Raw genomic sequence first — 72089 nt, forward strand, 5'->3', positions numbered from 1 at the left:
ATGTATATGATTATTTAATTAAATAAAAGTTATTTAATTAAATTAAAACTAGAGTAGTAATAGAAAAGACTAGGAGAAGGGGGGACACCTTTCCTCTCTATAAATAAGTTTTCATGGCTCATGTTTGTGAAATAGTTGAATTGAGAATTTTGAATCCTAATCTTCTACTAATTCTCTCAACTCTTCTTTTTTCTACTACTTCTTCTTCTTCCAAGTCTTGGAGATCACACATCCAATTCTTGGGATCCTAGAGAATAACAAGGTTTCACTTATGGTAGTGTCCCTTGATCATTGAAGAGACGTTCCGGAGAAGATGCGGAGAGAATCGTAAGAATTTGGGAATCTACGAAGGTAAGGTTTAGCTCTTCCCTCTTTTCTTCTCTTAAATGCATGCGAATCTTGACTGTTTATCCATTATGTTATTATTTTTATACTGTATTTTGTTTATGTAAAATCGAAAGTTTCAAGGCAATCACACACTTCCACTTGGGATTCAATCCATTCATCATGGATTGAGAGTAATGAGAGAGTTAATGCTTGAAATGGGAGGTTTCTCCTTCTTTATATAGGCCAAGATGGTTGAGGAATTACCTAAAATCATGCTCTGGATGTTTACCCATCATTTTAGGTGTTGAATAACAACTTTGATCAAGGAAATAGAAACCATAATTGACTGGACGCGAGTCTAGAAAATTAAGGCTTTTTGATGCAGCCACAGCAAATCTACTAATGCGGTCGCATCAGACAAAAATCTGCAATATGGCCAAAATCACTTGTCAAAACCCACCAAATCACCAATCAGTAAATAACATCTTTTAAGATCAATCAAGCCCTCATAAGCTCATTTTAACTAAATTCAGACCAAATTTAGCGGAATACATGCAAATGTCCATTTTTCTAAGTAAAAGTGTGTAAATAAAGGCCTCAAAACATGCATTTCATGGCATGTATCAGAAGTTAGTCCTTTGATTTACATGGGTGAGAGTGGCCCGAGTATCCGACTCAATAAGTTTACCATTTTGGGGATTTGACTAAATGGGGAGTTGGGTACATAACTTCACAAGATAAAATTCACTCTTTTTCTACATAAGATAACTAGATGAGTAGTTCTCTTAAATGCTGATTTTGGGTCTTGAACAAGGGACCCCACCCTTCATTGGCCTGAGAGGAACTTAGTTTATAGTTGGACCATAAAAAAAAATTCACTGGAGAAATTAGTGGTACGTAAGGAAAATAGGTAATTACAAAGGTAAAACGGGCATTTGATCCGACTGTAATTACGAACAACTTGTGAATGAACGACTTGCTTATATTGATTATATCCATGGACACAGTTTGTCTTACCGTGCATAAGAGTTCAACTATAGGTCTATAATGGTTTTCCCTGTAATTAATAAATGAATGTTAATTTAATTAAAGAGTTTAATTAATTAATCTTGGAACATTGGAGCTTATAATCTATAGGTCCATAAGGTCACTTTACTAGCTCACCACAGACCAACAAGGATTAAATATGTTAAAAGAAAATTTGAAATGTTCAAATTTTATGAGGGGAAATATTAGTTGTATTGGATACAACTAATTATATGATTTATTATAAAGTTTACTTGAACGAGATTCAAATTATAACTTTATAATATGGATAATTAATTTATTTGAATATGGCTCAAATAATTAATTAATTATTTGGATGAGATCCATATAAATAAATAAATTACTTAATTTAAATAAGATTCGAATTAAATAGATGATGGTAGAATTAATTTAATTGAATTGGGTTCAAATAATTAATTATTTATTTTGGATGAGATTCAAATTAAAGATCCTGTAGAGAATAAATATTTAAATATGATTTGAATATTTAAACAATTTAATATGAGATATTATTTAGGTAGATATTTATTAATATTGAAAACAAGCATTACTGTGGTAAAAAATGAGGAGGGTACCTTAATTTCTGTTAGAGTTCAAAATGGGTGGAGAATGTGTATAGATTTTAGAAAACTGAATATTGTGACTAGGAAAGATCACTTCCCCATTCCTTTTATTGACAAATGCTCAAAAAATTGGCTAGAAAGTCTTTCTTCTATTTTCTTGATGGTTTTCAGGATTCTATCAGATGCATATTCACTAGGAAGATCAATAGAAGACAACCTTTACTTGCCCCTTCGGTACTTTTGCTTTCAAACGGATGCCATTTGGATTGATCAATGCCCCAGGTACATTCCAACATTGTATGATGAGTATTTTTTGTAAGTTTATTGAGAACTATATAGAGGTTTTTATAAATGACTTTATAGTATATGGAAACTCTTTCCCTGATTGTGTTTCAAATTTGTCTAGAGTTTTGGAAAGATGCATCGAGTCAAACTTAGTGTTAAATTCTGAGAAATATCCTTTCATGGTCATGCATGGAATTGTACTTGGGCAGGTTATTTCTGAAAAGGGTATTGAAGTTGATCTTGTGAAAATTCATATTATTACTAAGCTCCTTTACCCCACAAACGTGAGGGAGGTTCGTTCTTTTCTTAGCCATGCAGGATTCTATCACAAGTTCATGAAGGACTTTAGAAAAATTGCTCAACCAATGATTTCTTTACTTCAAAAGGATGTGGAATTCATGTTTGATGACAAGTTCAAAACCATTTTTGATGTGCTGAAGAATGCTCTGTCTTGTGCTCAAATCATGCAAGCTCTTCATTGGGATCTCCCCTTCAAGTTTATGTGTAATGCGAGTGACTTTGTAGTGGGAGCGGTTTTGGGCCAGAAGGTGGACACAAAGCACCATGTGATCTATTACGCTTCTAAAACTCTGAACTTGACCCAATGCAGCTACAATACGATAGAGAATGAGTTTCTAGATATTGTTTTGCTTTAGAAAAATTTTGCCCTTATGTTATTGGCTCTAAAATTACTGTATTCTTTGACCATGCAGTTCTCTGCTACTTAATGTCAAAAAAAGGTCCAAGCCACATTTTTTGAGGTGAGTTTTACTCCTCTAAGAGTTCAACCTAAAACCCGGGGACAGAAAGGAGTCTGAAAATGTCATTACCGATCATCTAAGTAGACTGATACAGCTGAATGGTGTCTTCGTTCTGGTGGAGACTTTTCGGACCACACATTGATGTCAGCAGATGGTATCTCTATGACCCAATGGTAAGCAAATCTAGTGAATTATTTGGTATCAAGCGATCTTCCCTTTGATCTCAAAAAGCATAAACTTGATAAGATTAAAAGCGAGTCAAAATACTATGTGTAGAAAGATCCTTATCTGTGGAAATTTTGCTCAAATCAAATGATTAGAAAGTGTGTCCCAAACGATGAATTCTTTTCTCTCTTAGCTTTCTGTCACGAGCATGCTTATGGAGGACATTTTAGTCCCAAGTGATCTACTAAGAAAGTCTTAAATTCTGGATTATATTGGGATACCCTCTTTAGAGACACATATTTCTTTTGTAAAACTTGTGAACATTGTCAAAAATCTTGAGGATTGTTTCATAGAAATGAAATGCCTCAGGTCCCTATATTTTTCTATGAAATAATTGATGTAATGGGGATAGATTTCTTGGGACCCTTTCCTTCTAGCTGCAGAGTTGTGGGTGCAAGTATATTTTGTTAGTTGTGGACTATGTTTCCAAATGGGTGGAAGCAAAGCCCATTGTTACTAACGATGCTAAGACTATTGCAGATTTTCTAAAGTTTAACATCTTAAGCAGATTTGGCTTTCCCAAAGCTATCATCAGTGACCAGGGGACCCACTTCTGTAACAAAATCATCACCTCCCTATTAAAAAAAAATACGACGTGCAACACTGTACCGCTACCCCATATCATCCCTAGACAAATGAGCAGGCGAAAGTCTCGAACAGAGAAGTGAATATCATTTTAGAGAAAGTGGTCAACCTTGGGAGGAAGAACTGGAGTCTTTAACTCGGTGACGCATTATGGGCTTACAGAACGGCCTTTAAGACTCTATCCGGATGTCCCCGTATAGGATGATCTATGGAAAGGCCTACCACCTTCCTGTGGATATCTAGCACCACGCATACTAGGCAATAAAGAAATGCAATTTGGATCACGAGGCGGTGGGTGAGGCCAAACTACTACAGCTTCAGGAGCTTGAAGAGTTAAGGTTAAAGTGCTTTGAAAATTTTTTAATTTACAAAGAGAGGACAAAGGAATCCCACGACAAAATAATTTCACTCAAAGAATTCCAGGTAGGGTAGAAAGTTCTTCGATACAATTCTCGTTTAAAATTCATGCATGGAAAACTTTGGTCCAAGTGGATTGGCTCCTTTGGTGTTTCTCACGTTTATCCCTATGGTGTAGTGGACATTTTGAATTTTGATACAAGAAAAATTTTGAAGGTGAATGGCCATCTTTGAAGATCTTCCATGAGGGGGATTCGCTAGATTTCTTTGATTTCGCCTACCGATTAGACTCACCGATTTATGTCTGAAAATGAGTCACCATGGTTGAGCAATCGACCTTAAAAATTTGCGCTTCCTGAAGGCAGCCAAGCTTTAAATTTGCATGCTTTCCTAGTGTAGATTTCATTTTTGTAATTTTTCCTTTATCATTGAGCTTAATATTTTCCATCATTCTTGTTTTTGCTAGGTTAGTTGGTGGAGAAAAGCTTGATTCGAGTGAGCCAAATCTTCCTTTCATCCCGCTAATTCAGGGAAGTCAAAAGATCCTTCATGCTCTATTTTCAGTCACATTGGGGACAATGTGAGCTTTAATAGTTAAGGGTGGGGTGTTTGAATTTGGCGTGAAAATTTTGTTTGGGGTCCATGAGCACTGAGCTCAAACAATGTGATTTGCTTGCTTGTCATTTGCTTATTTGTCGTGTTCCCTGCTATGATCAGTCTATGATGCTCTCTTTTGATTTGTGTGTGTATGAGATAGGGTGAAAGAAAAGGATTTACGATTTTTAAGGCATTTTTTATAATTTTTCTTCATCTCTATCATGCATCTTTAAGTTCTTTGTCTATCTATCTCAACTGTTGCTCACCTTGAATCAAATTATTAGGCCATAAGATTGTTGTCACACCGAAAGGCCTTAGGGAAAGACATTAAATTTCAAAGAGTCAATTTAGTGATGCATACTTTAAGAAGTAATCAATTGAGTTGGGATCTTTCCTGAAAAAATATGATTAGAGAGTTTGAATAAGGTGAGGTTTACTCCTATTTCTCAATGGTGTAAATAATATGGGATGGCTATGACACCCATAGTTTCCCTTTGAGCTAAAGCACTCTAGAGAAATGAGTAAGTTTAGGCATTTTTTAAAGTAAGTTGGCCTGTAGTTGGATGTCATGCATGTAACCCATGTGGGCAAGCCAAAATAAAAGCAGTCTTTCTTGATAAAATTTCTTCTCCATTTGAAAAAACAAAAAAAAAAAAAGAGAGAGAGAAAAAGAAAAAGAATGTGTGAGATGATGAAAAAAGAAAAGAGAGAGAGAGCTCAAGAAAAAGAATAAGGATAAAGTGTTAAACGATTTGATTACTCTAATTGCAAGGAATCACCACTTTGAGTTTTGGAAATCTAATTCTTGAACTTTTGAGCCAGAGTAGAGGGAAAATGAAGTGAGGCTTCATAAGGCTTTTTGGGGTCTGCTTATGCTTAAAATTGATGGGCTTGTACTCATCCATGCATGATAAAGTTTGAATAGAGTCTTCAAATTTGCCTTAAATTGGTTGAATGTTTTTTTTGTTGTCCATTCGACTATGTGCATAGTTTTGTTTGACTATTAAGGCTTGAGTACGGAACTAGGCAACTTAACAAGCTAATATGTGAGTGATTTCATGTTCTACCTCGCTCGAGGACGATCAAGAATTAAGTTGGGGGTGTTTGATAGCACTAAAAATGTGTTCTCTCTCTGTGCTTAATTCAAGGTCGTTACTGTGTTTAATGTATTTATTCAGTGATTTTACAGGTTTCAAGTGCCTTGGAAGTAGAATTGACTATTATAGACTATTGGGGTTAATTTAGAGCAATTAGAAGCTATAAATAGCATCTGAGCTTCAACGGAGACAAAATGATAAAAATGCCTCTGGAGGCACAACGCTTAACACCGCGGTGCCAGTACACAGCGCTTTTTCCAGTAGCACCAATTTTGGTGTAGCGTTGCGGCACTATGAACTTTGACGGACATGCGTGCGCCTTAGCAACGCGGCGCTATCCCAAGCGCCACGGTGCCACTGGCCTGCTATAAATGAAATTTAGGTCGTTTTTACGGGGGAGAACGTCGTTTCTCAATTTTCTTCACTTGTAATCTCCAGCTCTTCACTGTAAACGTTAGTTTATTCCGTTTTTGGTCAATATTAAACTTGAAGAAATTTTTTTTTAAGATGATTAAGGGCTAGAGGTAAGAACTTAGCTTGAGTTTTTTGGTTTATTTCCATTCCTTTAGAATTCTTGAGACTTGGGATTGTATTTTGCTGAGATTTTCTGGTTTAATAGATATTTCATCTTGTAATCATTCTTTACTCTTTCTTTCATGGGATTACTTGACAAATTAGTCATGTTAGTTTGATTGTTTGCTTTCGATTAGCTCTTATATGTAATTCTTAGTAAGTTAATCACCTAGAAGAAAATGTTAAGTAAGGTTGTGATGTCAATTTGGGTTTCCAATTAATAAGCACTCTCTTTCTAATCTAGATGAATCTCACCTTGAGTATTCAATTAGATGATGAAAATTGATTATTCAACTTAGCATGCCCTTAAGCTTAATGCTTGTTAGTTTATCGTTTAGGGGTGGAGGATTCTTCCTTAAGCCTTGAATTAACTCGATCTTACGGATTTCCACTTAAGATTCTGAGTGAGTTGGTTAAGTTTTAATTGGAAGGTCTCATGCTTTTGTAATTAAGCCTATGATAGAATTATAAGGAATGGAAAAACACCTAATTCACACCCAATTCGCTAAATTCACTCAATTCACACTCCATGCATTAAATTCACTCCGCACTATTTTATTTCACACAATTTACGTTTATTTTGCATCACCAATCACAAACCCCACTCTCGGTTACTTCCTATAAGCTTTGTGGTCTAGAAATCTTAACGGCTCCCTGTGGATCATCTTCATACTTCCCTTTGCTATATTTAGTAGAGTAAGGCATGAAATTTATTTGGCTCAGATCATGAGGTTTTTACGACACCCTAACGGCTGCGACCATGTATAATTTTAAATAATGTGATCGAACTGAGTTTTGATGAAACAGAAAATGGAAAGAAGTTATGAAGTGTACTTATGAATGTTGTGTAATCAATATGTTGAATGAAAATTGTAAATGTTGAATGAACATGGAGAAGGTGTCCAGGTTTAAATACGGGTTGAGTTAGGGAAAGGATGTTAAATGTCGCCAAGAAAGGTGATGTTTAGCATCTTCACATCTCTTTCTAGGTTAAGAGGGTAATCTGGAAAGGGGTGTCACTCTTGGCTCATGTGCTTAAAGGGAGATATTTTAATAATGATGACTTTCTCAATGCTCCGCTAGGTAATAACCCTTTTGTTAACTTGGAAGAGAATTGTATGGGCTAGGCATTTGTTAAAAGAGGGGTATAGATGGAAGATTGGGAACGACGCCAACATTTATGCTCATTAAGATCCCTGTCTATTCGGTGATGGTCAGAGGTCGCCTATCTGCATTAATAGATGTCTTCAGAATTGAAGGATTCGTGACCTGTTGGACCTTGAGGGAAGGTGGAAAATATATTTTATCATGGAAAACTTTCTCCCCAACGATGCAACAAGATCTGGGAAAGTTGATGACATTATCTGGATGATGGAACCTAAAGGCATGTTTTTCATCATAAGTGCTTGTAAGCTGGTGGTCAACTCTGAAAGAACAGGGTTGGAGTCAGTATCTAACTTCTTGAAGCTTAAGCTCAATTATGTATGGAGGCCCTGTCCCCTCCCCACCCGCGCCGTGTGAAGACCCCATTTGGGAAATTGTGTCTGATATTCTCCCCACTTTGGATAATATTACCAAAAAAAGGAGTTGTGCTAATCTTTTGTGCTTATTTTGTAGGAAAGTTGTGGAAACCTTATGTCATGTGTTTTGAGGGTGTAAGTCTACTAAAAGCATTTGGATTGAGTTCTTTCTTCGTTTATTTGGTTTCTTGTATGATTGTGAGCCCGCAAGATTGCTGGAGCGGGTTGCTATCGATGATTGATGTTGCTGACTGAAAGGTCACGGACATCCTTCTGTGGGATGTGTAGAACTATCAAAATCACATTAAAAATAGCGACTCAGTCCCAGATAGGTTTGTTCTTATGCGTTGGATTGCTAAGCATGTAGAGAAGATTCTTTTAAAGGAGGGGTATGTTGGGTTTTATGTCCTAACACTCGTGGTTTTTAAACAATAAACTCACTCTGTAAATCAATAAAGTTGTTATCGAAGTTTGATTCAATAAAGATGTATTGAATATATGAATTGCATATTTCGTTTTAGAAATAAATCCAATAAATTAAAAGATCCATGACTATTACATGAGTACTTGAACTTTATGTGGAGACATATGAGTGAATCAAGTTCGAGTAAATAGTCTAAATGATCTATAGTATATGAATAAGGTTGGGTGCCTTATTCTAGTAACACTATAGGATGCGACACACTCTGTAGTTGTTATAAGGTATTGTAAAGTGCTACAGACGAAGTGATCCGGATTCATACATGTAGTGACATGAGGAGTGGGAGCATCCTATGCAATGAGTTTGCACAAGATCGGACCAAGAAATAAGTCATTCTTATTTTATAACGTTGTTTACTGTTTGAGACTAACTATTTCAAAAAGATGACCTAGGTAACTTGACCTTAATCCTCAGCTAACTTTGAACTCCTGTTTATTCAGGATTATCCTTAGATTTGCATAGGTGAGGGTTGGTTTAACAGCCTCGGCTCAATAAGCCTCCTATTTCAGGGGTAAGACCGAGAAGATAGCTGGGGATATAGGGTGCAAGATGGAATTCACTCCTACCCGCTTTCAGGGATAGTAGAGAGGTTGTTTCCTTAAGTGCTAACTTCGGGTCTTGAATAAGGGGTCCCACCTTCTCATTAGCTCGAGAGGGACTCGGTTTAATGATCAGATCACAAACCAATTGTTAATTAGAGGATTAGTGGGACTTAATGAACAAGAGGTAATCTTAGGGGTAAAACAGCCTTTTGACCCAACCGTTATTACGAACAACCTGTGAAGGGTTAACTTACTAAACATGGTTATATTGAGTGGATGCAATATATCTATAGTGAGGGGAGTGCAACTACGGGCTTTAGTGGAGTGACCCGGTAGTTAACGAATGGAGGTTAATTCGGTGTAAAGAGTTTAGCCAATTAATCTCGGATCGTTGGAGCCATGATCTATAGGTTCATTAGGTCCCCTACTAGCTCACAAACGGATAAACCTTCGAATAGTGTGATAAGTTAATTTGAATCGTTTAAATACAAATTAAGGGAATTAGTAATTATATGTGATACAATTATATGTTTAATTTTGGAATTAAACGAAATTGGAGAATTGGTTAATATTTAAATATTATTTAAATATTAAATCCACAGGGATTCACAGTGATGGAATTAGTGTTGAATTAATTTAATATTAAATATTAAATTAATTAGAATTAATTAAATTGTTGAATTAATTTAATATTAAATATTAAATTAATTAGAATTAATTAAATTGTTTAATTAATTATTATTAATTTTATTAGAAAAAATAATTTTGTATTAATTTTTGTAAAATTAAATTCAATTTTAATTTTATGATTAAAAACTGAAATTGAAATTTAATTTTGTAAATAGTTTCAAAATTAAATGGAAAATGAAGAAAATGAGAAAATCTCAAAGTGAGATTTTCCCACTTCTTCAACCTAGTAGCTCATTCATGGTTCCACTAATTTTATAGCGGTTTGTTGCTTGAAAGTCATGCAATATAAACTTCAGTTCTGAGTGGAAATCAGGCATGCAAATAGTTGAATTTTGTTGAAAAAAAAAAAGTGTTTGAATAAGTGTTCTTCACACTGTTGAAAAACCAGTTCTTCACCTCTATTTTCCCTAATTCAAGCTTGTTTTAAGTCCCACAACTCAATCTAAGGCTTCAAAAGAATAGTAGGAATAACCTTATGGTGGTTCATAACCAAAGGAAAAGGAGATTGCAGTTGAAGATTGTGATTCAAGAGGTACTTTAAAGGTTAGTGTTGAAACTCTCTTTTTAGTTTATGAACTTGCTGAATTTGAAGCCAAAATTAATGAATATTTGCTCATATTCCGGGCGAAGGTCATAATTTGCAGGAACATTCTATGGTGTTAATAAAAGGAGGTAGAATTAGAATGCTTAATGACTCTGTTTTCTTCCGCTACTTGTTTCTGTATTTCAACAATTGGTATCAGAGTATCATTTAAGCATTCAATTCAATTTAATTTTGGCTTGGTGAGTGTTTATCATAAATTGTATGAAAATGATGAACTGATATGGTTTTTCTAAGCTTTTGCATTATTTTCTCTTCAATTATGTTGTAATTATTGAAATTGGCTCTTGATTGATAGGCTTTAATGTGTGTTTAAGTGCCTGTAATTCGATTGGAGTCATTAGAGTTGCAACTAGGATGTAATTGAAGAAAGAAGTGAAGAAGGTCAAGCAGCAGAAATTGGATTTTCAGCCACTGCCCAATACTCGATGCCCAATGCCCCATACTCGATGGTATTTTGTGAAATACTCGACGCATGATGCTATACTCGATGGTACTTGATACTCATACTTGATGGTATTTTGTGAAATACTCGATGCACGATGCCATACTCGATGGTACTCAATGGCATATTTGATGGTATTTAGTGAAATACTCGATGCACGATGGCATACTCGATGCTTGAGGACATACTCGATGATCGATGACATACCCAATGCTTGATGGTACTCGGTGGTTTTTTCCCAGTTCAACCCAATTTTAAGCATTGGAGGTCTAGTTCGAGAGGTTCGGGTCCAGTTCAAGGTGGTTCGAGCGAACCATAAGTGTTTTGGAGCCAATTTTTGTTGAATTTTGTAATAATTAGGCCTTTGTTTGCTTGAAAATGTCAAAACTAAAACTATATCAGTTTGTGTTTAATTATTTATGCATCTGATGTATGTTATAATTAAATAAATCTTGTAAGTGCATAAAGTATGCCATGTAGTTTTAAAATCCCACCATAGGAGGCATGTTACATGCATTGAAAGTATGTTACAAAGTGTTATAATATGTAGTATACATGTATAGAGTTTCAAATGATTTAATATAAATGTCATATTAAATGTTGAATGCCTTTGATGTATGTTATGGATGCTTAGCATGTCTAAAGTTTTGTAAGTTGTTATAAAATTGGGTTAGACATTTAAAATTCATAACAAAGATAAGTTGCATGGTCACATAAGTCCACTTGTTTTAATAGTTAAAATAGGTCGTTATCTTGTAAAACTAGGGTTACAAACTCAACTGGTATATAATCCTGACTAAGGCTAGGGGTATTTAAGTTGACGGTCTACGTAACACCTCTACCTAGGAATTATGGCCGAATAATTGAGCATTGTTAACCGATTTTATGAGCAATACGTGAGCGGTGTGAGGTCTTAAAACTGGTTTATTACCTAACCATGATTTGAAGAAGTGTTCTTCACATTGCTCAAAAACCAGTTCTTCACCTCCATTTTCCCTAATTCAAGTTTGTTTTCCCACAACTCAATCTAAGACTCCAAGAGAATGAGTAGGGAAAGACCTTGTGGTGGTTCACAACCAAAGAAAAAGAAGATTGCAGCTGAAGATAGTGATTCAAAAGATACTTCAAAGGTTAGTGTTGAAACTCTCTTTTTAGTTTATGAACATGCTGAATTTGAAGCCAAAATTAATGAATTAGAATGTTTAATGATTCTGTTTTCTTCCGCTGCTTGTTTCTATATTCCAACAGGATAGCCATCCTCCCTTTCCAGGAAGGAGATTTAGGCGAGTCAGGTGGCATGGGTCCCTCCTGATATCGGTCAATGGAAGCTGAATTCGGATGCCTCTTGGGTTAAGCGAGAGGATGCTGGTGGTGTCAACTAGGTTGTGTGTGACTCTTTTAGATCCCAATCCTTGCGGGTTGTGAGGCTATGAAGATTAATTGAGGAGTCAAAAACCTTAAAACTCTGGCAATTATTAAAGGTTTGAAAGCTATTCTCAGTTTCGTCTTGCTCTTGGTTGTGGGGGAGCCTTATTATTGTGGAGTCTGACTGTGCTGAACTTATTAGAGCAATTGCTTAGAGGTAGCAGGACCCATCAAAGTTTTTTGGGTTGGTTTAGGAGATTGAGGATTTAGGGGAAGCTGCACAGGTGTTGTCTTTCTGATTGCCTCCCGCGTTTTGGGAGGAGAATTGTTTTATCTTGCCTGGTTTAGCTTGAATGTAATAGATTAACCTAATCCATGCTAAATTTACAAAATAGAATGTTATATTATATGAAACAATAACTTTTCCAAAAGTAAAGTTGTCCATAAATTTTCAACCCATTAATTTATAATTTAAGTAATGCATTTCTAGTTGATAATTATTTGTTTCTGGTGCAATTAAATAAGGGCAACAAATGATAATACAAAAATGAAGTAAATGACATAATATATTAGAATTAAGAAATTAACATATCACTCCAAAAAAAATAATTATTTTAAATGGTAAAACTACTGAAAATATTTTCAAATATAGCAAATGTCAGTCTATCAATAACAGTGATAGACTATCAATATCTATCACTAACACTGATAGATATCTATCAATATCTATCAATCTATCATCATCTATCATTGATAGACGGTGACATTTTGCTATATTTATAAATAAATTGACTTATTTTTCTATATTTGAAAATAACCCATGATAAATATGATAAGAAATGAAGTCTGATGATAAAACGATAATCATATCATTTCTTTTAGGAATAGATTTGTATACTACAAAAGAAAAAATTAAAAAGTATAATGTATATAATTTTTCATAAGAATAACAACAATTATTATTATATGAGAAGAACAACAATTTTATCATATGAGAAGCTAAATACATCTATAAGAGATAATGCCTATAAACTCAACTTTAAACATACTTAACTTCAATCCACAAAATATCATCTTCAAACTTCGTTTTTTTTTTTTTCCATATCAATACACAATGAATAATAAAGAAAAGAAGGAAACTTCAACCTAAGAGAATTTCAAATGTTCGTAAAGAAAATGTTGAAAAGAGCTCTATATATACTTGCAAGAGATGGAAGATACAAAGCCTTTAAAATTTCCCTAATTAAACATAATTAAGGATATATAAACACGTAAAATATTTTTTCTCTTTTGACAATATGTGAGGTGGAGAGATCAAACCTCTGACTTCGAGGTTGATAAGACACACTAGATGCACACTTGATTGCAGATGGCAATTGAGCTATGTTTTTTTTTTCTTCTATAAACTCATAAATCTTGAAGATTAAATTGAAGGAATAAAGAGATACACTACTTATCATATTCATATTCTAGTCTCCATTAAAGAGATATACGACTTGTCATAGTCTAGCCTCCATAGTTTGTTACATACGAGTCGAGTGTGTGTACATCACGTAAATCTTGATTACCATTTTTTCCCTTCAATGTAACCAAGGAAAATGAGGCTGGCTGCTGTACTAGAATATAGCAATGGAAAGACAAGTAATATCATTCGGTAGAACTTAAAAGCCATTGGGTTGAGAAAAAGATCGTCTTACAGAGATTCTCAAACATAGGAAAAAGGCACATCCACTCGATGTAAGATATGCATTGAAGAACCAGTTATAAAGAAAATGAATTAGATGTTATATAATTATCATTGCGGTTACTTGGTTCTACGGCCAATTTTAGCATATGATTGCCATAGAATTACCTCTATCCACAGTCAAAATGAATCCACGGAAAGCTTGTAGTAGAGTTGAGTTGAAAAAGTCTACACGAAACCATGAAACCGTTGGATTCCGGTAATGCTATGGATGGCAGCAAGCAGAAGTTGAAAGATATATATGTGCTGCATCATGGAGAGGAACGGTTTGGTTTCCTCAAATCTACTACTATTACACTAATGTTGTCCTTACTTCCACGAGCCACCGCAAGCTCCGCCAACACTGCTGCAGCTTCAGCAACATGGCTGTCGTTTGCTACCTTTAATGAAACCCTCTTTAATTTGCCTCCAAAACATCTCCTCACTATGTTGCAGGCAATTTCATTCGAAACAACATCCCACAGGCCATCACTTCCTAGTATGAGGAACTCATCGTTGTCAGTTCGCTTGGTAACAGTCACTTCTGGTTTGGAGATAACAAATGGTTTGAGATATTCATCACCTGAAGAAGATAAATTGAGGATTCAGAAAGATTTTTAAAAGGACTATGACGTTCAATAGCCTACAACAAAAAATAATTGATTGGAAGGAATCGTGTTCCTGACACAGATTGAACTGGATAAGAACAATTCTCACATTTGATATAACTGCTGGGAACACGGTTGATCCTCATTAATAGAATTGAATCAAGATGAAATCATAGCTTCTAGCATCAAATTTTGCAAACAATTTACCGAAAAACAAATAGATTTTGATTGGATTAAAATGCCAGAAACCAAATCCTCACTAATAATTATGATTGCTTTAAGACTCTTCTGACTGAAAGTTGGATTTTGTTCCACTATATGAAAGAATCTAAATCTGAAGATCAACTTCCCCACAACCTAATCTCCATTAAACCAAGGTAATTATATAAGTTAGTCCAGAAAACAATCATACATATATTCAGAATCTATATTGGGTTTTGTTTTGCTCTGTTGGTTTGGTTTGTTTTGTACATACCGATGGATCTTGAAGTCGCAAGAACTCCTAGCACCCGGTAGCCATTCCAGTTTATGACCCTCCCACCGGCAGATTCAATTCTCTTCAACTCATCAGCTCTGCCAGGCTACTCGTAATTTGGATTCATATAAGCTAAAAGTTGTACAACATTATTCAAATATTCAAAGAGTTTTAAAGCTAATAAAACAACTAAAAAGTTTTAGTTCCGTGAATATCAGCATATTATATAACTAGATACATGTTCCAATGGGCAGAATAAGAATCAAGAGACAGAGAAAGGGCATCATCAGATCATAGCCAAATATGCTTATAATTATCACAAACAGATGCTGAATCAATTGATATTTTAAGACCATAAACCAATTTTTAAATTGGAGTTCACATTATTATCTTCATTTACTCATTTTTCGAAATTGATTCATTATCTACACGAATTTCAATTATAGAATCTAGTTAATCAAAGAGTCAAAATTAGTCTGCTCAAAATTGGGTGTGATCCATGATGAAATCGTCATTTGAATCTAAGTACTTCCTTGACTTGTATGGTTTTCAATTCTCTGAATGACTTGTTAGAATGAATGTAATTGAGTAATTTGAAGTTTGAACAGAGTCGGTGTTGAGATTGTGCACCTTATGATCGTTAGACAAGGCCAACGCAATTCCATCCCTAGCCAAAACGGCTCGACAATCGCCGCAATTGGCCACCACCACGTCCTCATTTCCGATGACCGCCGCAACAACCGCCGAGCCGACCGTCTTCATCGCGGCGGCGCCGCTATTCACTTCGTCGTCCATTCTCTCAAAGCACCTCTCCATCAACCTCCCCCACTCCGCCTCATCCATCTCTCCCCGAGCCACAATCTCCTCCGCCACAATCCGATGCAACCGCTCACGGCACACCTGCGCCACCTGAGCGCCGCCGTGTCCGTCGTACACGGCGAAGAAATTGTACTTCTCATCATTAATCGCCGTCAATCCCAATTCCACTCTCACTTCATCTTCCATCTCCTTCCTCCGCCCTATAATCGACATCTCGCTGTACACTCCACAATCCAACGCCGAATCCGATTCCTTCTCAGAGAGTAGTACTCCATCACAATTTGATTCGGAAACTCCATTATCGCCTAATTCATTTCCCTCACCTACCTCTGACGCGTGCACCTTCCTCTGCCATTTGTACCTCAGTTTACGAACTCTCAGCCGTCTCCGGCGAGCATTCTTGGTTTTAATCATAGTAGTTGGATCGCACATTCCGGCGTCCGGCCGTCGGAGGAAGTTCCGGCTGCTATTACTAAGCTGCTGCTTGTTCAGTGAATGCATGAAATAAGAGAGAGAAAAAGAAAGGGAATGATGGAGAAGATTGATGTGGCAGTTCAATGATAGTTTAAAAGAAAAATGAATGTGAGCCGTTGGATTAGGGAGTGTGTTTAGATGGAGGCCACCTGGGGGTTGCGGGGACCACATCGCGTTGGATTTGAGAACAAAGACGTGGGCGGCTGAGATTAATCGAGGGCCACACGTGGACGTTTGATATCGCGATAAGTGATTCGGTTCGGGGTGGGCCCGGGGGGAAAAAGAATTGCGTGGCGTCTTGTTATGGTAGAAGGGTCGTTTTCCATTGGCTGTGACGGAAATATTGACTAAAGTGACAGGCGGAAAGGACACGCGTCGTAATGTGATGGGAGAATCCTGTCGGAGTTGGACCTCGTATTGTGTGTCACCGTTAGTTCAATGCGTTACGTGTCCCGCTTTTAAATTGTTGTTTTTTAAACAATTTTCACGCGACGCTCAAATTACCAATTTTGTGTGTATAGCGCACACACCTAAAATGCCAAGATATTTTTTAGTTCCTTAAATTACAAGTTTAGCCTTATTTCAAGTGGCTGTTTGAGCGCCCAAGATCCTTAATTATGATTTGTTATCATCAATGTAGATAAATTATAATAGTTTGTTTTGAATACGGATTATTTTTAATTTGAATTAGAAATGAAGAAATGATGGTTATAAAATAACAAACATAGAGAGTTTTTAAATAATTTTACTATAGTTAAGCTAGTCGTGAATTTAACAATAGAATAATTGTAAATATAGCAATCAAACCAAAAATATTAAGAGATAAAATAATTTACAGATATAGCAAAATTTAGATAGAGCCTATCACTAATAAGAATTTATCACTGATAGGAGTTTACTTATGATAGAGTCTATCATTAATAAGAGTTTGTTTATAATAGAGTTTATCACTAATAAGAGTCTATCACCGATATATTTTGTTATATTCACAATTTTTTTTTAAATGTTATATACTTAATTATTATTTATAAAAATACTATCAATTGCAGTTATCCTTTAATATTTTGAAACTTCAACTATCATATGTGATGCTTAATGGCTATAATAGTCAACTCCACTTAATGATCCACGAGTAAAAAAAATATTATTTTGTCTTATTAATTCGAGTTTCAAAAATACTACTCTCCAAACATTACAACTTCATTTCTTACCTTAAATGCCCTCTTAATTTGTGTTTAATTCATCTCTAATCTCTAACGGGGCATTTGGGGGCATTGAGTGAGTTATAATAATCTGTGGGTTATGACAGTCTGTATTATAATATAATATTCTGTGCTTAGGGTGCAGATTATTTTAGTCTGTGTTTGAAATGTAGGTTATTATAGTCTGTGGTATAGTAGTATGTGTTTGGTGTGCAACATATTATAGTCTTTGGTATAATAGCCTGTGTTTGTTGTGCAAGATTATTATAATCTGTGGTATCATAATTTGTGTTTAGGGTACAGATTATTATAATAGCCGGTTATAAATTATATGCATGTTATCTTAGTATATATCACAATTGATTCTACTTTTCTATATGTAAAAGGAAAAAATTTTAAATGAAATATCATATTTTCACGAACCTAAATAAAATTGTTTATTCCACTAATTTATATAAAATGTATTGAACGTTGCATTGTCCTCATTCCACCAATTTTAACCTTGTTTGACGTATCAAATTTCATGAGCATGCTGCAATTACAATTCCATTCTCTTCAAAGGATATTAATCATTGCCCAACACATTAACGTATGAAGAGATAAAGAAACATAAAAAATAGTTTTAAGTGAAACATAAAAAATATTATAAAGTATAAGCCATAATTTAGATATGTCGAAATTAAATATAGAAAAGCAAGTGATGAAAATAGTTGGTCAGGCGTTGTCTAGAAGAAGAAATTCGCAATACTCCAATTTCATATCCGTTGGAACAGACAAAAAACTCTTTGTATTATGCACATTGTGGAATATGATATTCATAAGCTTCACCTTCTATTGAGTTTGTAGTTCTGGAATATCGTTAAATTCATTCACAATCTTGGCACGTAGCTCATCTGTTGCACGCTACTCTTTGGGTCATTCAGCAATGGACTTCAGTTGGTCATTTGCAAAGTCTATTGCATTCTTAAAAAATTCAACCAACTCAGACTGATATCCATAACATTTTCCATTACTTTCTCTACAAGAGGTCATTTTTTATTTGGGTCTCCCAAATGAGGTCATCCGTACAAAAGACCCATGAAAGGAAACAGAGCAAAATAATCGAGCGCTAATCAAAATAAAGAAAACGAGGAAGAGTAAGGAAAGTGACCAAAATAATCAAACGCTTAAGTGAGTAGTTGGAGCCCCAAACGTTGGATGAACTATTATAGCCCACCCGCTCAACTATAAATAGGGGCCCAAACGCACTCTAAACTTTTTAAAGTATCTAATTGGTTTACAATCTTTCAAATTATATATAATAAATCTTAAGTTTTTAATTTTTGTTTAATGTATGTTCAATAAATTTATAAACCTTTAATCTTGTGTCTAATACTTGATACATTAAATATCTTTAAAAATTTAATAAATTACTTAGGTATAGCATTGAAAATTTAAATTTTATTAAATCTAAAATTCAATTTCATGTCGCTCAATTAATTTTTAAAACTTTTTTTATATATTAAAGACTTATTAAAAACAAAAATGAAAGTGTTACTGGTGTTGTTGGCTGACATTATTTTCTTTTATATACCTTGTTATGTTTCTGACGTGTTGTGAGGCTTGGGCCCTTAAATTATCTTTCCTTTTTTTATTATAGATTTTTATATTATTCTTTCTATTTCTAGTGACGGTTTTTATTCTTGACATTTCTGTCTCTTGCCTTATGTGATATATATATGTATACAGTATACATATATATATCACATAAGGCAAGAGACATAAATGTCAAGAATATATATATACACACTCATTCATGAGAGTTAACTTGATGAACCCTATTGTGTTTATTGATGTGAAAAATAAGTATGTGGCACCATAGAGTACTTAATCTTTTTCTTGTTGCAAGATTGCTGGTGTGATTGCGTGGTAATGATAATTTGTTGAAGGTATTCAATTCTGAAAGACTCCCATGTCAATCCTTATAGTATAAGGGTTCTGGTTGAAGGTTTGTTCCATTGTTGAATGAAAAAGGTTATCCAATCTTCATGCACATAGACATCAAATTTAGGTGAGCCTAAATCTAATAATTTTGTGTTGAAGGAGAAACGTCAAGTTTAAGGGGAGCCTAAATAGTTCATTAGAAGAAAGCTATTATTGTATTGAGATAGTTTGTCTATCAAAAATAAGTTTTTCTTTGTAATCACTTATCTATACTAATGAAACCTTTTCATTTAGGCACAAGTGTCTCTCTAGACCTAGGTATGGGGTTACACCGAATTAGGTTACCAATTCCTTTTTATTATCTCTAATCTCTCTCTTTCTTAAATCTTATTTTATCACATATTTATAACTTTATGGTTGACTTGTGAATAGAAACAATAAAATTTTTCGTTTTTTAAAAAATGTAGAAATTAATTAAATAGAAACTTGAAAGTTGATGGATTTATAAGATACTTTTAAAATTTAGAGAGCATAATTTAATTTTAAACATCCACTCTTTACTCTTAACTTGTAAAGTAATACTATAATCCTCGAATTATAATTTGTAATAGTTTCATTGATGTATTATCTAGAGACTAAAATTGCTACTTATAAATTGGAGATATGGTGAGATATTCGTACTTTTTTATTCTTATTTTGAACAACAGTTATCATACGTTATGTTTATTTATTTATTTATTCTCTTTTTTTTTGGGAGACTCGTTGTCATGTTCCCTCAAACCAATTGAGAGGAATTTGGTTTTGATTAGTTCTGTTTATTGAATGGTCCAAATTCTTTTTCGTTTTCTTTTCTGTCAGAAAATTCTGGATATTTTCTTGTGGCATAATTGAATTGAAAAATGAATCCATCTATCTATTTATTTTTACATTATTATATTGTAGTATCACATGCGATAATTTATTTTACATCAGAGTTACAACATGTTTATTGTCTTATTATGTGTCGAGGATTGTCTTAGGCAAAACTCAATGCTTATGGATGGACCTAAATTTAAGGAAAATTAGGATTTGACATGGGTAAATGTACATCTCACAAGAAAAAAATTAAAGTCTCGGATTTTGGATAGACTAATCAAGTCGATGAATATATACCAATCGAAAAACGATCGAGTCATGTCCGATTTGGTGCCCTGTATATATCCTTGAGCGTTGCTAACTACACTGATCTCACTAGCATTATACGTGACTACAACGACTATCAGATGAATGATATTATAAATAGCCTCATTCGACGACCCCAAAAAGAGAGTAATTAATCTCCAAACGAAATTCCTAACCTATTTTTATGTACTTAGCTGAATTATACATTTTGCATATTAACTTAGGCATTAGAATGTAGTATGTTTGACACCACACCAGTGTAAGAAACTTTCATGCAAGTCGACTCAGAAAGCGAAGCCAGATCAAGAAAAGTAGGTTGGTGGTCACGAGCACAATGACAAGAAATCTATACGTTAACACTATAAATTCTATTTTTTTCTTGATATTTTTTGGAAAATTTATCATTGATCTTTTGAGATTATGATAGCAGTTTATCGGTATTTATCAATGTCTATCACTGATAGACAATGATACTTTGCTATATTTGAAAATATTTTGAATAATTTTCTATATTTAAAAACCACCTCTTTTTTAAATGGTATGACATTAAATTAATATAACCAACCAAACAAAAATTACATCATTAACTAACTTAACCTACTCATATTTTCATTACATCAATAGTTCTAAATTGCTCATTTTTTTCCCAACAAAAAAGAAAAAGAAAGTTAAGAGCAATTTTGATCAATATTTTTTTAGTATAACAATTGGGGTGAGGATTCGAACCATAAACATCATAGTTATTAGCATACTTCAATGTCAATTGAGTTATGCTCTCTTTGACAAGTTGAATCAATATTAATATGTTTCAATTTTACTCATTTTATTATAATAAATGCGGACTAATATTTTAAACTTACAACATCAAATAGATGAGTGGATTTCTTTAATCTTTTAACTGACCATACATTTTTGTTTATTGACTTATCTAATGGAGCATTTTAGTGTGTATGTGTTTTTTTTTTCTTATTTGAAAATTATTTGATTTTTCTATTTTTAACTTTTCAAAATTTAGACTTATTTTTTCACTAAATTAAGTGTATTTTAACGAATGTAAATTATGTCTCATTGAGTGTAACTCCTACCTAAATTAAAATTTAGAAAAAAAAAAAAAAAAAAAACGGCTCTCCTACAGTCCGGACAAAATTTAATTTTTTTTTGTATTTTCATAAGATAGTGAACATATTTATTTCTTTTTAAAATATCCAATAATATTAATATTTTAATGGCAAAGGAGATAGAGAGAGAGTTCACGTGTTGCCGAAGAACAAGCTAAATTAAATGTATTCAGAAAGCTAGTTACAACAAAACTAATTGTCTATTCTCACTTCTCAGAATTATTTCACCAGAACAACCATTCTACTTGAATGATTTCTTCATTCTTATCCTTTAATTTCCGAAAGTTTCTAATATGGACGTATCTATATAATATAAAATAAAGACAATGAATTGAAAGTAGAAAATCAAGGAAATAAAGCCCAATGCTGGCTACATGTCATATCTTTGTACATATCAATACTAGATATTAAAAAATAATAATAATAAAGACAATGAATTGAAAGAAGAAAATCAAGTCGAGAGCTGACTGCCTGTTGCTGGCAAACATAACCTTTTTAGCTCAAACTAATTACAGATATAGCATTAATAAATATATATATATATATATATATATAATAAATATGGTCAAATTTGATTCCATCCCATACAAAAAGACTAAAAAATCCATCATAATCTAATGAGTTTAAATTTTATTCCACGATCAAATTGCATTATCGACTATTCGGATGCACCTTTCCAAAATCGATCAATGATTCGGATTCGTCTTTCCATTCATCGACAATTCACATCCATCCAAATTCATCGTCGATTTGCTTTTTAGTGATAGAAATCTCTAGCGAATTGATCGATGATAATTTAATTTCTTCCTTTTTTTCGAAAAAACTCTTCCAACATTTGTCAAAATCCTAATTTTGAAAGTGTAGCATAAGTTGATTGAACTTATGTGTAGGTTGATTATTCTATTCTTTTTTATTGGGGTCTATCGATGATAGAAATACTTCAATAGGCTTGGTTAAATGCATAGTTTAGGCCTCATACCAATGGAGATATTTTTTGTTTCACCCCGAAAGGCCTCATACCAATGAAAATAGTCATCCTCACTTATATACCCATGATCTTCCACTTATCTAACCAATGTGGGACTTTGGTCGCATTTCCAACAAGAGTCTATCCGTGGTAAGTTTCTATCACTGATAAATTTGAAGAGATGAATTATATCAATGATAGGGTTATCACTGATAGATTTCACCACTTCAAGTATATTAGTGATAGAAACATATCTGCGATAAGTTTATGATAGACTTCACTACTTAAAATATATCAGTTATCAGCTCTACTATTGATAAACTTGAAGAGTTTAGTTTGTTGGCTGAAGTGTTTATTACTATTTTAATAGATTGATACGTGAAAGACAATTATGGAAAGTGAATAAAGAAAAAGGGGGCAAAAAGAACCTTAAAACTTGAAGAATCATTAAAAAAAAAAAAAAAAAAAAAAAAAAGAAGAGTGAAAAAAGAGAAGGTGAATACTATATAATTAGTATATATCATTTTTAAGTTGTACTTTAGCATAATATATATATATATATATATATGGAAAAATCTTAAAGAAAGTTGGAATTCCACTTTGAAAGTCACAGTTTATGTCAAACTGGAAGTGATAGACAATATTATTTAAAGCTTAGATTCTAGCTGTTTATCTTTGGTTAAGGAAGGACTGTTTGGGCTTTTGCTAGGTTTAAAAATGTCCAAAGTACCTTTACAACTTCTAGCACATTAAATTAGAAGACAATGTGTCTCTATTGATAACAATGTTCTTCTTTTCAATATTGAAGATAATAATGTAGAGCTCGGGTTGAGGGATTTTTCTTTGATTGCATGATTAAATTGTTACTAATACCCTGTTGAGGATGCTTTAGATGAAACTGAAGAAAGTAATTTAGAGATTAAACAATCATTTTTTAAAAATGATATTAGCGTCACTAGAGAAAATCCTAAGAGTGCATTTAACTGTTAATCTTAAGAGATCATTTACCTATTTTTCTAGTCATTGTAGTGATGAAAGAAAAATAGCAAGACTTGTCAATCTTTATTTGTTGAAAAACTTGTTGATTAAAAAAAAACCTCATAATTGTGGATTGGAAGCATGTTAAGATGTTGAATGATGAGGAGAAGTTTAGGAATTATCCATGGGGAAGAATGTCTTATAGTCTTACCGTAGAGTTTTTTAAGAAATCTATTAAGACTAAATCAAGACCAATCGCCTATCTGCAAGGCTTCCCCATAGTTTTAGCTTATTGGACATATAAAATACTTCCTAAACTTCGTTCATAAAAAGAATAGGAAATGGTTTCCTAATAATCTTGAAATGGGAATCAACTAAATCTTATTGGACATATAAAATACTTCCTAAACTTCGTTCATAAAAAGAATAGGAAATGGTTTCCTAATAATCTTGAAATGGGAATCAACTAAATAATCAGATTGGCAACGTAAGCCCTTGGTCTTGAATTGTAGGGGTGTTCATGTGTTGGGTTGGATTGGGTTGAAAATCTAATTGTTCAAGTTGTAAATTTTTTCAACTCAAATAATCCTTATTAAAAAATGAACCCAACCTAACCCAACCCAACCATGAAATATTTGGGTTGGGTTGGGTTGGTTCGGGTTAATCGGATCATTTATTTAAAAGAATTATTTTCATATATTAAATTAAGATTAACAACTCAATTTCAATTTATATAGTAAAAATTTTCTTTCTAAAGTGCAAAGAAACTAATTTTGATAGTTGTTAAAGAATAAATTATTCAAAAAATATTGAAATTAAATAAAATTAAAATCAATATATGTATAAATAATTGTGTTGTGAGTAATAAAAAATATATATTTTAAAGTTAATAATAAAGTCGGGTTGGTTTGGATTATATTAGGTGAACCCATGAATCAACCCAATCCATAAAATTTTCATTTATTGAATCCAACCCAACCCAGATGAGTTAATAACTCAACTCAAACTGGTTGGATTGATTGGTTTTATCGGGTCATTAGATTTTTTGAACATCCCTAACAATTAAAATAATTAAAGTTAAAAGTTAGTTTGGAAAAAAAAAATTAATCTAAAAGAAAAGGAAGAAATAGAAGAAAATGGAATTTTGGAATAGAAAAAGGAATTCGAAGAGGAATTGCATTTAAAAAAAAAATTAAATAAATAAATAAAATAAAGAGAAAGGGATAAGACGAAAAAGAAAGGTGGTGACGAGCCTGAAAATCAGAGCGATTTACACCGATTCCCTTGAGCAAACCCTAATTTTCTTTGATGAAATTGTAGAGGGACGTGAGGAAGAGAAGTTCGAGGGTTTCCGGAGTGATTGGAGCTGTGGAGGTTGAGGAATTTGAATGAAAAATCGGGTTAAGTCTGAATTTTGGACAGTCTGAATAGGCTTAAGTGTTTTGAAGTTTTCAAACTGTAGAAACGAAATTTGAAGCTGAAATTTTGAGGCTAGTAAGTTGAGGTTTCTTAACATTTTTCATGCGTGAAGTTAGAGCTAATTTTGACTGTAAATTGGTGAATTAATAGGAAAATCAAAACTACACAGAGTTTCGAGCGAACAGAGAAACGTGGCTTTTGGAGCTGATTCCGTGTTATTCAAGCGTTTTCAAAGCTTCAAATTCTCAAGTTAGTGGGCTAAGATGCTTATTTTAAAGTTTGTGCAAGAAATTTTAGGTTATATGGTTAGAGGTTGATGAATTTCAAGCTGGGAAAAGTTCTGAAACTTCTCGCCAAAAACAGGGGGTATCAAGGAATATTTGACCGATTTCAGAAGATTTAGGGCGATTCGAGACTCCAAAATGTGAGGTAAGATAGTTTATAGGATGGTTAAGGGGTTTATATAAATTAATTCGAGTGGATATGGCTGAAATGAGCGAATTTGATCGCCAGAAGTCTCACCGGAAAACTGGCCGAATTTAAAAGAAAATGTGGAGTGGAGGTTGAAGATGACCTCTGTCCGTCATCTTTTGTCCGCCATTAAAAAACTGGAAATCCAATTTTATGATGATTAAGGTGTTCTTAAGCATAATTAGTGGCCCTATTGGTATTAATATGATACCTTAAACATGAAATTATAAGAAATTAGAATCCTAACTTGAATTTGAAGTTGATTAAATGGTTGGTTTATAAAGTTAACCCTAATTAGGGTTAATGGGAAAATTAGATAAAATTGGACAAGATTAAGATTAATCAAGATGTTCCTAAGCTTAATTTAAGCCTTCATGGGTATCAATTAGATGCTTTGATCTTAGGATTGAATTGATTTGGAATTATAAGTTAATTTTAAGGTAACTTGAGGATTAAAGTATAAGGTGAAATCCTAAATTGGACTAATTAAGGTTTTAGAGAAGTTTAAGTAATGTTATAATATTTTAGAGATTATTTAGGGATTAAGAGAATTATGGTAAAATGAAGAATTTTTTATGCAGTGTTTGGACTGGATAATCATCTAGAGGATAACCATAAGTTAATAATGTGATTTTATGGCCAAGTTCAATTAGGAGAGGCTTATAAATCCGAAGGATCGAGCCCGTAATTGTGAATGACAAATCTAAAACGTTTTCTAAATGTTTCAGTAACTCATACTTGCTTAATTATAAGAATGTCTTCCAAGCAAACTAAGTTTGAAGAGCTATTGTCACATGCTAGTTTAAAAGAATGTTTATAAAGCATGTGTTAAATATTTGTATTTATGTACACAAAGCATGCGTTAGAAGTTTATAAAGATGTGAAAGCTCTTGTTCATGTTACTATGCTTTCAAGTATACATGTTTCTAAAAGAATAAGTTTTATGATGAGCATGATAAACCTAATATTGATGGACTCTGAGAAGGTATTTGGGCCATAGTACCTAAGGTATGACGGTACTTAATTATTACCACGTGCACGTAGGTAGAGTTGATGTTGGTAGTGTTGAGATTACTCCACACCAACTAAGGATTGACGTTGAGGGATTAAGCAAAAGAGTTCTCTCTCAACTAAGGATACAAGTTATGTATTTTTAGAGATACTATGTTTTAAAATATTTTAAGTATGAGTTTGCTTCGCAGTTTTCAGTTTCAAGCATGATGAATATGTTTTATTAGTCACTCACTGGACGAGTAGCTCATTCTTTCAAATGTTTTTCTTTTCCCAGGTAGTGGTCATCTCCCCAGAGGTTAGCTGCCATATTGCTCTGCCACTCAAGGACTCCAGTTAAAAGTCCAAAGTCTAAAGAGAAGTTTTAGGTGTTTATTCTGTAAATGTCTGTACATATATGTTGCTCATATCAGGGACTAGTAAAGTATGTTGGGGCCCACTGAATTCTATACCTGTTAATATGATGTAGTTATGTTGTTGTTGATTCCTATATTTAATATGTAGGTCTATATCAATGATATGATCTCATTAAACTATATCACTGATATGATCTCATTAAACTATGTCATTGATAACTTCTGTCTATAATTATATGAGTATTTCAAATCTTATAAAAAGAAGGTGTTCTGTATAAAATACTAATTAAATATTGTGTTTTTAGCTCTCTACAGTTCCTATTATTGCATCAAAAGAAGAAATGTCATCAGAGTACTTCAAAAAAATTTTAGAGATGGAGAAGAAAAGATTGGAGGAAGGAGAATATGTCGGGGAAAAAGATAAAAAGATTGGAGAAAGAATATCTTCTGTACAAGTAGATATTGAAGGTTTAAAAAGATAACACAAAGAAGATGTTGAAGATTTTAAAAAGGGACAAAAAGATATTCTCGGTATTTTATTTTCTCTAATAGAAATTGTAAACCAGAGAGTCTCGCACAAATGTGAAAGTAAGAGACAATCTCAAGAGTACTTGAAAAAGAATCATCATCCATCATTGAGTCTAGAAATGATAGATGTTGATGTTGATGCTCATATTGAGAAAGTAGTTGAATATGAAACTACTTATGCCAAGGAGAAAGAGGTAAAAGTATTAAAGCCTTCTAATTCTTTTACTTTTATTTTTTTTTCCAATGGACTATATAAAGTACATATAGTTTACTAACAACATTTTCATTTTTTTTCCCATTTGGTATACTAATATCCACAGAAGCTTGAAAAAAACCATGAAAAAGAAAAGGAAATAGAAGAAGAAACCACTACTGTCGAGGAAAAAGAGGTACCCATCTAGTTCGATAGTAGGTTATTGCTATTGTGCTCTTTTTAGACTTCAAGTGTGTTGGTCATTGAAGTCTATCAGTGATAGGTTTCTACCACTGATAGAATATTGTCACTGTTGATTGGAGTTCAATACTAATACTATCTAGTTCTTTTAATTTTTTTAATGATAGACTATATAATGGAAAAAGTATATTGACAGCTTCTATAATTTTTTTTCATTGGTACACCAATACTAATATTTACAAAAGATTGAAGGCAATGAAGAAGAAGACAATAAACCTAAAAAAAGATAAAAATCAAAATCAAAATCAAAATCAAAATGGTGCATGACAGAGCAAAAAAAGTGAAGGTATAACAATTGTCACATTTCCTATATTTCTTTATGACTTATAGACTCAATATATATTTATAAACTTATAATTAAGTATTGACATTTCAGGTTATTCAAGAAAAGGCAAATACAAGAATGAATGTTGAAAATGTTAAATCGAAGAGACAACCTAAATCGCCAAAGAAGATGTTGAAAAATGCAAACGACCATAAGAATGCAAGAAAACAAAAGAATGCAAAAGACCAAAAGAATGCAAAAGACTAGAAGAAAGCTTCTCCAAAACAAATAAGACATTCTTCTAGAATCAAGGACCGCGCCCCTAATTTTGACTTAAAAATCCCCCAGAGGTAATAATGTAGTTGTGACTTAGTTTTGTGGATATTGTAGTACTTTAATATTGTGGCTGTTATAGTACCTTAGATTTTGTGGACATAATAGTATTAGTGATAGAAAAGATCCATGATAGACTTCATAATGACATTAGCATCATATGTAGTTGATTTTGTCATTTAAATATAGAAAAATGTTGGATCGTTACTTGAATCTATTTTGCTTTGTTCTTTCTATTTTAAAGTTTTAAGGACTAAATCCTTGTTATTATGTAATGGATGTTGAAGTCTATCAGTGATAAATCAATGTCAATGATAGACCAATTGAAGGAACTATGAAATTCCGTAACAGAAGTGGAGATCAACCCAATTTTTAATTTTTTACAGAATTCAAAAAAAATTATGGATTAATTAAAAAAAATTCACAGCATGCTTAAGAAGGAAAAAGGGAGAATAAGTTACTATCTTTGAAGATCACAAATCTTCTTCACGAAATCCCTTCTCCACGTATGATCATGAATGCGTCAGTGAAGGCACCACCATAAAGTCATCCTTTGTATTCTCCCTAGGGTAGGGTGAAAATATGCCAGAAGTGTGGACTTTGCAGAATTTTGGAAGAGAGAGAGGGTTTGAGAGAAAGGGGAATTTTTCTGAGAAAAATTACAAAAACTTTTTTCTTTCTCATTTCTTCTCTGTGTAGAAGAAGATAGAAAAACAAAACAAACAAAAAATATCTTCTACGTGAAAAATCATCCATACTCGACGTGGGATTAAGAGAGAAAAATAGGGGAAGTTATTTCCCTCCCTTTAAATTTAAATTTAAAATTAAATTAATTTAATTTAATTTAAATTTAAATATATATTATATCATATATAGCACATAACCTATAGTTTTATATTGTATCAAATACAATATAACCTATAGTTTTAATTCTCTCACTAATGTATGGTATTTAATATGAATCACATTGATACTAAATTTAATTATATGAATCCAATCCATATAATTAATATTTGAATCATATTCAAATATTTATTTCCTCTCAAATAAACTTTATACTATAATGTATCGAATATATTATATTAATTATATCACATATATAATTAATTCCCTCAATTAATTTGAACAATTCAAATTAATCCAAAATTAATTCTCAATAATCCCTGTTGAGCTATAGATGAGATTTTATGGACCTGTAGATTGAAGTTTCAATAGTACTTAGATAATTAATTAAAATTTTTAATTAAATTACCCAACATCCATTAACTGTCGGTCACTCCACTAAAGACCGACAATTGCACTATTCGCACTACAGATTTATTTCTGTGTCCATTGAATATAACCAATCAATGGTGCGGTAACCCTTCACAAATTGCTCGTACGTACAACCATGTCAAAATTACCGTTTTGCCCCTATAGTTACATCTAGCTCTTTAAGTACCATTGATCCCTCTAATGAACAATAAGTCATAGTCTAACTATGACCAAACTCTTCTCGAGCCAAGAGAAGGTGTGGCGTCACATTGTTAAAGCCCCGAAATTAGCCCTTAAGAGATTAATTTATCTACTTACCCAGACGTTTGGAAAAGAGTGAATTCCGTCTTGTGTAGCTATGTTCTCAGCTTTCTAATCAGACGAAACCCCAAAATGGTAGGCATATTGAGTCGGCAATCTGGTCACTCTCACCTATACAAATCAAAGGACTGCTTTCATAGGCAAGAGTTCACAACTCACTCAAGATTCAGGTCATGTCACCTATGGTTATCCTGGTGAAATGTAAGTCTCTATTAGAAACGGTGTTATATAATGAGACTAGTCATTTCGTGGTCTAGCCTTATACAAATTCCTTTGTATAAAATACCCCCGCTCACATGTCTCTATGTGATTGATCATGATTAGATCATTTGTAGTACTTTACAACAATTGTAACATCTACAAAGTGTGTCATTTCGTAGTGTCACCAGGATAAGGTACCCAACCTTATCTACAGACCATTTAGGTTATCACTTAAACATGATCCAGTTATATGTCTCTACATACATGTTTAAGCTACAGATGATAACATTGGATGTTAGTTTATTAGTTTGTGGATTAATGCTACTAAACATTGAATAAAACATCTCATATTTTATTTATTAAATAAAATATTGTGTATATTAAAATTACAAACTATGGAACCCACGAGATTTAGGACATCAACCTCAATAATCTCCCACTTGTCCTAAAGCTAGTGGAGTGTACATCATAAAAGTCATACTGATATAAAAGTACACATAAAACAATAAACCGGGGTATAATATGCGTCCAGTACAAAATCTCCCATGTGCCCTAGACTAAATGTGGCATGTCCCATAAATCCATACTTTATAGGTGAACCCTCAAACACCTTAGCCGTGAGGGGCTTTGTAAATGGATCGGCAATATTGTGCTCCAAAGCTATCAGCGTGACAATCATGTCCCCTCGATGCACAATCTCTCGGATGAGATGATACTTTCAATCTATGTGTTTCCCGTGCTTGTGACTCCTAGGCTCTCGAGAATTATCCACAGCACCATTATTATCACAATAAAGAGTGATGGACTTTGACATGTCTGGAACCACTTCTAGATTAGTCAGAAATTTCCTGAGCCATACAGCTTTCTTAGTAGCTTCATAAGTTGCCACGTACTCAACCTCCATAGTGGAGTTAGCAATGCATCCCTGCTTGGTGCTCCTTTAGATTATTGCTTCTCCGTTAAGAGTGGACACTGATCTTGATGTGGATTTCCTAGAATCCTTATCAGTCTGGAAATCAGAGTCTGTGTATCTTGTAAGGATCTGATCCTTAGAACTATACATGAGCATGTAGTCCTTCGTTCTCTATAGATACTTGAGGACCTTAATAGTGGTCCAATGATTAAATCCTAGATTAGACTGATATCTATTGACTATCCCCACTACATGGCAGATGTCAGGTCTAGTACATAACATCGCATATATCAGGCTACCAAAAGCTGATGCATAAGGCATCTACCTCATTTGCTCAACTTCTTGAGGCGTCTTAGAACATTGTTCCTTAGACAATATAACTCCATGTCTGAAAGGGAGTAAACCTCTATTGGAGTTCTGCATCGAAAACAAGCATTTTATCAATATATGATGCTTGAGATAGGGCTAGCGTTCTGTTCTTTCGATCTCTAAAGATCTGAATGCCCAGAACAAACTGCACCTCTCCTAAAGCTTTCATTTGGAATTGGATTGCTAGCGAATTCTTAATTTCAGTCAGTAGACCTATATCATTCTCAATGAGTAAGATATCATCTACATACAACACTAAAAAAGCTATTGAACTATTAATGATTCTCTTGCACACTAAGTTCATCAATATTTTGATCAAAGCTAAAGATTTGATCGCAATATCAAATCTTATATTCTAAGATCGATAAGCTTGCTTCAATCCATAAATGGACCGATTAAGCTTGCAAACCTTTTGCTCTTAACCTTAGGTTATAAATCCCTCAGGTTGCTCCATATAAATGGTCTCCTTAAGATTTCCATTCAGAAAAGCAATCTTGAAATCCATTTGTCAAATCTTATAGTCATAATATGAGGCAATGGATAAGAGGATTCAGATAGACTTCAACATGGCAACAGGTAAGAAAATCTCCTTATAGTCGACTCTCTCAACTTGGGTATAACCCTTTGCCACAAGTCTATCCTTGAAGGATTGCACCTTCTCATCAACACCCTATTTTCTCTTGTAGATCCACTTGCAACCTATAGATTTAACACTATCAGGTTGATTTACAAGATCCTAAACAGAATTGAAGTACATAGACTCAATTTTAAGATCCATGGTTTTGATCCACTCATCTTTGTCAACATCTTTCATTACCTTCTTGTAAGACAATGGATCCTTAATATCTCTATCAGCTACTATAGCTAGGGTTTCTGTTAAACCCATATAACGAACAGGTGGGTTCACAACCCTCTCACTACATCGAGGCTTTCTCAACATTTAAGGTGGATTTGACCTACTAGATGATCCAACTTCAACAACTCTTTGTTGAGATATTGGGTTCTTCAACAACTCTTGTTGAAGGTTCAGTAGTTTCATTGGAAAGTTCACTCAACACAATCTTACAATAGGGTTTATGCTCCCTTATGTGGCCCTCTTCTAAAAAGGTAGCGTTTGTCGACACAAACACTTTATTATCCTTAGGATCGTAGAAGCAACCACCTCTTGTTCCTTTAGGGTAACCTACAAATAGGCGCAATTTTGAACGAGGTTCTAATTTCTTAGGATTTGCCTCAAGCACATATGTTGGACAATCCAACATCCTAAAATGGCATAAACTACCTTTACGACCATTCCATAATTCCAAAGGTGTTCTAATAACACTTTTGGGCAAAACACAATTCAAAATATAAGTTGTAGTCTATACAGCATAACCTCAAAACGAGTCTGATAGGAAAGCATAACTCTTCATAGACCGAACCATGTTCAACAAGATTCGATTTCTCCTTTCTGATACACCATTCTGCTGAGGTATATCAGGTGTCGAGAGTTGGGATACAATTCCATGTTCTATCAAAAAATCTTGAAATTTTAGATCCAAATATGTTCCACCTCGATCAGATCAAAATGTTTTAATGGTCTTATTTAATGCGTTTTCAACTTCAGCCTTGTACTCTTTGGACTTTTCAAGGGCTTCAGACTTATGTTGCATTAAATAAACATACCCATATCTAGAATAATCATCGGTAAAAGTGATAAAATATTCAAACTATTCTCTTGCCTTAACATTCATCGGACCACAAAGGTCTGAATGTATAAGTTCTAAGAACTTGTCCCTATGACCTTTTCCAGTAAAAGATCTTTTAATCATTTTATCTTCAAGGCATGACTCACACATAGGTAAATAATTTTCTTCTAACTCACTTAGAAGTCCATTCTTGAGCAGTCTCTCAATTCTATTGAGATTTATGTCTCCTAATCTCAAGTGCCAAAAATGGACATTTTCCTTATGACAAAATTTAAGTCTTTATTTTGAGTTACCGCAGTTTTAAAGAGTTTAGTATTTTGGAGGGCTTTAGTTGCTAACGGTCTTAGTACATAAAGATTAACTTCTAGCTTTGCAAAATAAAGTTTTATACCATTCTTATAAATAAATACTTTATTCACAGAAAAATGTACAGAATATTGTTGTTCAATTAAACCCTTTACAAAAATTAAGTTCCTCTTTAAATCAGGAACAACAAATACATTTTCTAATAAAATATATCAGAAAATGTATTTGTCATCTCCTTAGTCGAAGTCCTCCCACTACCACAACTGAGACAACGTGCCCAATTCCAACATGCATTGTCATCTCCCTAGCCTCTAGTTGTCGACAAGAACTAATTCCCTGAAATGAAGAACAAACATGGTTAATGGCACCTGAATCTATTATCCAAGTTGAATCATCATTCTCCACTAGATAAGTCTCTAAAACAAGTAAATCGTATTTACCTTGCTTGACCTTCTTCTTTTCTGCTAAGTATTTGGGACAATTCCTCTTTTAGTGTCCCTCATGGTTGCAATGGAAGCAGATTCCCTTTGTAGCCTTGGCCTTCTTGCCCTTCTAGGCAGTAGTTGGTGGGTTAGCTTTCCCCTTTCCATCTTTCTTCTTTTTCCACTTTTTGGTGTCGGAAGAAGAAGACACGGACTTAGTTCCAAAAGTTCCAAATGTCGAACCTCTGTAGAACTTAGTTCCACTTTTTGCCTATGATATGAGTATCGTACTTGCTCTCTGTTGGGTTTTATGTCCTAAAACTCGTGGTTTATAAACAATAAACTCATTCTATAAATCAACATCTAATCACAAACTACACGAAAGTTGTCCCTTTTTCATGGGGATTAAAGTTGTTATTGAAGTTTGATTCAATAAAGTTGCATTGAATATATGTATTGCTTATTTCATTTTAGAAATAAATCCAATAAACTAAAAGATCCATGACTATTACATAAGTACTTGAACTTTATGTGAAGACATAATCTATAGTATATGAATAAGGTTGGGTACCTTATTCTGGTAACACTATCAGATGCGGCTCACTCTGTAGTTGTTACAAGGAGTTATAAAGTGCTACAGACAAGTGATCCTTATCCGTACATGTAGTGACATGAGGAGTGGGGGTATCCTATGCAATGAGTTTGCACAAGATCGGACCAAGAAATAAGTTACTCTTACTTTATAACACTATTTACTGTTTAAGACTGACTATTTCACAACGATGACCTAGGTAACTTGACCTTAATCCTGAGTTAACTATGAACTCCTGTTTATTCGGGATTATTCTTAGATTTTCATAAGTGAAGGCTGGCTCAACAGCACAGGCTCAATAAGCCTCCCATTTCAGGGGTAAGACTGAGTAGATAGCTAGAGACATAGTGTGTAAGATGGAATTCACTCTTACCCACTTTCAGGGGTAGTAGACAGGTTGTTCTCTTAGATGCTGACTTTAAGTCTTGAACAAGGCCCCCCCACCATCTCATTGGCCGAAAGGGACTTGGTTTGATGATTGGGTCACAAACCAATTGTTCATTAGAGAATCAGTGGGACTTAAGGAACAAGAGGTAATTTCGGGGGTAAAATAGCCATTTGACTCATCCGTTATTATAAACAACCTGTGAAGGGTTAAGTTACTAATCATGGTTATATCGAGTGGGCACAATATATCTACAGTGAGAGGGGTGCAGCTCTGGGCTTTAGTGGAGTGACCCAATAGTTAACGAATGAGGGTTAATTCTGTGTAAAGAGTTTAGCCAATTAATATCGGATCATTGGAGCCCATGATCTGTACGTCCACTAGGTCCCCCTACTAGCTCACAAACATATTAGCCTTAGCGTAGCATGATAAGTTGATTTGAAATGTTCAAATTAGAATTAAGGGAATTAGTAATTATATGTGATATAATTACACATTTAATTTTGGAATTAAACAAAGTTGAAGAATCGATTAATATTTAAATATGATTTAAATATTAAATTCATGAATAAGGATTCATGATAGTGAAATTGGTGATTAATTAATTTGATATTTGATATTAAATTAATAATTATTTATTAATTATTAATTTTATTAGAAAAATTAATTATTTAATTAATTTTTTTGTAAAATTAATAAAAACTCAATTTTAATTAAAGAATTGAAATTGAAAAGTTAATTTTTAATTTTAATTTTGGAAAAGTTTCAAAATTGAAATAAAAATTAAAAATTAGGAAAGTGGCAATTTCTCATTTCTTCACCTAGTAGCTCATTCATGGTTCCACTATTTTTACAGCTCAAATTCTCAAGCTTGAGCTCGAATTCATGCAGAAGGTTTGTTGTTTAAATGGCATGCAATATAAACTTCAGTTTTGAAGTGGAAATCGATGATGCATTAAAACGATTTTTGTTGAAAAATCTGTTTGAAGAAAGTTTTCATTCTACTGAAAACCAGAAAACTTTTCTTCTCTATTTCCCTAATTTAAGCTTATTTTGAGTCCCACAACTCAATCTAAGGCACCAAAAGAATAGTAGGGGAGACTTTGTAGTGGTTCACGTCTAAAGGAAGGGAGGATTGCAGCTGGAATTCGTGATTCAAAGGTATCTTCAAAGGTTAGTGTTTAAACTCTCTTTTAGTTTATGAGCATGCTAAATTTGAAGCCAAAACTAATGAATTAGAATGCTTAATGATCCTGTTTTTCTTCGACTGCTTATTTCTGTATTCCAATACCCTCCCCATTCTCTCATTATCCCTCTCTCTCCATCACTTATAGTATAAAAGTTATAAGTTTATTTATATTTCTTTTAATTATATAGTTTTTTTTTTTCATTAGCAAATCATGGAATTATAAGATTTTGTTGTAGTGTCTTATTTGCGTATAGGGTGGAGCCTGTGCTAACCTTCTATAAATTAAATATTTCAAGTTAAAAATTCAGGGATGAGGGCAAAGGTTGATTATAGTGATTTTGGCAAGTATGAGGATCACTTCTTTACTATATGAAGGAATTAGGAGGACAATACAAGTAAAAGTTTTGAATATGATGTTGACATAATTTGCAAAAACAGTCTTTGTTGCTAATGCTATATTTTATCCCATTTCACAGGTCTTTGTTACAAAGTATGAGTTGGACTTGACCTTCCTTGAATTAATAATAGTTTGATTGTGCTCCTAATATCTTCTAATATTATACTTGTTGTTCTTATATTATTGTTTAATCTTACTATTAGATTATAATCCACTAAGCTAGTTGGGAGCTAATCATAAGGTCCCTGAATTGAACCAAAAAGATAAGAATAATTTGTGTTTTAGATTCTACTACAACTTATCGTACATAGCCTAAAAGTTTAGCATTTTTTCCTTTTTTTTTTTTATGTACACCAAAATGGAGTGAGATTCTTGTGGTGGTGGTTGTTAGTTTTTGCTCTTTCTTTCTTTTTCTACTGCTTCTTAGAAATGGGTAAAAGAACCTCTTCAGATACCTATTAAATTTGTATAAGTTTAATTTTATATTATTTTTTGTTTTCAATGTTGGAACACTGGGAGGCTTTAAATTTAAGTTGGAGGAGGTTAGGTAGAAATTGCTACTAAATTAAGAAATTGCTTTCTTAATTTGATTCGATTGCATTATTATATATTGCATTCTTGTTAGCATGTTTCTCTCTCCCTCTTGCTTTTAGAATTCTGTTCACGTCATCATAGTTTCTTTTTTTGCTAGGGATAATTTAATTTAAGGTTTTCTCAATTTAACACATATCAAAGGAACAATTGTTGATGTTCTTCCTCGGTCAAGAGCTGACATTTGTGTCTATGTTTTTTTATTTAATAGGTGTCCATCTATACTTTTTTGTTTAATAGCTAGCTTGTCGTCGTAGTGGTGAAATCGTAGTCATCACGACTGCACTAAAGTCGCTGTCAATTGGGGTTGCAGGAATCACACTCGTGATAAGTCTCTGAGATGAACAAGACCTTTTTGGATGGGATAATATTACAACTAACAAGTGATTTTGGAGAGGACTTTGCATGTATATAGACTCTCAGTGCTTTATTTTATCTTGCGAATCCCCTTCTTCTCTCTTTGTATTTCATTTGCACTTCATTTTCTTTTTCTTTTCAAAATGTCTCTTTTGAATTTATGTGGCAGATTTAAACATGAAAACACACATACTTTTTACACTTTTGAAAGCTCACTCTAAAATTTATATGACACATTAAAACACAATAGCACAAAAACATGTGTTCCATCTCACCAAAACTTGTTTTTTTTTTTTTTTTGCTATCAATATTGGCTGCAAAATTAAAGTGACATATCTATGAGGTGAGCAGGACCTTTTTGGATGGAATAACTTATAGTAAATCGACACACATCTTATTCACAAGTTTGATCTGTAGTAAGTTTTATAGTTTTTTGCCATTCTTATTTTTGTTGTGTCTTAGTTCAATTCTATTTTTTTGAAAATAATGTTGAGAAATGGGTGAGCAAAGGAGAATGTGAAATAATAAAAATTTCTAATTATTCGTCCATGACGAAGGAGAACAATATCCAACACTTGAAGCTGAAATTGAAAATAATGAGCAACACTGGTAACTATTTTGAAGTTCTCCATCTAGAACCAAACCAACTGAACTAATATTTTTTTCATAATAAATCTAACAAAAATAATGCAACCTCCATTTTAAAGAATTGGATTCTTAAAATCACACACAACAACATTATTAGCTAAAACGGGATCTTTTTTCTATGATAGGAATTTGAAACAAAAGAGTATTCATTTGCCTTGTTCGGTCTTTAAGCATGCAACCTAGCTATTAGGTAAAAAGGGCTCAATAATACATTTACTTAAGTATATTTGTAAGGAACGGTTTTCTAAATGTCAAATATGTGAGCTTGTTTTGCAATGCAATATATTTCAACATTTTTTTTTTATTTTTTTTTTTATATATTTCTTGGTTGTGTTTACATGTGTTACTCTTTATATAATGTATTTTATGCATCTTCAAGTACCTAGAATTCTATGTGGTGCTATCTCCTACTTTTTTATAATGACGTGCATCACTTGTCCATTCCGCTTTAGTTCTTGAAAACATTTTGAATTGTTTTTTTCTTTTATATATGGCCTAGACAAATAGAAGAGTAACTTGGTAAAGAGTCATTACAATAATTATCAATTAATTCATCTCTCATAATTTTCTTTTTTACTTAAAGTTCCATTTGGATCTTTCCAACTCTTTCTAAATATTGTAGATTAGTTTTTTTTTTGTAAATCTAAATCAAATTATATTTAATCAATCAAATACTACAACTATGTTTTGATTCTATAACAGTTTAACAATACATGAGATTCATATTGACATTGCAACAATACAGTGTGTAAATCAATTTTAGATAGATTGTTAAGCATTAGTTGGATTATGTTAAGCTCTTAATTGTCATTTTTTCCTTCTATTTGTACATTGAAAGTGCTTTGTGAATGGTATGAACTTATGAATAATACTCAAAATTACTTCTCATATTTTTAGATGTAGTGTCGGTAGTTATTTGTCTTTTTGGAGTTGCTAGTTAAGGTAAGATCTCAGTCTCTCAAATTCATTAACTCCCAAGTGGCCGAAACTCTGGTCAAATTTTTATTTTTTTATTTTTTCTTATTTTTTATAGGTCTTAAGTCATATAAATCTCTCTTGTGGCTTCTAATATTTGCTACAAATTGAGTTATATATGCATTTTTTTAATCTTGGCATTTTATGTTTGAGTTATATCTACAGTTTTTTAATATTATGAATTCGTGTTCGTCATAAGACATTCCCCTCTCTCTCTCTTAAATGAACTTTTTTTTTTTTATGTTCAATGTTTTATTGAGTTGGTTTTATTTGAATGAAATATGAATTATATCTTTCTTCGTCCAGATAATAACATGGGTAAGCGACTTTTATAAATATATGTTTATAATTAATTCTACAATAATATTTGCGAAACAAATTGTAAAATCTAAACAAATGCTATTAACAAGTGCTATTAAAGATCAATTATAGCATTGCTTTTATTATTACAAAAAATGCTATAGAAAGTTCATTAACATTAAAATTCATGCTTTGATGGGGTATAATTTATAGCTTTGTTCCATTATGATAAAAAAAATATTAATAAAAATAAGAGACTTTCAATAACATGTCTAAAATCGCTATAGAAGGTTCTTTATAGCATTTTTTTTTATTGCTATAAAAACTTTTGATGTTACTTTTTCCAATACAATAAACGATTCTATAACATTGAGTTAAAGTTATCATATGTCAACTTTCGATAGCGATATTAATAGATGGACGAATAGATGAAAAAATCGAAATTGTATATTCAACTACTAAAAAATTGATCGCATGAAAAGATGAGATGAACATCGTTCTTCAAATCTTGCAAAATATTGATGAAACTGTGAAAAAAAAAAAGAGAGAATCGTGTGATACATTGATGAAGATGTGAAAAAATATCTTCCCCAAATCTAGCGTCCGATGGTTTGCTTTTACATTTAAAATGAAGGGCATTTTAGAAATAAAAATAAAACGGTAACCAAATCTTCCCCGAATATTCTAAATTTGCAATTAATCTTAGAAAATGCTACATAATTGGTTATTTATACTAAAAATAACACCCACTACAAATTTTCCTTTAATTAATTTATTTTTGTATTTTCTTTAGATAGTGGACATATATTGTTTCTTTTTAAAATATCCAATAATATTAATATTTTAATGACAATGGAGATGGAGAGAGAGTTCATGTGTTTTTCGAACGAACAAGCTAAATTAAATGTATTCAAAAAACTAGCTGCAACAAATCTAATTGTCTCTTCTCACTTCTCAGAATTATTTCATCAGAACAACCAATCTACTGAATGATTTCTTCATTCTTATCCTTTAATTTCTGAACGTTTCTAATATGGACGTATCTATATAATATAAAACAAGGATAGTGAATTGAAAGTAGAAAACCAAGGAAATAAAGCCCAGAGCTGGCTTTCAGACTAACTACACGACATATCTTTGTATATATCAATAGACATTAAAAATAATAATAATAAAGACAATGAATTGAATGAAGAAAAACAAGTCGAGAGCTGACTTCCAGACTATCTACGAGGGGTTATCTAACTTAAAATGAATATGGAACATGTTAATATTCAATAAATTATCATATTTTGTACAGTGGGTAAAAAATGAAAATCCTATTGAGAATCCAAGCTCAGTAATAAAGTTCTCATTCCTATCTCCAATCATTACTTGTTGGTAAATTTTCAACATCAAAGTTAGGGATGGAAAAGCCATACCTGATTTCGCCTAACCCACCCTTTAACTGCCAGGTTTCATTACAGCAGCATCAGCCGTTGTCCAAATGATGATGAAACCTACTCTTTTAAGTTTAAAACATCATCACCAATACTCATTGCAGGAGCATCTTCCATCTTTAATATGATGAAATCGATTTGCATCTCTAACAATGATCTCTCTGCCTGTGGCCATTGAAATATATTTGATTGCAGAGTGACAGTCCCCACAAATTCGTAGATTCTTGAAAACTCTGATGGGTTTCAACTTAGATGTGCTGATGAGACCAAACGCTACTGCTATTTTCTCACTGTGCTGAAACAAATATTTCTCCTTTTGCTCTTCCTCCACATCATGAAGAACAAAATCCAAATTGGGGACGTATCCCAGTTTCCTAATTTTTAAAGACAAGTGCTGAAGTTCATCATATATGTCCTCAGCTTTTGGGTGTGAAGTATCACCAACATAAAACTTGTGTACTTTATTTTCAACCTCTACCCAGCTATAACCTGCTTCTTTGATCAAGTTTTTTTCTTTCATTGCCTTTCTGATATTTGCAACTTCATCCCATTGAGAGGTGGATGCATACAAATTTGATAGCAAGATGTATGCAGCAGGATCATGTGGCTCTTGTTCGATAATCATTTTGGCAGCATGTTTCCCTAGTTCTAGGTTGCCATGAACTCGACAGGCTCCGAGAAATGTTCGCCACACAAGTGCATCAGCTTTGTAAGGCATTGAGTTGATGAACTCAATGGCTTCAGAGAGAGATCCTGAACGACCAAGTATGTCAGCCATACAGGCATAGTGTTCCATCCTTGGAACAACTCCATGCTCCGTATACATTGATTTGAAGTGCTTCCAACCCTCATTAACCAGACCAACGTGGCTACAAGCTGATAAAACAGAAATGTAGGTGACCTCATTTGGTCTAATACCTTCCTCGAGCATCCTGTGGAACAGTTCCAAGGCTTGTGTTGCGAACCCATGTTTTGCAGAACCTGTGATAATTGAAGTCCAAGAGATGACATTTCTGTCTTCCATGTCTTCAAAAACTTGGAAAGCAGATTCAATATTTCCACACCTAGAATACATAGAGATTAAAGCATTGCACACAGATTGATTCGATTTCAAACCCAACTTTATCACCTGAGCATGAATTTGCTCGCCCTTGCCTATTGTTCCGATACTGGCTGCTCCACTCAGAAGGCTAGCAAATGTAAAAGCACTGGCCCCCATCCCTTGATCCTCAATCTCATTGAAAAGTTCAAAAGCTTCCTCAGAATTTAAGTTCTTAGCATATGCATCAATTACCGTGTTATAAGAAATCAAATTCTTCTCAAACAGAATATCAAATGCTTTCCTTGCATCGTCAATTCTACCACATCGTGCATACATGCTAATAAGTGAGTTTGCAACACAATTAACCGATGAAAAACCGAGCTTTACTGCATGAGTAAAAACTTGTTCTCCAATCCGTAGAGCAGCTAAATTTGCACAGGCCTTGAGAGTGCTGGAAAATGTAAAATGGTTAGGTAGAACGTGTGTTAAGATCATCCCACGAAAAAGGTCCAAAGCTTCTTCATCATATCCCCCTTTTTGAACATATCCTGTGATCATTGCAGTCCAAGAGAAGACATTATGATCCAGAATCTGATCAAAAACTTTTCTTGCCGCACACATTGTTCCATCCACAGAGCATTTAGCATACATATTTATTAGACAACAACCCACACAACGATCCAGAGTCAACCCATGTTTTATGGCTTGAGAGTGCAGCTGTTGCCCTACCAATAACAATTCTAGCTTTGCACAAGCGGATATTACACCACTTAATGTGAATCTATCAGGCTCATATCCACTTAATATCATATTTAAAAATAAATCAATAGCTTCTCCTGCGTACCCAAATTGCATGAACCTAGTAATCATCAGTGTCCAGGTAACTGCATTTCTTTCAGGCATTTTCTCAAACACCTTAAAGGCAGAAACCAAATCCCCATGTCCCTTTACAAACATATCAATTAAACCACAACCAACACAAACATCTGATGCAAAATACCCAGTTTTAATAATAAATCCAAAAATACAGTCACCCACCTTTGAAAATTCAGCACTCGAACACGCACGAATTGCAGCCGCAAAGCAATACTCATTTGGGTAATAACCATTTTCGATTATATCAAGAAACGTAAGAAGCGCGTGAAACCCCATATTGTTATTAGCAAAGCAAGACACCATCGCACTCCACGAAATCAAATCCCTACTACTTCCCATGTGCCGAAAAATGGAGGTCGCTTTCTCCCATTGCCCGCTCTTGGAGTACAAGCTAATCAAGGAATTAAGCGTGACAGAGTCGAGGTGGAGGTTCGACTGAGTGAGTTTTTCATGAACCAGTCTACCAAGATCAAAACTACGAGTTCTAATGCATCTTTTGAGGAAAAGAGAATAGGTTTGAAGATCAGGGTGAGATCCTTGGTGCACCATGTGTTCGAGAGTTGAGATTGCTTTGCGAAGGCGGCCATCGTTGATTTCGCGAATCAAACGACCGGTGAGGGGATTAGGGTTTGGAAATGTGGAGAATTGGAGAGAAGGGGATGGGTTTGAAGAAGGGAAGGGAATTTTGAGGGTAGTGGGAAGAGGCAGACTCTGCATCTTCGTGTTCTAACTGAATCAACGGCTGCTCTTTTTCGCGCTTTCTTTGGGATATTTGGACTGGATGTTGCAACGGCCGTTTAGAAGGAAGGGATGAGAGAAAAAAAAAACTACAAAAACTTATGACCATATGTTTGTTTCTTTTTGTACAATTACATTGCTTTGTTGGAATAAAGTATGCTGGATAAATTTGATTTAGATTGTGTTAGATGTCGTCGATGAGAAGTAAAAACACAAAATTCATGAACATCAGTTATTAAAAGATACCAGACTAGGATTTAGGGTCTAAGTACGTGTATGAAATCAATATGCAGTACACATGATCGTACTATTTTTTATTAGTTAGTTAATCACACTTGGAAGTTGAAATAATATAAGCCTGTAATTATTCACTAAGTGTCTGAGTCAATTTTCTTTTCTTTTCTTTTTCTTTTTTTTTCTTTTCTTTTTTTTCTGACAATATGTAGAGTAAGGGATCGAACATCTGGCCTTAAAATTGATAATACAAAATTTATGTCAATTGAGCTATATTATATTAACATTAAATCGATTGTTTAATTAGCTATTTGTGAAAGTTTGAATAACGTTATCATCATATAATTGATAGTAAGTTAGTAACATAGTGTAAAGTATTAATGACAAGCAAAAATAAATATTGAGGTAACAATTCAAGAAATGAAACAAAGTTGATTGAATTAATTAGAAGAATCAAAGACAAACACATATTTGAGTCATTAAAGAAACATGAGCCAACCCAAGCTTAGTTTTCACCCTAAAAATAAACTTCGGCAAAAATTACTATGAATGGAGGATTCTCAATCACACCATATGAACTTAAAGAAATATGTTAAAAAAGAACCATACATGTTGTTCAGATTTATAAACCAAAGGTTACATTAAGTGAAGTCAAATGAAATCAAACTTCATTTAAGGAACAAAGACTACAAGTTATATGGCCCCAGATTAACTATAATTCTCTTGTTTTGCAAGACCAATCTATTCAGCATAAACGGTCTACTTCACTTCAAGACTTAGGGAAGACGATATCCTTTTCAGCTTCAAAACTTCAAATCATTTACCCATATACAAGCTCAATTGTGTAGACGATGCTTAGAGGAACTAGACAATAGTTCAATAGTGTAGATGATACTAAGAAGCACTAAACGATCATTGAGACGATAGTTGAGTGAAACTAGACAATCGTGTAGACGATGGTTGAGAAAGAAAGAATACAAGAAGTTAAGTGGTTCGGCCAAAGGCCTACGTCCACTGTGCAAAAAGGGAGGGTATCTTTATTGCTTCTTCTTTTAATCTTCATTACAGAATGAATGCTCCCTCGCTCTCTTTTCTCTCTCATTCTTTCGCCTTTTTAACGGAAGAAGCTCTTAGTGAGCTGGTGGTTACAACAAACAAAACAGAAAGAAGAAACAACGATAAACTACTACTACTCCTTTGTTTGTCTCAATTCTTTCTGTTACAATCTCCACCTTTTTAAACATCCAGAAAACCTTTCCCTTTTTGCTTGTAGAGCTGATTTTTAAGCTAACATTTTTCAGGTAACTCGAACCCAAGTAGGTCCAAGCAACGACCAAGCTTGCTTTGAGGAACTGTCTTGGTCAACAAATCAGCCACATTATCTAAGGTATGTATTTTTACTACCTCAACTTCCCCTTTCTCAATTTCTTTTCTGATAAAGTGATACTTGATGTCGATATGTTTAGTTCTACTGTGAAACTGTTGATTTTTAGACAAATAGATAGTGCTCTGATTGTCATAAAATATTCTCACTTTCGTTTGTGTAATGCCAAAATCGTTTAGTAATCCCTTTAGCTATAAACCTTCTTTGACAATCTCGGACAGTGCTATAAACTCAACTTCTGTTGTAGATACGACCACAATAGATTGTAGACTTGCTTTCCAACTTATTAGATTGTTTCCCCATAGAAAAACATATCTTGATAGTGAGCGTCTCTTATCTAGATCCTCTGCGTAATCAAAATCTACATAACCATACATTTCATCATTAGAGGGGTCATTCTGTTTGTATAAGATTCAAGCTTCCTTAGATGAACAAAGATACCTTAGTATCCATTTAACTGCTTCCCAACGACGTTTACCAGGGTTAGACATGTATCTACTGACCAAACTTGTAGTATAGGATAAATCTGGTCTTGTAGAAGTCATTTGATACATTAATGATCCCACTGCCTAGGAGTAGGGAACGGCCTTCATATGGTTAATGTGATCCTCATCTGTGCTCTTAGGATTATTAACAGCTGAGAGTTTAAAATGAGGTGCAAGAAGAGTGACAACAGGCTTAACACTATCCATTTTGAACCTCTATAGTACTTTCTTACAATAATCAGCTTGACTTACATACAGTTTGTCTTGCTTTCTATCTCCATTGATTTCAATACCAAGAATCCTCCTAGATTCCCCTAGGTCTTTCATGTCAAACTCTTTCTTTAGAAGAGTCTTGACTTGTCCTAACACTTCCTTGGAGCTTGGAAGTTTCCAGCTAACATGTCATTTACATATAGGAGTAGATACACTGGTCTCTTAAAGCTTTTGGTGTTGGTATACACATACTAGTCATAAGAGCTACTCTTAAATCCCATTTTAGAGATTACCTCATCAAATCTGTCATACCAACACCTAGGTAACTACTTGAGCCCATAGATTGATTTGTTTAGTAGACACACTAAGTCTTCTTCTCCTTTCTTCACATACCCTTAGGATTATTTCATATAGATAGTTTTATTCAACAAGCCATGTAGGAATATTGTCTTCACATCCAATTGGTCTAACTCCAAATCTTTTTTAACAACTAGGGAGACGAGTAGCCTAATGGATGTATGTTTTACAACAAGAGAAAAGACCTCTATATAGTCTATCCCTTCCTTTTGAGTGAACCCCTTTGCAACAAGTCTTACCTTGAATCTAGACTTTTGTACCCTTGGAATTTTTTCTTTAAACATGTATATCCACTTACATGAAATAGGTTTGTACCCTTTAGGTAAATGTACTAATTTTCAGGTATCATTTAGATTAAAATACCTCATTTCATCATTCATGGCCTCTATCCAATGTCTAGCATCAGAGTTGTTAGTAGCTTCTTCAAAACCGGTGGGTTCATTGTTTCTTAGTGAAATGGCAGCACTCAAAGCAACACTAGCATAATCAGATTCTAAATACCTTGCAGGGGACATAATAGTTCTTCTTGTCTTGTCCCTTGCTAAGGAATAGTTCTTTAAGTCTTCTTGTGTCTCTTCTTGTTCACTAGACACAATTTCACTTGTCTCAACAGTGTCTTCACCTCAACTTCTAGGTTCTGAAAAGAAGTAGAAGCTCCCTGTTCATTTTGAGGCTCCACCTCAAACCTTGTACCACTGGTCTTATGCGTAGGTGTAGGTTGTTGTTCGGATAGCATGAACATTTCATTTTCTCTGAACACAACATCCCTACTATTGATACATCTCTTCTCAATAGAATGTCATAACCTATATCCTTTCACTCCAGGTGTAAAACCTAGAAACATGCACTTGACAGCCCTAGGTTTCAGCTTACCTTGGCTTTGATGCACATACCCTACACTCTCAAATATCTTCAAGTGTTCCAACTTGGGAGGCTTTCTTGTCCATCTTTCTTCAGATGTTTTCAACTCAATAGAATGATATGGACATCTATATAGGGTGTAAACTATGTAGGACACTGCCTCTGCCCAATATTTCTCAGGAAAAAGGGCATTTGACAGCTAACATCTCACTCTTTCAAGCACTGTTCTGTCGAGTCTTTCAGGAACTCTGTTTTATTGAGGTGTATACCTCACTGTTTTTGTGCCTTGTGATTCCATTCTCTCTGCAAAACAAGTTAAACTCTTCTCCACAAAACTCTAAACCATTGTCAGTTCTTAAGTATTTAATGTGTTTAGAGGTTTGTTTTTCAATCAAGGTTTTCCATTCTTCAAATCTCCCAAAAACTTCATCTTTTATTTTCAGAAAATAAACCCAACTCTTTCTTGAATAATCATCAACAAAAGAAAGGTAATACCTTGCTTCACTTAGTGAAAGAGAGTGAGTTGGACCCCATAGGTCAGAATGCACATATCTAAGTATTTCATTGGTAGTATGCTGCCCTTTAAGAAAGCCTTGCCTAGTTGCCTTGCCAAGGATGTAATGTTCACAAAACTTCAAACTGTTTCCAACTTCTTTAGGAAGAATCCTCTGTTTAGAAAGAACTTGCAACCTTATCACACTAATATGGGATAGCCTCTTGTGCCAGAGCTCATCCTCTGTAGGATTTTCATCTGTAGCCATCAAAGCTGATTGTGACATCTGCACATCCTTAATGAGATACAAGCCATTTATTTTTGTAGTCACCAACACTACCTTTGAGTCTTTGATTGTCTCAAAAGTACCTCCAACTTCTCTATATTCACAACCAATGGAGTCATACATCCCAATGATAGGAAATTTCTCTTCAAGGTAGGAACATGTCTCACATTCCTGATTAGTTTCACTGTACCATCTTGTAAATAAGTCCCCATGTACCAATAAAACAGTGCTTGTACCAATACCAACTCCCTTATAGGTATTATTATTCCCTATGTAAATAAGTCCTCCATCCCACTTCTTATAGGTACAAAACCACCCTTTAGATGGTGTCATATGGACTGAACAACCAGAATCTATAACCCAACCTTGAGTTTCCATAGAGTTCTGCTCACCACACTCTTTAGTTTCTACCAAGGCATTTGAATACACAAAGGAATTTTCCCCTACAGCTACCTCTATCTGTTTTCTTCCTTTGTTTTGTTGGTTCAGTTTTCTCTTCAAGGTATAATAATCTTTCTTCATGTGTCCAAGTTTATGGCAAAAATAACACTTGATTTTGTTACCCCCATTCTGCTTGCCTTTCCCATTGTTCTTTGTTTTCCTTTTTGAAAACAAACCTTCTTCTCCTTGCTGATCTTTCTTGCTCATCTATAATTCAAGTTCTATAACTCTGATTGTAGAAATAATTGCTTCTGTAGTGATCTTTTCTCTACTGTACTTCATTGCTATTTTAACATCTTTAAACGAGTCTGGTAGGGAGTTTAGTATAATAAAGGCCTCATTTTCTTCCCTAATGTTGTCTCATATTGATCTAAATTCTGATGACAGTCTCTTGAATTCATTCAAATTTTCAGTGAGGGATTTTGCAGCATCCATTTTATATGTGAAAAATTTTTCCCTCAAGAAAGCTTTATTATGAAGATTTTTATTGAGATAAATCTTATTTAATTTGTTCCAAAGATCATAAGTAGTTTGTTGGTCAACTATTTGCCTTAAAACACTATCTATAACATTTAAAACAATGGTTTCATAGGCATTTACCTCTATTATCTCTTTTTATGAATCTGTGAGTGTTTCAAGGTACTTCGTTGGGTCTGTGATGGCCAGAAGTACCTTTTGTTGTCCTAATACTACCTTAATCTTAACTTTCCACAATTCAAAAATCTGTCTTTCCATCAAACTTTTCAATTTCAAACCTAGTTGTAGCCATACTTGAACTTCAAGATTGACTTGTCTGAATCCTTGTATGCAAGAATTCAAATCTTGGATCAGTCTTGAGTTATTTTCTGAGCTCTAATACCACTTGTGACCCCAGATTAACTATAATTCTCTTGTTTTGCAAGACCAATCTATTAAGCATAAATGGTCTACTTCACTTCAAGACTCAGAGAAGACGATATCCTTTCAGCTTCAAAACTTCAATCGTTTACCCATATGCGAGCTCAATCATGTAGATGATACTGAGAGGAACTAGATGATAGTTCAATGGTGTAGACGATACTAAGAAACACTAGACGATCATTGAGACGAGAGTTGAATGGAACTAGACGATCATGTAGACAATGCTAAGTGTAACTAGACAATCGTATAGAAAGAAGATCTTTTCTCTCTCATTCTTTCACCTTTTATATAGGCTCATATTTTCAACGGAAGAAGCTTTTAGTGAGCTCGTAGTTACAACAAACAAAACAGAAAGAAGAAACAATGATAAACTGACTACTACTCCTTTGTTTGTCTCAATTCTTTCTATTATAAGTTACTTCAAATGGAGTTTCATTTACTCTTAGATGGTTAAAAATGTTTGGAATGTTGATGGAAAACAAACAAATTTGAACTTGGGGTGTCTAGTAAATGTATTTTCACTTTTAAAGTTCGTTTATGTGTTTTATAGATTATACTTATTATGGTCATAAAGATGAAATGTTATAACTCTTGAAATGCTTCATAGAATGTCTATGGTTTTATTTTGAGGCTGTATAAAGCAATGTAATTTGTATCGATAAAAAGATTAAAAGAGCTTTTGAGTTTTCTTTTAGTCTTGAGTTTAGTTTTTTTGCAATTTTATGAAGTTTAGGTTGCACGTTTAGAATCATCCAAACTTGACTTGATCAATTATGATTGTGGTGTGGTTTGAAGATCAATGATTGATGGGAGCCACAAGCTTTATCAATCCTTAGTCTATTTAATCATCTAAGGGCCCGTTTGATAATGTTCTTATTTTATGTTTCCTGTTCCTTGTTTCTTATTTATTGTTTCCTCTTTTTTTAGAATAAGAAACAAGAATATGTTTGATAATTATTCATGTTTCCTGTTTCTTGGAGAAAAAAAACAATAACAGAAACTTGTTTGATAAATATTCTTGTTTCTCGTTTCTTGTATTTTTTTTCTTTACATTTTTCCATATTTTATAGTCGAAATATAATCTAATTATATAAAATAAAAAATATACAGCATACATTAAAATATAAAAAAAATAATTATCAAATGCACATAAGTCCTGATTAATAATAATAATATAATTGTTTCTATCATTCCTATGTTGCTAAATTTTGATTTATAATATTATTTCTCACTCAAGTTATTTGTTTTAAACATTAAATGATGTAGATTCAAATTTAACTCAATTATATTATTATGTAAATGTCGTTGTTGTAAAAATACTAAAATGAACGTAAATAAATATCTAGTAAACAAAATTTATATATTGTAAAATTATAACTGGTTTCATATGTAAGAAAAATAAAAAATTCAAATATACAGAGAGAAAAAGGAAAACAATTTGTAAATATTTTGATTTATTTTCCTATATTTGAAAACAACACTATTGAAAATTTGAAATTTGAAAATCTAAATATTTGAAAATAAGAAATTTTTTATATTTGTAAATATTTTGGTTCATTTTCTTATATTTGAAAACAACCATATTGAAAATTTGAAATTATAAATGGTTTCATAGGTAAGAAAAATTAAATTAAAATAGTTCTTGTGTTTTGAATTTTAAATTTTGTAATATGAATTATATATTGTAAATAGATTACTATCTGTGTCTATCATGATACATATAGACACAATTTCTTGTCTACGGTCTATCGCAGATAGACAGTGAAATTTTTTCTATATTTATAAATAGTTTGATTCATTTTCCTATATTTGAAAACAACTTTATTGGAAATTTGAAATTTGAAAATCAATATAATATCTAAATTTAAATGTTTCAAAATTCAAAATTCAAAATTATATTAACATATAGATATAAAAAATAATAAAGACAATAAATAAATAAAGAAGAATTTTTTTTATATTTATAAATATTTTGGTTCATTTTCTTATATTTTAAAATACAAAATAATATATAAATCTAAATAATTTAAAATTTAAAATTACATTCCTATATTTGTAAATATTTTGATTCATTTTCCTATATTTGAAAACAACTCTATTGAAAAATTTGAAATATGAAAATCAAAATAATATCTAAATCTAAATATTTAAAATTTAAAAATTTAAAATTAAATTAATATATAGATATAAAAAAGAATAAAGTACATAAATGCAAATAAAAGAAAGAAATAATGATAGAAATATATAAAAATATATAGAGAGAAAAAGGAAATAAGAAAGAAAGAAAAATAAATAAAAATGCCTCCCCTAAGATTTGATGGCAAAACCATGTAATTAAGAAACATTTTGGGCAAGTCTCTCAACCACTGACCAAGTCTACACATTAATACAATTTAGAAACAACAATACATAAAATAAAAGAGTATCAGAGAAATTAAGTAGTTTCTTAATTTTGATCATTTTTTGGAATGTTTCTCAAATTTTAGGAACAAGAAATCTGAATGGTTATGGTCAATTTCTTAAAAAATGAGAAATGGGAACTTATCAAACGGGCCCTATGATCTATAATCTAACCTATCTTAGGGGTTAATTCCATATTGTTTTGGAATTTTTTAATATTAAATCTAAAGATCTTGTTCCTTAACAATGTTGTTAGATACAATTAGAGATGTCCAATTTTTTCAAGGAGATGGACTCCGTAGGGCCCCGCCCCGAATGAGATGAGGATTCTCCGATTAGGCAGGGAGTGGGGGGAAATTCCCCGTGAGCTAAATAGGGATGAGGACGAGGAATGCATTCCCCGTCCCCATCCCAATTAGCTTCTACATATTTATTTAGTATAGTTATTTAATGTTATGTTATTATTATTATTATTATATAAATATTATACTAAAATTTCAAATTTGATTATTTACTGCGAAAGATAATGAATATGTTTAAATTGAATATTTAAATTTAGATTATATATATGTGAATAATTTGATTTATATTTATTTATTTCTACTACAAAATTGATTAGCTTTTTTAGGCCAAAACTTGAATAATTTATCTTTAAATTAAAACTAACCATAATAACCAACTTAGTGATAAAGTTAATTATTTAATTATAATTTGTTCATATTAGTAATTTAAATTAATTGACTAGAAAAAAAGGTAACGGGAAAAATTTCCCGTGAAGAACCCGATCCCCACAAATTCCCAGCGGGAAATCCCCTCCCCGATTCTCGTGGAGAATTTCATGGGATGAGAAATGACATCTCCGATCCTATCCCACCCTATTTCGTGGACATCTCTAAATACAATTATCCAAAGTTAATTTTAGCACGTTATCTCAAACCAAGAGATGAAGATGTAAAAGGAAAAACGTGTACAAATTTGGTAATTGAAATTGAGGTGACAAAAATTTGGATGTAATTCTAAGTAGGATTGGACGGTGGAGATTCAATGGGAGATTTCCTACAAACAGGGCAAGAAGCATTCAATCGGAGCCATTCATCAATACAACATTCATGGAAACAATGTTGGCAATTGGGTATGGTCTTCACAATTTCTTTGGGCCGGTATTGGGCCAAACAAATTGGGCAAATGTTGTTATTGGGCTTTGGTAGACGTAAGCTTTCGCCCAATACAATTTTTGGGTAGGAAGCAATTGTCGGCCCATCTAGGCCCATAGTAACTGTGCGCCGAGAAAATATGGTCCAATGGCTCGAACTCTGTGTCCTAGATTGACAATTCATTTTGATACAGAAGCAACATAAGAGAACCAAAAAGCAGATGGTAGCAGCTACCACTCCCACTGCTATAGCCACAACATTGGCAGCAACTCTAGGTCTCCCTGACAAAAAGTTAAAACATTTTGTGAACGTTTGTCATGGACAGTTATAATTATCACTAATAGAAATCTATCAACGATAAAATCTATAATTAATAGGAGTCTACCAACGATAAAAATTCATCATTAATATACTTTACTATATTTCCTATTATTCGAGAATGGTATTATAATCCTAAAAGTGCTACCCATTACAACTACCTTTTATTATTATTTTTAAGTTCAACACGTGGGGGGAAGGGTTTGAAATTCATTATTAAGGTATACGCCTTAACTACTTACATATAAAATGAATAAATAAAAATTGTTATGAATATTAAAATGATGTAGATGTTCATAACCTCTATAGGTTGTATTCATTTATTAACCTTCCTATTAATCTTTATAACTTTTTTGTTCTCTTTCTATGTTTAGTTGGTTCTTGTAACCATTATTCTCCCTAAATGTTGTAGAGATGATTTGTAAACACACCTCAATATAAATAATATAATACATATGTTCTCTATTTTTGCTTCTTTGCATCTCTCTTCGTGCTCTTATTATTGTTCTTCTTTTCCCTCCATTTTATTACAAATTGACCGTAACAAGATGGATATTTGTGGTTATAAGAGCCAATTAAAGATCCATGGCTCATTTTCCACCCTGAATAATGGTTGAACTAAGTTACAAGATACGTTACAAGAATATAGAGTAGTAAGATCAGAAAGAAAGAAAGGTTGGACGACGAAAGATGGAAAATTTGAACATTTTGTACCTTGAGAGATGTCTGTACATCGAATTGCATGGCTTGAATTGGGTTTGAGTTCACATTTTCGACCAAGTGATTCACACCTTCCACAATCAGGATTTTCCCATTTTAACAGAAGGTCATCCCACGGCTTCGACGAATAATAAGAAGAAAATGGCACTGAAACAGTTTTAATCATATCACAGTTTGATGAAAGCTCGTCTATAAGCATTGGAGAAGATGAAGCATAAACTTTGTATGAATAGCTACTCAGGCAATAAATTGGATCAATATCCCCATGTGGCAAGTAGTGGGATGAACAATTAAAGAAAGCAAAATTTTGAGTGTTTTTCTTGACAAATGGTGATCCAGAAAGATTAAGAGAGAGAATCTTTTTAGGGAGACAGTTGTCTGGATCATTGATCCTTATTTCTTGATTCTTATAATCTATATCTTGGACACTGAAATCTCCAGAAGGAGGAAGATGAAGCAATGGTTCACCTTTGCCATGGCAGGACAAATCAAAGCCAGGATAGCCACAAGACTTTGGTTGGACATTTGCAATCCTAAAAGGGAATCGAATCGTCTGATAATCGCCAATACAGCGAGAATCAAAGCAAAAATCAGAACTGGTTGCAAGGTTGAAGAAAGAGAACATGAGGAGATGAAGAATCATTTCTTAAGAGGGAACGTTTAATGAGTACAAACATATTGCAAAGTTTCCTATGAATTATTATAGATGGGATATTCTCTTGAAAAATAGAATCCTTGGAATGAGGTCCTACAACCAAATTGCATTAAACTAAGTTTAAAAAGTCAAAAAGACTATTAAATAAAATATGATTGGTAAGAGCCAAGAAGCTCCAAACATGATGTAAGCTTAGCAATTGACAAACATGAAGGAAGAAGTTTTTTAAATCACCGATAAACTTGATAGATTATGATAAGCTTAATTATATTAATATTTTAACTAAGTCTAAAGTAATTCCAGAAACATGTATGGAAAAAGTTGCATTCATAATTTGCAAGCCTTGGGTGAATCAATCAAGCATGGATTTGAGATGAAATTAATGGTAATGGACCAGATCAAAGTGTTTATTTGCAGCAAGTCAACTATAAATGGAGATACAGAACATTAATTAATCAGAACTTATCCTTGAGCTAATTAAATAAATATGCAAGGCACTTAATATATATATATATGTTAATTTTTTTGATGATGTGAGGAATAATGTTCCGATAAAGTAGTCGAATTGATTGAGAAAATTTTCTCCATTTATATATTCTAGATTCAATCAAATATTCGTTGAAATAGGTAGCTAGTAGCTGCACAAAATGATCTAAAATAATATAGAAGAAGAATCAGCAATGAATCATAAAGAATCTAAAATAATAGGCGTTGTTTTAATGGTATGTCATTGATATTCATGTCATTATCAATAAATTACTTTAAAAGACAACGAAGACCATGAAAATATATTAGACATAACAGACCTCTCATCTTTCCACGACTTTAGGTATAAGTTTTTGTCATTTTGTTTTTTGATTCACCCCAAAAGTCACAGGTCAAAGAGACAGACAGTTGTCCTTACTTATAATCTTCACTTTGGTTGCAAGAAAGGTTATATTAAGATTAAGATTAACATGAAACAGGCTAATTTTCAATAAATTGTATTTTATAGAGAGAAAAATAATCCTAGCTTCATAATAAATTTCTGTGTAATTCTCTTTTCTTTTTTATTTGAAGAAAAATAATCCCAATAGCTCAATGGCTATTTTTTCTTTCTTTAACAGACTTCATAACAAACTTGTAATCATATATATATGTGTTACATTCAAATCATTTACAGCTTTTCACTTTTGTTTTGTACAAGATCTGTAAAAGAAGATAGAAAACTTATCTTTGTAGCCTTCAATAAACGAATTAGCTCCATTCCTGTGGATGTAGGCATCACCTTGCCAAACCACGTGTATGTTTGTGTTGATCTCTTCTTCCTCTTCCTCTTTAACCATTTGCATGCTTGCTTCTCTTCTTCACTATGTACGAATCTCACAAAGAACACCAAGAACCTTAGAGAGAAAATAGAGTTTCTGTAAACGAGCTGATAGAGAGTGAAAGGGATATTTGCTTACCAGAGGGTTTTGCTTCAGAGTGCATTGATTTCTCTTCTTATCAAAGACAGTGGTTCTTACCACGTGGAGACAACTGAGCTAAAATTCGTGGCCTCACAAGAGCCTTTCATTCTACCAAACTTTAGTCTTGGATCAGACTTCTCCATCATTTGGGCCTGAAATCAAAAGATAGCCCAACAAAATTAGTATAAGAACAAAGACATTCAAAGATTCCAGTTCTTGAAGAATCAAGATTCAAGATTCACTCTAAAATGGCAGTAGTAAGATTTGAAGTAGAGAAATTTTATGGAAAAGGAGATTTTGGCTTTTGGAAGGCCAAAATTAAAGTCATCCTTGGTTAGCAGAAGGCTCACAAGACCCTTCTTGATCCATCCACTCTCTTAAACACTGTGACAACTCAAGAAAAGGAAGTTGGGAGTTGGCTGCTTATGGTACATTAGTCCTAAACCTAAGTGAGAGTATTTTAAGGCAAGTCCTTGATTAAGAGACAGCCTATAAGATTTAGACAAAATTGGAAGACTTATATGCTACTAAAGATCTTCCTAATAAAATATACCTTAAGGAGAGATATTTCACTTTTAGAATGGATTCATCAAAACCACTTTCTGATAATCTAGATGAGTTCAAAAGAATTGTTGCTGAATTTGAGAATCTTGGGGAGAAAATAGGAGATGAGAATGAGGCTTACGTGCTTCTAAATTCCTTACCAGAATCCTATAGGGAAATTAAAAATGTATTGAAGTAGGGAAGGGACAATAGATCTACTGACGTAATCATCTCTATCCTTAGAATAAAAGAACTTGAGCTGCAAACAGTTAAAAAGGAACAACCAAGTGGTGAAGGGTTGTTTGTGAAGGGAAATTTCAAGTCAAATCAATCAAAGGACAGAAAACAGCAGATTCAGAAGAAAACAAGCCAAAATAGAAAGTTAAATGCAAATATTGTAAAAAGAAGGGGCATTCATTCTCAAGAGAAAGAATCAGAAGAAAGAAAAAGAGTTTAAAGGCAAGCAACTTGAAGCCTTTGTTGTACAAGGCTCCTACATCTACTCTGATGCACTGGCCTTAACACTTGACAAGGCCAATAATGTTAACCCCCTTGGAAAACATGATTGGGTCTTTGATTCAAGATGCACCTACCACATGACACCTATAAGACCCTGGTTTACCACCTACAAAGAAATTGATGGAGAAATGGTTTATATAGGAAACAACCAAGGCTGTAAAATTGAAGGCATTGGCTCTGTCTCTGTGAAACTGAAGGATGAGACTATTAAACTACTCCGAAATATGAGACATGTTCCACTCCTCAAGAGAAACTTAATCTCCTCAGAAATGCTTGATGCAGTTAGGTGTGAGTACAGGGGTAAGGGTGGAACTCTTGAGGTTCTAAAAGACTCAAAGGTGGTCCTTGTTGGGGAGAAAGTCAATAACTTGTTTATGGTCAGAGGTGTTGAGATGATGACAGGGACATATGTTGCCACACCAAATGATATGACAGAAGCTGACATATGGCACAAAAGACTATCTCATATTAGTGCTAAAGGGTTGGAAGTTTTGTCTAAACAGGAAATTCTACCCAAGGGAATTTTAGACAAGCTAACCTTTTGTGAACATTGTGTTTTGGGGAAAGTAACCAGACATAGTTTTACTAAAGCACAACATTCAACAAAAGCAATTCTTGACTACATCCACTCATATCTATGGGGACCAGCTCCAACACCTAGCCTAAGTGGCTCGAGGTACTTAGTTTCCTTTATAAATGACTTCTCAAGGAAAAATTGGGTTTTCTTTCTTAAATCAAAAGACCAAGTGTTTGAAAATTTTAAAGAATGGAAACTCATGATTGAGAAGCAAACCTCTAAGGAAATTAAATACCTAAGAACAAACAATGGGCTGGAATTTTATAGTGAAGAATTTAATAAATTTTGTAAAGAATCGAGCATAACTAGACACAAGACAGTCAGATATGAATGATCTCTTATTCAAGAGAACTAGTGAGCGGAAGCAAGATCTTTTCAAGCCCATTGTGAAAGAATAAACGCATTCACAAACATACAAGAACAGTATGCATTATAGAGAAAATACAGCATGTTATCTTAACTAAATACAACAGGAATTGAGAGACATACCTTTGAAGAACTCTTCTTCACGTATTCCCTCGATCAACACTAGTTAAGCGTCTCAGCGAAGTCTCAATGATCACGAATGCAAAGCACGAGGAGCAATCGTCTGGAAAAATCTCGCTCTCGTTGCAATCGTCTAGCAAAATCTCACTCTCATTACAAACACAAACTGTCTGATCCTTGAACAGCAACCCTCGACACAACCACTTAGTTACCTTGGTATTCTCGGAGTGAAAATCCAGGAGGTGTGGGCTCTGTGTGAATTTGGTAGAGGGGAGGAGGAAGTATACGATCAAGCTACATGATCGAGTAAGTGGGAGAAAGTTTAGTCTATCGTATAGACTATGGGTACTCAATCGTCTAGCAATCTCTCGCTCTCGTGAGCAATCGTCTAGCCAATCATCTAGCAAAATCTCGCTCTCATGATTAATCGTCTAGCAATCTCTCGCTCTCATGAGCAATCTCCTAGCCAATCGTCTAACAATCTCTCACTCTCGTGAGCAATCGTCTAGTAATCTCTCGCTCTATCGTTTAGTCTCTCACTCGATTGTTTAGTCTCTCGAAAGGTCTATCGTATAGTCTTTCATGAGCGATCGATTAATAATGTGATAATTAAGTGATCCTTCAGAAAATGAAAACTTTTTTCATTTTTTTCTTCAGTTATTAAAACTAAAATTAACTTCCCACTTGCACGGTTAATAGAGAAAATAAATAACCAACTAAAACAGTTATCTCATAATTTTTTTTATTATAAGTAAATATAATAATTAATTTCTCATATTATATTTATAACCTATAGTTTCAATATCACATCATATGTAATATTTAAAACATAGTTCTTTTCTCCTTTATTTAATATAAATCATATTTATATCAATTCCTCCAATTAATGTATCTAATATATCAAATCAGTTACATCACATATAATTGAACCAATTTAATTATATCATATATAATCAAATTCCCTCTTGTTAATTTGAACACCTCAAACTAACCCAAAAATTAATTCTCAACTTGAATCCATTGAGCTACCAAGAGGACCTTATGGACTTGTAGCTTGAAACTCCAATATTATGTGAATAACTGACTAAACTCTTTAATCACGATATTCACCATCCGTTAACTACCGACACTCCACTAAAGACAGACAGCTGCACTTTTTGCATAACAGATATATTTCCGTGTCCATTGGATATAACCAATCAACAGTACGATAACCCTTCACAGATCGCTCGTAAGTACAGCTGGGCCAATTTACCGTTTTGCCCTTGTAGTTACATCTAACTCCTTAAATACCACTGATTTCTCTAATGAACAATACATCATTGTCCTACTATGAGTGAACACCTCTCAGACCATGAGAAAGTGTGTAGCGCCACATTGTTCAAGCCCCAGAATCAACCCTTAAGGGAGCAATCTATCTACTAACCCCTGCTTCAGGGAAGGAGTGAATTTCATCTTGTGTAGCTGAGTTCCCAGCTCCCCAATCAGACGAATCCCCAAAGTAATAAGTTTGAGTCGGCAATCTGGCCACTCACACCCATGCAAATTAAAGGATTGCCCTCATAAGCAGGAGTTCCCAACTCACTCAGGATTAAGGTTATGTTTACCTATGGTCATCCTAGTGAAATGAAAGTCTCTGTCATGAACAACTTTATATAACGAGACTAAATATTTTGTGGTCTGGTCTTATACAACCTCCTTTCTATAGGATACCCCTGGTCGCATGTCTCCACATGGTTAATGCGATGAAATAATGGTGTAGAATGCGATGGTGGAATATGCGTTGTGCATGCAAGTTTTCTTAGCAAGATCCAAGTATAAACCCTACTATGTTGCCTGGCAAGTCCAGGGTCAGACACAGGGACTAAGGAAACAACATGCGACGATGATTTCTGATAATTTTGCGGTGTCAAATAAATCAATGTGTTGGTTGGTATGTTTGTTTAATGTATAGAATCTATGTGGCGGAATTGAGAAAAGAGTCAATAACACGAAAGCACAATGAGTATGCAAGGAAATGGGTTGAGAAGGTTTTTAGCTAACACTTTCTAAGATTGCGTTAACGTTATGCGATCATGCTACAGACATACAACAGCAAGTCATCTCTCAATGAAAATGCTATAGCTCCTAGTTTTAGAACACATGCGATATATGCGATGATATCTATAGGGCTTATGTCTAAGCCTCTATTCTTCTCTATGCGATGATGAATGACACACATATACACAAGGCGACCACATACTATCATAACCTATTTCTAGGGTGCATATGATGCATGTTGACAAACAGAGCTTATCTCTAAGTCTTTATCTCTTGCTTATGCAGATCTAATCTTGCTTTCTCAAGTCTAGATTCTAACCTAGCTCTCTCAAGTCTTAGGTTCTTTCTTTAGACTCTCTCTCGAGTAGCTCTAAAGGGGTGATGGACGCAACATAAGACAAGATGATCGCATGCAATGAAGATCTTAGGTCATGCTAGCTAAGTACTTCTCAACTCATTCGAAAGTTTAGTTACTCATGTGTAATGTAAAGAGAGTGAACAGATGTAAAAATGCAGGTTCCATTCTATAAATGAAATCGAAATACAGAATGTCAATGTGAAATAAAGATAATGAGCCTGGTAGCAATTTCTTGCTTCCCAAGGCTTTCACACTGTTTTTCTCTATTCTACTCAAAGAATATTCTTGCTTTCGCAAGAGTCGACCCTCTCTCTGTTTCCATGCTCTCTGGCACTCTCTCAAGCTAACCAAGACAATCTTCTGGCATCTTCTCTCTTCTCTCGCCTCCGCCCTCTAAGTATAAGGAAACTCTGAACAAAGGCTAACTATCTTCTATATGGCTCAGCTGGAATAAAAATCGAACTCCTTTCACGAAGGTGGCCTTCGGTATTTATAGATCTTTAAGGTGAAAAGTTTTTTCTCTCAAATGATTGCACTGATGGAATGTCATTAATTCTCTGTCTGATGCACCGAATAATTGTCACGGAAAAGTTGAGTGTACTTGCTACAATATGTCGTTAACAACTTGTCAACTAAATTCGGATTCGACTGTCATTAGTTTTCTATCCCATCGTAATTTATTAAGCTTTCACCTTGATGCATTGGCTCTATGCGCCCACCTTCTTGAGCATATCTTCGCGAATGCATATGATCGCATAGCCTTACGGTCGCAATCCCTTAATGCGCTCGGACGCTAAATTCCTTGGATCGCAATTCCGTCTTGTGCCAACGCATTTTCTGCACGAAATACATAAGTTAGCTACTTTAATGCGATGGACGCATGCGATCGCAATGTTCTAAACTTAATGCTTTTGAATACAATTTTATATATTTTTATCATCACAATCCTTCATTATTTTATATATTTGCGCTATAATAACATGCATTTCTACTCGTTATCACACCTCCAAATTTAAAACAATGCTTGTCCTCAAACATAAACTAAAGATTTTCTCTAGAAAGTCAACTGCCTTTTCCTTTGCTAGATTTCTTGAGGTTTCTTATTCAAATCCTATGTACCAAAATCTCCATAATTCCTATTCAGGTATTTTCTTAAAATATTTCTAAAATTTAGGGACCGCAAGTTTAACCTTCAAAAAGACTTTACTTGTTTCCAGGGCATCGCATAATTTATTTCATAAAAAAAACTTTTTCAACTGGGGTGTTTTCAAATGATTTTTTATCCTTTCGTATTTTATATATTCTTTCTATGACCTTGTACTGATCCAAGTGCCTAGCCTTCGTTTTAGCTTGTCCCCACGGGTGTCATGCGAGTATCCAACTACGAGCAAGGTGTTTTTTTCTCAATCTAAACTCGTGCCCATTTGGCAGCGGAGATGCGTTCATTTTATTTATGCATTGATCACGATTCCTACCTTTGTTTTGACTTGCCCCCACTGGTGTCATGCGAACATCCAACTACAAGTAGGATCCGATCGCAACGTTGTGATTTTTTTTTTTTTTTTGTAATGCCTAAAAATAGCAAGGTTGAAAATGAATATCGCACCCCCAAATTTAAACGCAGCAAAGTTCTCATTGTTGAAAGATTGAAAGAATTCATGCGATGCTCTTAGGAAGTTTCGTAAAAGTCAGCTTGAAAGAAAGCTGGTAGACCACTAACTTTTAGAAATATTTCATGAATCGACTGTCCTAGAATTAAGTTGACTCTAGTACATATGAAAAATAGAGGCATGCGTTTCATCATTGAAATCATAATTGGCAAAGAAAAATAATGCGGTGACTTACTAAATTAATCAATGTGTAATGATTGCACCAACTAAAGAGGATGCAATGATAAAATTATCAAAGTTAAAATGAGATGCGATAGTGCAAAATTTAGAATAAAGTCAAGGAAAGATACAACCCTCAAATTTGCTCTGTCGCTCGCATTATTTATGATCTCATCTTTCTTTGCGGCAAGCCTATTTCTGCGATTACGGTGGCTAAAATAACTAGTCGCATCTTTCGTGATCGTGGAGCTCCCCTGCAATCGTTCACCATGCTTTTTACGAAGAAAACATCAAGAGGGTAAAAAATATAAACGAAAGAGTGATCAAAATCGTTCACCACGATCGTTCACTACAATCGTATCCTTCTCTCTTTCTCTCTCTCTTTGTAGATAACAAGTAAAAAGGATATAGAAATGATAACGGATATAAAGAAGTAGAATTGAGTTCATGAATTGAAGATTTCAAAGGATCAAAACGACTGCGTCCCTGATGACTTTAAATCACATAACAACATAGGGATCGCTTATTCCTTTCAATCTGAGCCTTTTACGTCTAAGGCAACTTTCTTTTCTTTTCTTGATCTTCTAGGATCTTGATTGCCTCAATCTAGAGCTTTTTCCCATTAACGTTCATCACGATTCCTCCCTTGAGCACATCGATTTGAGCACGACCGGTCGATAGGAATGGTCTTCCTAATATGATGGGTGCATCTTCGTCTGCTTTATGGTCCAAAATGATGAAGTCTACCGGTAAAATGAATTTTTCAATTGATACCGTGACATCCTTAAACTCTCCCTCGGGGTGTACTCGGGATCTGTCCGCGAGCAGGAGAGTCTCCATCGTGGGCGTTAGTTTTCCCATATTCAATCGTTTGAAAATTGACGCGGCATTAAGTGTATACTCGCCCCAAGATCGCATAGTGCTTGACCAATGTAGACCCCTCCAATTGAGCAGAGTATCATGAAGCTTCCTGGGTCGTACATTTTTTGTGGGATAATAGTATTTAACCTTTGCGTTACTACCACTGTAGCGATCTATTTCTTTTTCAATCTTTGTGGGACTAGTGGTAGTTGCACTTCTTCTGCTTCGTGTTCTATAGGCTTAAAGATGGACGCAACTTTTGGGTTCATTTTCTCGGGCTCTTCTAAATCATATGTCAATGGGCTCTTGATTTTCACCGCATTCAGGTTGGTCCTAGTGGATTCCTCCCCTTCTTCCGCTGTCGTTTTTTCACTTAGCAAGGAGACTGCTAGGCATTGTTCCTTTCTTGTACCCTCAGAGTTGTGAGGGAGCTCAATTGAGTTTGGCAACGCTCCTTGCGGTCTATTTTGAGCTCGCCCGCAATCTGTCCTATTTGAATTTAAAGATTGCAGATAGATATCGCTTGACTCTGGAGTACTATTTCATTTTTCTCAATATATTGCTTCAGTAAGCTCTCCAGAGATGAAGATCGCAGCGTCTATGAACTACTGGCCTGATTTTACATTTGACCGTTCATTCGCGGGAAAAATCTTGGCGGCCCTTCCTTTTGTACCATTGGTTGAAAACTTTGTTGTTTATTTTTTCACGCAAAGTTAGGGTGGTTTCTCCACCCGGGGTTGTACGTATCAGAGAAAGGGTTATTCTTTATGAAGCATGCTGACTGCGGACTCCTTGGGCATTCTTCAATCGGATGTGCTTCTCCACAGATGACACAACTCGTGGTCGTTTGAGTGATTACGTTGACCTGCCCTTTATGCGTTCCCGTGCTATTGATTATGATGTCGTGTATTAGATTCATCATCGCATTCATTTAGGTTTGTAGGGATGCGATGACCCCATTATTTACGTCACTACCTTTAATTCTTAGTCATTGATCGCTTTCTCTCCAGTCTTCATGATTTTTTTAAATGTGATCAAGTATATTTTTCGTCTCATTATATGTCTTATCGAGCAGACCACCAGCTGTTGCCGCATTGGCAGCCATCAACGATGTAGAGTTCAAACCGTGGTAGAAAATTTTCAACTATAGACAATCTGGTAAGCCATTATGCGGGCAAGCTCTTACCAGCCTCTTAAACCTCGCCCAAGCATCACTGAGCAATTCGTTGATATCCTATTCAAAATTGGTAATCAGCTTCCTCCTTCTGGCGTTTTCTGTCGGAGGGAAGTACTTCTTCATGAACTTCTCCACTACTTGTTCCCATGATGTAATCTCCCCTGGTTCGAGAGAATACGTCCATTTTTGTGTTTGGTCACATAACAAAAATGGGAACAGTGTTAATCGAACCTCCTCAGCGGAGATGTTTGGGAAAACAAACGTATTGCAGATCTCAATAAAACTACGGAGGTGAGCGTGCAGATCCTCGCCACGCCTATCGCCAAACTGTCCAGCAGTTTGAATCATCTACAGCATCATCGATTTTATTTCAAATCTCGATCCGTCAAGAGTTGGCCTCATGATTTCTGGTGAGAAATCATAAAGATTGGGCGACGCATAATCCCAGATGCGCTTATTACTATCGTTGGCCAAAAGGATGGGATTCGCCATGATATTATTGGCGTTTGGTGCTCTGTCTTCTGGTTGCTCCGCCATGTTTGGACCTTTCTCTTGTTGACGTTGGTGGCTATTTCTTCTTCTTCTTCCAAAAGTTATTTCAATCTTTGGGTCGTAATCGGTCTCAGGATTTTTTCCTTCGCTCATACGATGCCCGCTTCTTCCCTTACCTAAGGAGAAGCAGTGCACAGAGATGGCGAGTCTGCAAAGAAAACCAAAAAGTTACCATTAGCACAATGTATTGACGTAGTCCCCGGCAACGACGCAAAAAACTTGATGCATGGTTAATGCGATGAAATAATGGTGTAGAATGCGATGGTGGAATATTCATTGTGCACGCAAGTTTTCTTAGCAAGATACAAGTATAAACCCTACTAAGTTGCCTGGTAAGTCTATGGTCGAACATAGGGACTAAGGAAACAGTATGCGATGGTGATTTCTAATACCTTTACGGTGTCAAATAAATCAATGCATTGGATGTTTGTTTAATGTATAAAATCTATGTGGCGGAATTGAGAAAAGAGTCAATAACATGAAAGTACAATGAGTATGCAAGGGAACGAGTTGAGAAGGTTTTTAGCTAACACTTCCTAAGATTGCGTTCACTTTATGCGATCATGCTACATACATACAACAGCAAGTCGTCTCTCAATGCAAATGTTATAGCTCCTAGGTATAGAACGCATGCGATGTATGCGATGATGTCTATAGGGCTTATGTCTAAGCCTCTATTCTTCTCTATGCGATGATGAATGACATACATATACACAAGGCGACCGCATACTATCATAACCTATTTCTAGGGTGCATGCGATGCATGTTGGCAAACAAAGCTTATCTCTAAGTCTCTATCTCTTACTTATGCAGATCTAATCTTGCTTTCTCAAATCTAGATTCTAACCTAGCTCTCTCAAGTTTTAGATTCTTTTTTTAGACTCTCTCTCGAGTAGCTCTAAAGGGGTGATGGACGCAACATAAGACAAGATGATCGCATGTAATGAAGATCTTAAGTCATGCTAGCTAAGTACTTCTCAACCCATTCGAAATTTTAGTTACTCATGCGTAATGTAAAGAGAGTGAACAGATTTAAAAATGCAGGTTCCATTCTATAAATGAAATCGAAATATAGAATGATAATGTGAAATAAAGATAAGGATCCTGGTAGCAATTTTTTGCTTCCTAAGGCTTTTATACTGTTTTTCTCTACTCTGCTCAAAGAATATTCTTGCTTTCGTAAGAGTCGGCCCTCTCTCTATTTTCACGCTTCCTGGTACTCTCTCGAGCTAACAAGGACGATCTTTCAGCATCTTCTCTCTTCTCTTGCCTCCGCCTTCTAAGTATAAGGAAACTATTAACAAAGGCTAACTATCTTCTATATGGTTCAGCTGGAATAAAAACCGAACTCCTTTAACGAAGGTGGCCTTCGGTATTTATAGAGCTTCAAGGTAAAGAGCTTTTTCTCTCAAATGATTTCACTGATGGGATGTCATTAATTCTCTGTCTGATGCACCGAATAATTGTTACCGAAAAGTTGAGTGTACTTGCTATAGTGTGTCATTAACGACATGTCAACTAAATTTGGATTCGACTGTCATCAGCTTTCTGTCCCATCGTGATTTATTAAGCTTTCACCTTGATGCACCGGCTCTATGTGGCCACCTTCTTAAGCAGATCTTCGCGAACGCATATGATCGCATAGCCTTGTGGTCGCAATCTCTTAATGCCCTCGAACGCTAAATTCCTTGGATCGCAATTCCACCTTGTGCCAATGAATTTTCTGCACGAAATACATAAGTTAGCTGTTTTAATGTGATGGACGCATGTGATCGCAATGTTCTAAACTTAATCCTTTTGGACGTAATTTTATATATTTTTATCGTCGCAATCCTTCATTGTTTTATATCTTTGCGCTGTAATAACGTGCATTTCTACCCGTTATCACGCATCACAAATGTTTGTCTATATATGTGTTTACAAACTACAGAACCCTACGAGATTTAGGGCATCAATCCCAACAATCTCCCACTTGTCCTAAAGCGAGTGGGTGTACAAGAAAAATTCAAGTACAAAACAATAAACTAGGGCACTAAGGCCCACTACAAAATCTCCCACTTGCCCTAGTCCAACTGTGGAGGATCCCATAGACCAATGCTCTGTAGGTGGCCCTAAAAAACTGTAGCCATGAGAGCCTTCGTAAATGAGTCAGCAACGTTGTGTTCGAAGATATCTTCGTGATATCACGTCCCCTCGATGCACAATCCCGCGGATGAAATAATACTTCCGCTCTATACGTTTGTCACGTTTGTGACTCCTAGGCTCCCTGGAGTTCGCCACAGCACCACTATTATTACAATAAAGGGTGATGGGCTTAAACATGTCTGGAACAACTTCCAGATCAGTCAGGAACTTCCTGAGCCAAATGGCCTCCTCAGCAGCTTCACAAGCTGCTACATACTCGACCTCTATCGTGGAGTTAGCGATATACCCCTGCTTAGTGCTTTGCCATACTACAGCCCCTCTGTTAAGAGTGAACACTAATTCTGAAGTGGATTTTCGAGAATCCTTACCAGTCTGGAAATCAGAGTCTGTGTATCCAGTAAAGATCAAATCCATAGATCCATACACGTTCATGTAATCCTTCATTCTTCGAAGATACTTGAGAATGTTCTTGACGACAGTCCAGTGACCCTGTCCTGGATTAGACTGATATCTACCGACTATCCCCACAACGTAGCAAATGTCAGGTCTAGTACATAACATCACATACATCAAACTGCCAACGGCAGATGCATAGGGGACCCGTCTCATTTCCTCAACCTCTTGAGGTGTCTTAGGACACTGTTCCTTAGACAATGTAACTCCATGTCAAAAGGCAGTAGGCCCATTTTGGAGTTCTGCATTAAGTACTTAATCAACATCTTGTCAATATACGATGCCTGAGACAACACTAGCATTTTGTTCTTTCGATCTTGAAAGATTTGAATACCAAGAACAAACTGAGCCTCTCCCAAATCTTTCATTTGGAATTGGGTCGCTAGCCAGTTCTTAACTGAAGTCAGTAAGTCTATATCATTCCCAATGAGTAGGATATCGTCTACATACAATACTAGGAAAACTACTGAACTGTTGATGATTTTCTTGTACACACAAGGTTATCAACGTTTTGGTTAAAGCCGTAAGATTTGATCGCAGCATCAAACCTTATGTTCCAAGATTGAGACACCTGTTTCAGCCCATAAATGGATCAATTCAATTTGCAAACCTTTTGCTTTTGAACTTGGGCTATGAATCCCTCGGGCTGCACCATATAAATGGTCTCTTCAAGATTACCCTTCAGAAAGGCAATCTTGACATCTATTTTTCATATCTCATAATCATAATATGAAGCAATGGACAAGAGGATGCGGATAGACTTAAGCATGGCAACAGATGAGAAAGTTTTCTCATAGTCAACTCCCTCCACCTAGGTATAACATTTTGCCACAAGTCTAGCTTGAAGGTTTGCACCTTCCCATCGGCACTTCGTTTCCTCTTGTAGATCCATTTACAACCTATAGGTTTAACCCCATCAGGTTGATCTATAAGATCCTATACTGAGTTGAAGTACATAGACTCCATCTCGAGATCTATGGCTTTGACCCATTCATCCTGGTCAACATCTTCCATTACCTTCTTATAAGACAATGGATCCTCAATCTCGTCATTAGCTACCATAGCCAGGATTTTAGTGAAACCCATACAGCAAACAGGTGGGTTCATAACCCTCCCACTACATCGAGGTTCCCTCAACTCTTGAGGTGGATTTGATCTACAAGATGAACTTCCATCAACAACTCTTGTTGATGTATCAGGCCCTTCAATAACTCTTGTTGAAGATTCAGTAGTTTCGTTGGAAAGTTCACGCAACACGATTTTACTACGTGGACTGTGCTCCCTCATATGATCCTTCTCAAGGAGGGTAGCGTTTGTCGACACAAACATTTTATTTTCCTTAGGATCATAAAAGTAACCCCCTTGTGTACCTTTAGGGTAGCCTACAAATAGGCACAAACCTCGAACGTGGTTCCAGTTTCTTAGGATTAGCCTCAAGCACATGTGTTAGGCAACTCTAGATGCGGAAGTGACGCAAACCAGCTTTACGCCCATTCCACAACTCCAAAGGTGTTCTGGCAACACTCTTAGAAGGAATACAATTGAGGATATAAGTTGCAGTCTCCACTACAAAACCCTAAAACGAGTCCGGTAAGGAAGCTTAACTCATCATCGACTGAACCATGTCCAACAGGGTTCTGTTTCTCCTCTCTGATACACCATTCTACTAAGGTGTACCAAGCTCTGAGAGTTGGGAAACGATTACATGTTCTATCATATAGTTCTGGAACTCAAAATCCAAAAACTCTCCACCCCGATCTAATCGAAGTGTTTTAATCCGTTTATCCAATGCATTTTCAACTTCAGTCTTGAACTCTTTGAATTTTTCAAAGGATTCTGAAATTTGTTGCATCAAATAAACATACCCATACCATGAATAATCATCAGTAAAAGTGATGAAATACTCGTAGCTTCCCCTGGTTCGTATATTCATTGGACCACAAAGGTCTAAATGCAGGCTCTTTGGCTCGATAACCTTTTCCAGTAAAAGGTCTTTTAGTAATCTTGCCTCCAAGGCATGACTCGTGCACAGGTAAAGAATTTTCCTCTAACTTGCTTAGAAGTCCATTCTTCACTAACCTCTCAATCCTATTGAGATTGATGTGCCCTAATCGAAGGTGCCAAAGTTGGGAATTTTCCTTAGGAAAAACCTTAAGTCATTTATTTTGAGTTACGACAGTATTAAACATCTCTATGTTATGAAGGGAATTTTTTGTTAATAGCCTTAGCACATATAAATTGTTTTTTAGTTTTGCTGAACAAATCTCAACACTATCTTTCAAAATAGACACTTTATTCACCGAAAAGTTAAGAGTATATTTACATTCAATCAAACACTTTATAGAAATTAAGTTCCGCTTTAACTTGAAACAGCAAATATATCATTCAAAATGATAAATTTATTATGTAACGTCAACTGGAGCCCTCCCACTACAACAATTGAGACAATGTGCTCGGTACCTACTCGCATCGTCATCTCACCAGTCCCAAGCTACCACCAGGATCTAATCTCCTAAAAAGAAGAAAAAACATGATTACTGGCCACAGAGTCTATAATCCAGGCAGAATCATCATTCTCTACTAAACATGTTTCCAAACCTAGTAAATCATATTTACCTTGTTTTGCCCTGGCCTTAGCCTTCTTCTTCTCCTTTAACTAGCAAGGACAGTTCTGCTTCTAGTGCCCATCCTGGTTGCAATGGAAACATTTTTCTTTTTCAACTGGCGTTGGTCGCTTACCCCGTTGTGCGGCAGGTTGTGGGTTAGCAGGTGCCTTCCTTTTTCCCTTACCACCCTTCTTCTTCTTCCACTTGGTAGTGTTAGAAGTAAAAAGTGCAAACTTAGTTCCTGAGGTCGAACCCCAATGGAACTTCTTAGATGATGAAGCAAATTTTGCCTCACCAACCTTTTTTTCCTTGTTTTTCAACAAGGATTGGAATGTCTGCAACTCGTTAAGGAGAGTTGTAAGGGAATAATCTACTTTGTTCAGCACAACAATGCTGACAAAGTGCGGGAAGCTTTCTGGCAGCGTGTGCAGAATTATACTAACCTAGCTGCCTTCATCGATGTGGGCCATATTCATCTCTGCCACATTGAAGTGGACCATCATGTTTAGCATGTTTTCTCGAATAGATGTACCCTCCTCCATTTTGGAGTTGAAGATGCATTTCAGAGCTTCATGCTTGAATTGTCCAGACGGTTGTCCGAACATTCCCCATAGGGACTCCATGATCTCATGCGCAAAGACCATAGGCTCATGCTTTTTGGCCAAAACATCGTTCAGATTGGCCAAGACGTAAGCTCGGGTCTTCTCATTCACCCATGTCCATTTCTCATATGCCTCCCGAACATTTCAAGCGACCGTTTGAGTGGGAATAGGAGGACAATCCTCCGTAAGGACGAACTTCAGGTCATCAATGATAAGAATGGTATTAATCATGTTTTTCCAACTAGCGTAGTTTTTGTCAGTCAATTTGTCAGCACTTAATAGAGCTAACGTGGTTGTTGCTATTTTAAAGTTGCTGAAAAATATGAACAAACTTAATAAGTCTATACATTACCATTTTTAACTCCAATTTTAGTTTTAGCAAAATAGTTATGATGTACCCTAAGTGAAATCACATCTATTTTTGCAATGATGCCCTAGTGAGGCAGGACAAAAGTCACCGGTGGGATGATCAAGTGCCCTTTCACTAGAATGAGACATTCTCAACCATTAGACAGAAACAACTCTTGTAACTGATTCTAACAGTCACCATTTTTCGGTCCAGAGTTTTTGACCTTTAACAATTCCCCTCATTTTAGGTCCTAGAGTCTCGCCTTAATGCGCCCATCGTAGGAAAAAAGCAGATTAGGACAAGAGACTAAAGCGACCTTATCCTATACAGAAGATCAGATAAAGAGTCGTGCAAAACTGCCATCTTTTAGGGGGACACTCCTAGGGTGTCTCAAGGCGATGCACAAAATGTTATCCAACCTAATGAAAGAGACCGTGGGATATGTTTTCACACGCCATGCTTCTACTTACTATGAACATTCTCTCCATTCACCTTGGTATTGACCTACCCAAATACCATCCTTTAGGGGGACACTCCCAGGGTGCCTCGAGGTCAAGAATAGATCTCACGGTGTGAACATTAGGGAGAAATGTGAAGAGGTTTAAGTGAAGTATCATATACCCCAAGTACCTCCCACTGAATGTTCTACCTAGGGATTCATTAACTTAGACAATCCGGCTACTGATTTTATCTAAGTGTGAGTTTAATTTGCTTAAAAACAACTCTTTCTTTTGATAATTAAACAATTTTGAATCAAGTCCCATTAAACACTTTAACGGACTATCATCAAATTTGCATGCATGCATCAAATCTATCTAATTCACTTTTCCAGGTAGGTTCCCAGGTAGGGGTATTCCGTTTCCGTCAGCTTAAGCACCCCAGCCTAGATAGAACCTGCCTTAGACAAAAGGTCCCTCATAGATAGATTTGGTACATATTTAATCTTTTAGTAATCAATTTAATCCTATTAAACTGATTAAAAGATTAACTTAGGTTTCTAATCTCATTATAACCGTGATCTTATGTCTATCTCCATCAAATTTTAAAACTCTTTTAAAACACAATTCAAGCCTAAATTTGCATGCATGTCTTTCTTATTGATTTTAGTTATAATTTCCATTATAATACTTATAAAAGGAAACAACCAAAATCATCCACATTTCTAAGCTAGACTAGGTATTTATAACTCTTATAAATTTAACTTATGTGTCATGCTTCAAGCAATGTCTATTCATTACTATACTTATAACTCTTATATAAAGAAGTAATAAATTAAGCATACATGCTTCCATAC

At 34.5% G+C, this 72089-nt stretch overlaps 3 protein-coding genes and 1 long non-coding RNA gene across 5 annotated transcripts; 1 reads left to right on the forward strand and 3 right to left on the reverse strand.

The window, feature by feature from the left end:
- Window positions 1-13711: 13711 nt before the first annotated feature.
- On the reverse strand, window positions 13712-16259 carry LOC120090157 (protein phosphatase 2C 51-like). The gene is made up of 3 exons (XM_039047678.2): window positions 15498-16259; window positions 14868-14973; window positions 13712-14367 (listed from the first exon to the last, which is right to left on the reverse strand). The coding sequence occupies exons 1-3, from the start codon at window positions 16185-16187 to the stop codon at window positions 14057-14059; spliced, it is 1107 nt and encodes a 368-aa protein (XP_038903606.1). The 5' UTR covers window positions 16188-16259; the 3' UTR covers window positions 13712-14056.
- An 8443-nt stretch (window positions 16260-24702) lies between these two features.
- LOC120089125 (uncharacterized) lies at window positions 24703-26946 on the forward strand. Its single transcript, XR_016528377.1, has 3 exons — window positions 24703-24999; window positions 25079-25357; window positions 26688-26946. It is a non-coding gene; the product is annotated as an uncharacterized LOC120089125 (long non-coding RNA).
- A 13550-nt stretch (window positions 26947-40496) lies between these two features.
- EMB2261 (Tetratricopeptide repeat (TPR)-like superfamily protein) lies at window positions 40497-43586 on the reverse strand. The gene has a single exon (XM_039036522.2). The coding sequence runs from the start codon at window positions 43326-43328 to the stop codon at window positions 40779-40781; it is 2550 nt and encodes an 849-aa protein (XP_038892450.2). The 5' UTR covers window positions 43329-43586; the 3' UTR covers window positions 40497-40778.
- An 8761-nt stretch (window positions 43587-52347) lies between these two features.
- LOC120090361 (RING-H2 finger protein ATL22-like) lies at window positions 52348-55686 on the reverse strand. Of its 2 annotated transcripts, XM_090306847.1 has the most exons (3): window positions 54064-55686; window positions 53590-53742; window positions 52348-52838 (listed from the first exon to the last, which is right to left on the reverse strand). In XM_090306847.1, exons 1-3 carry the CDS (start codon window positions 54236-54238, stop codon window positions 52420-52422), a joined length of 747 nt encoding a protein of 248 aa, XP_090162973.1. In that variant the 5' UTR covers window positions 54239-55686; the 3' UTR covers window positions 52348-52419. The 2 variants fall into 2 exon arrangements, with proteins under 2 accessions (XP_090162973.1, XP_038903902.1); XM_039047974.2 differs by having other exon boundaries at window positions 53590-55686.
- Window positions 55687-72089: the final 16403 nt, after the last annotated feature.

Source organism: Benincasa hispida, chromosome 1 (genome assembly GCF_027475165.1).
Source record: "Benincasa hispida cultivar pf3 chromosome 1, pf3_genome.v1.1, whole genome shotgun sequence".
Lineage (NCBI taxonomy): Eukaryota > Viridiplantae > Streptophyta > Magnoliopsida > Cucurbitales > Cucurbitaceae > Benincasa > Benincasa hispida.

Coding starts and splice junctions, on each gene's coding strand:
- LOC120090157 (XM_039047678.2), bottom strand. CDS start 16,187: ATGCATTCACTGAACAAGCAGCAGCTTAGTAATAGCAGCCGGAACTTC. Junction 14,974..15,497: donor CCTTGTCTAACGATCATAAG/GTGCACAATCTC, acceptor AATTACGAGTAG/CCTGGCAGAGCTGATGAGTT. Junction 14,368..14,867: donor TGCGACTTCAAGATCCATCG/GTATGTACAAAA, acceptor TATCTTCTTCAG/GTGATGAATATCTCAAACCA.
- EMB2261 (XM_039036522.2), bottom strand. CDS start 43,328: ATGCAGAGTCTGCCTCTTCCCACTACCCTCAAAATTCCCTTCCCTTCT.
- LOC120090361 (XM_039047974.2), bottom strand. CDS start 54,238: ATGATTCTTCATCTCCTCATGTTCTCTTTCTTCAACCTTGCAACCAGT. Junction 52,839..53,589: donor ATGTACAGACATCTCTCAAG/GTACAAAATGTT, acceptor ACTTTTTGTCAG/GGAGACCTAGAGTTGCTGCC.